The 72089-nt window shown below is 38.4% G+C and overlaps 1 protein-coding gene across 1 annotated transcript; it reads left to right on the top strand.

The window, feature by feature from the left end:
• Window positions 1-707: 707 nt before the first annotated feature.
• Window positions 708-60548, top strand: ALG13 (ALG13 UDP-N-acetylglucosaminyltransferase subunit). The gene is given in 30 exon segments (XM_027054952.2): window positions 708-848; window positions 1296-1458; window positions 2871-3009; window positions 21105-21138; window positions 21141-21257; window positions 21259-21291; window positions 21294-21476; window positions 22038-22121; window positions 24176-24226; window positions 24957-25003; window positions 26632-26704; window positions 29663-29744; window positions 29948-30110; window positions 31695-31770; window positions 32761-32869; window positions 33974-34038; window positions 34562-34662; window positions 35696-35823; window positions 36497-36743; window positions 37171-37284; window positions 37478-37634; window positions 37960-38080; window positions 40290-40322; window positions 40425-40480; window positions 43988-44059; window positions 45541-45706; window positions 52871-53062; window positions 53978-54018; window positions 56288-56474; window positions 59637-60548. Coding segments are annotated over 28 exon segments (3069 nt in total). The 5' UTR covers window positions 708-848; window positions 1296-1458; window positions 2871-2938; the 3' UTR covers window positions 59903-60548.
• The last annotated feature ends 11541 nt before the right edge of the window (window positions 60549-72089 follow it).

Below are 72089 nucleotides of genomic sequence, written 5' to 3' on the forward strand. Positions count from 1 at the left end.
TAAGGCGTTCGTTACCCTTCGCCCCACCCCCGCCCACCCGCCGGACCACACCCCCGGTTCCCACAGCCCTCTGGCGGCCAGGGCCGACTTCCACCTCCCCCACCGAGCGCAGCCGCTGCAGCCCACGTGGCCTCCGCCACGTCACATCCGGCCCTTGCGATTCGGGCCTGGGAACCCGCGCGATGAAGTGCGTATTTGTTACTGTTGGGACCACGAGCTTTGACGACCTCATTGCGTGTGTCTCGGCGCACGACACTCTGCAAGTGAGTGGGGGAGGTGGGCGGGCCGGCGCGCCGCGGTTTCGCTTGCAGCTCGCCGCCCCTAGGCTTACCGCTAGCCTCGGTAATCTTGCCGGAACCGCAGCGCTCGGAAGGAACCCCCCCCCCTACGGCTTGACCTCAGGTGCCACCGCCCCTTTGCTGGCCCCGCCCCGCGCATGCCTGACCCCGCCCCCGCGCACGCCTGGCCCCGCCCCGCGCACGCCTGGCCCCTCCTTCGGCTCCCCCTCTCCTCAGCGTCCTCCACCTCCTCTTTCTCCTTCCCCGCCGGCTTCTCGGCCGCTCCTCCCCGTCTGTCTCCGGCTCCTCCTTTCCCTGGCTTTAGTCTGCCGACTCTCCGCCTCCGCCTCTCTTTCCTCCGGCTTCGCCCCTCCTTCCCGCTGCTCCGCCTCTCTGAGTTGGTGTTCCTTGGGCTCGGACTAGCTAGCCTGCCGTTGCTTCTCTGGCCCACGCCGGGTCGCGTGGTCGGCACCGCGCGCCTCGCGAGCGCTGCCGGGTCCGGTCCGGTCCGCCTCGATTCGGCTGGACCCGTTCGGCGCGCCGTTCCCGCCCTGCCCCCGCCGCTCTCGGGTGAGCCCGCGTCTTGCCTTCTCCGCGGGCTTCCTCGCGGCCGGCGTTCTCCGGCGGCGTTGCGGCGGCTCCCCCGGCCTGGGGGTTCGCGCAGCTTCGGCCGCGAGGCGGATCGCAGGCGTTTCTTTGCCTCCCCGCTAGTTCTGGACGCCTTTCTCGGGGTCTCTGCTTGCTCTTTTGCTCGTGGCGTGGCCGGTCCTCTCAGGGCTTGGTGAGCTGGGTCGCTTAGATTTTCCCGCTAGGGCTTGTGAGGAACCTTCCCGGGGTCCGGTGAGGGGCGAAGCGTCGTTTTGGGAAAGCGAAACCGGCCGCGGGGTAGAATATTTTGCGGTCCGCGCGTCCCGGTCTGAACACCGACTTTCAGGGGGTGGTGGTGTTTTTTTTTTTTTTTCTCCTTAACATTAGCCTCTTTAAAAATCCCGCCTTCCCCCCCCCCCCCTTTTTCAGATAATCAAGAGCCTTGGCTACGACCGACTCGTTCTCCAGATAGGTAGAGGGAAGGTGGTACCCGAACCATTCCGTACTGAGTCCTTTGCTCTGGATGTTTACAGGTACAAGGATTCATTGAAAGAAGATCTTGAGAAAGCAGATCTTGTTATTAGTCACGCAGGTAAAGTGCCTTAGAATCCCGCGATTTGGGTTTTGGTAGTGAGAACAGAGAGTTGACTTTTTGTGAGGTAAACCCAAATCACTGCAGTACCTCACTGTAGTCGTGGTGGGTAGATTATTTCTTCGAATGTACCTATTGACATTATCGGAAAGAATTTATTGCGTCCGGGTGATAGAAGGATACGAAACGAATCCCGTAGCGCAATTTTACCGTAAGAAACCCTAAACATGAGCCAAATGATTTACCCCCAACGTCCTGTGTAACGAGCGAGCGGTCAAACTTGAGATCAGTATTTGGGCTTAGATCTGCAGGAATGTTCAGCCAGCTTATTGGTTGGCTTGGCCCTGGAGAAATTGGCTTTGAAAGATTTTTTTTTTTTTTAACATTTTAAGTGTGAGCGTGAAACGAATGTAGTCGATCTTCTTTAACCCACATACTGTGTAAATCATGGCCTGCTCTTCAAAGAACCTGATCTAGTTAGACTACCGGTACCTTCAGAAGAACGGCTTTTGGGGAGCATTGCAATTCGATTGCAGGATAAGTGAGGAAGTTTTTTGGCTCTTACGAGGCCTAATGTGAAGAGAGAAGACTTCTTAGAAACAGGCCTTACTAACACATGGGTGGTATAGGATAATAGTAAACTGCTCTTGGTGCTGGTCTCTGTGCTTTATGTATATAAGCTGTAGAATTCTCCCAAACATACAAACTAAGTACTATTCCCATTTTACAGATGAAGAAGTAGAGGTACAGAGATTAACTGTAATTTGTCTAGTCCATAAGTAAGTCTGGTGTTAGTCTAGTCTATCTTCTACCCTAAAGTAGTTACCCAGAAAAGTTTTGTCTAGCTAACAGTCTCTTCGCTCCCATTGAAAACCTCTAAACTATTTTAGGTATCAGAGTGGAATTGACCCAAATATTGTACATATGCACATGCATGGAGATTTATTCTTGATGTGTCGGGGATGGTATCTCACAGGCAGTCTCCTAAGGGTGGTCAAAGTTTTTCTTTTTGGTGCCTTTCACTGTTGAAGACTTGCTTTTTCCACTTGTGTTTGAGTAGAAGTGAGTAGAAGTGTGGTACAGTTTCATGAACAGTGTGTTGAACCTGAATCTTACTTGGATTCGAGACATGCCCAGGACATACTAATAGAGGGCAAGTGGCAAAATGCTGAATCGTAGATCGTGATATTGTTGGCAGTGATAAAAGATGTATTTTTCAAGTCCAGGTTATAACATACTACAAAAGCAACTGATAATTACATTTTTGTTATTTTGAGCGTGTGATTGAACGGCGTGGTTTGTAGTTCTGCCAGCTAAGTTTTCATCTTCAGTTCTAACTAACGCTTGGTGTGGAGCACCTTACTTAACTTTTTTTAAAAAAAAAAACTAACAATTTTGATTAATTTTTGTAGGTGCAGGAAGCTGTTTGGAGACTCTGGAAAACAGAAAGCCCCTTGTGGTGGTTATAAACGAAAAGTTGATGAACAATCATCAGCTGGAATTGGCAAAGCAGCTACACAAAGACGGGCATCTCTTCTACTGTACTTGCAGGTATACCAGAGACTGATAATTTGACCTCTTGCCTTAAATCCTCCCCTACTACTCTTACCCACCTACCTAACCTGTCTTTTCAACCTTTTACCTTTTCCCACTTACCAAGCATGCTTTGATTTCTCTCACCTGTAAAACCCTTATTTGTTTGTCTTCCACTGTGAGCGTGATCTCTGTGTTCTATTTCTTTCCGTATCTGTGCCTGTTCCATTGCATGTGAATGTGTGTGTGTGCATGTATGTAAGTTCATCTGGGTGCACAAGTCTCTGGGAATATAATTTTTGAGTTTGTTAGATTTTCATCATTCAAGGAAGGCGTTTGCATATTTTATAATTAAGGTTTTGCTTTTAGTAAATCCACTGGAATCCCTAAGTGAAATTGGTTCATCCGTTAATAAAATTATACCTAATATGTCACAGGCATTACTTTTAAGTGCTGTGGATACAGTGGTAAACGGGAGATGAAGCCCCTGCTCTCATGGTACTTATGTTCTAGTACCGGGAGATAGTAAACAGTTCATAAATAAGTGATCAAGATAATTTCACATGGTGAAATGTGTTATGAAGAGAATTAGGCAAGCTGATATGATAACTGGAGTGAAGATTAATTAGACTAGTCAGGGAAAGCATGGATGGGTATCTGACATTTGAGCCAAGACCTGAATAACAAGAGGTAGTACGAAGCTCTAGAGGAAGAAAGAACAGCAGCAATTCCAAAGGCCCTAAGTTAGGAATAAGCAGGGCGTTTTGTTGTGTTTGAGGAATAAAGGGGAAGGTTATTAAGTGTAGCAGGAGTATGGTGAGCAAGGAAGAAGATAGTATGAGACTGGGTGGGGAGAGCTCATGTAAGAGTACTGATTTTATTCTATGTGTAGTGAGAAGCCATTGAGGTATTTTAAGCCAGAGGAATTACTATGGTAAGGAGTATTATTTTCTAGAAGTATATTAAAATTCAACAAGAAATGATCAACATCACAGTAGAAGGACGAAGAAAATTGCTGATTTGTTTTCTAGTAATTCTTCTTGAGACACTAGAAGCTTGCCAAAGGGTCAGGTCAGTAATACCCAATTATTTGACTTTAAAAGCTATTCTAATTTGAAGTTTTTTGATGTTTTGAGAAGTAAAGACTTTATAGAAGTATTACAAAATAATGTATTTTTTATGTTATAATAAGTTGAAGTTTAAAGTGAAAAACCTTAGAAGAAACTGGCTAGAACGTAAGCATTTCTTTTGACTTCGCTGCATCTGTCTTTTACGCACTCAGTAAATTCTTGTTCATTAAATATTTATTGAGCACCTACTATGTTCCAGGTATTATTCTAGGTACTTGGCATACACTGGTGAACAAAACAGATGATACTTGTTCTCATTGAAAGGAGACAGTTTCATTGATTGTTTCAGGAATAGTTATTGGTGTCCTAATCCATACATGATGGAGGAGAGGGAACATCAGGGTGGCTGTGTAACCTAGAAGTCATTATTAAAAGTATTCAGAGTTGGGAGAAGCTAGATAATAAAAATCTTGTAGGTTTCAGATAATGGGCATGGCTTTCCTTGGGTAGTTGAGATTGTTAGGGGTTGACCTCATTTTTTAGAGAATAAATTCTTCCTAACTGGTTTATGCAAGTCAATTTTTCCAAACACTTTTGATAAGTATTTTTATTCTAGATGTTAAATCAGCTTTGATTTAAAAAAAAAAAATTTAATGTTTATTTTTGAGAGCGGGAGGGGGGTTGGGCAGAGAGAGAGGGAGACACAGAATCCAAAGCAGGCTCCAGGCTCCGAGCTGTCAGCACAGAGCCTGATGCGGTGCTCGAACTCACAAACTGCAATATCATGACCTGAGCCAAAGTTGGATGCTTAACCGACTGAGTCACCTAGGCGCCCCAAATCAGCTTTGATTTTTATGTCCATACATTTATATATTTTTTTAGTTTTTAGATCTTATTTTTGAGAGAGACAGACAGAGCATGAGTAGGGGAGGGGCAGAGAGAGAGGGAGACAGAATCTCAAGCAGGCTCCAGGCTCTGGGCTGACAGCATAGAGCCTTATGTGGGGCTCAAACTGACGGACAGTGAGATCATGACCTGAGCCGAAGTCGGAGGCTTAAAACCGATTGAGCCACCGAGGCGTCCCTGATTTTTATGTCTGTACACTTAAAAGGAGAAAGCATTGATTTCAGAAACCTATCTGTATTCCTTAAGCTGAAAAGAAAGCTGTACAGGTCTCCAATTTGGTAATTTCTTACAGTTTTATAAGTCTTTTTTCTATATTTCCAGGAAGTCACAGACATGAATACTGTAAAAATCAATAATTGGTTTTATTTTCATTTTAGGTGTATTATTTAGTTCCCCGAATCTAGGCTGGGTGGTTGTATGTCTGTTCTAATTTAAGTGGCTGCTTTAATTAAATTTCTGAAGTAGTACTTTTATGTCATGGTTTGGAATCTATTTCCAACATGCATGGTGATTGTACAGTGCTTGATTATGGATTTATGATAGTAAATTACTGGAAAAAAATTTTATTTTGCAATCTTCATGCATGGTTTAGTAGTCTCCCCAGCTTATTCTTGTCTGGCAGCTGTTACTTTTTTTTCTGTTTATTCTGTTTTCATAAATTAATTTTGCTTCAGTTTATATCTGGCCAGTCCTGAGAATTATTCAAAAGCCATGTGACCACATCTTTTATGAAATAACATTTTTGTAATATTTCAGTTGACATGAGAAACGTATCTGTTGAATTGGTATTGACAGGTAGCGTAGTGTTCCTGGTATTGCTTTTATCTTTGCATGTAGAGTTGACCCTTGAACAACACAGCTTTGAACGACATGGGTCCACTTAATACGTGGATTTTTTGCAGTCAGAACTGTAAATGCATTTTCTCTTCCTTACGATTGTCATAATAACATTTGCTCTGGTTTATGTAATTGTTAATACAGAATGTAATATGTACAAAATGTGTTAATTGACTGTGTTACCACTAAGGCTTCTGCTCAACAGTAGGCTATTAGTAGTGAAGGTTTGGGGGAGTCTCAAGTTGTACATGGATTTTGAACGGTGCAGGAGGTGGGTTTCTTCCTCTAACTCCATGTTGTTCAAGGGTCCACTAGATACCTATAGGAAAATTTTACATTAAAATTCACATACACAGTTTGAGAAGCATCACAGTATTCTTGGAAGTTAGAATCAGTCATCAAGTGGGCAGCAGATGAATTATGGCATTTTCTCCCTTGTTACCTAATATTTTTCTTCTTTTGTTTTAGCACGCTTCCTGGGCTGTTACAGTCAATGGACTTATCAACACTGAAATGTTTTCCTCCTGGCCAGCCAGAAAAATTTTCTGCATTTTTGGATAAAGTTGTTGGATTACAAAAATAAACACTAAACTCTGAACACTTTAAAAACACCCCCCAAATTCAACCTATGGAATGTGGTTAAATCAAATTAAATACAAATTTGCAGAATAATATAAATTAATAAACTTCTACATCTATAGAATGTATAGAAAATTTTATGGTGTGAATGTTAGCATTTGGGTCCAAATCCTCATCGCAATTTAGTAAATTCAGTAGATTTTTACTTAATCTTTTTATTTTAGTAAAGTATTTAGTGAGCATTTACAGGTTTTATCTTAAAATTCCCAGTTGATTTAGAATCATGAAAAAAATGAGTTAAATCTGAAAACTTTGACAAGAACTTCAAATGTAGTTATTGGTTTGGTGGTCCTAGAATAAAAAATGAAGCAGTAACCAATTTGTAAAGACATTTGAGAGTTAGCGTCTTTACCTTTATAATTTAAGGAAGAAAACTTTAAAAAAAAGAAAAACAAAAATGAGTTCTCTTCTGTGAAATATACAGTTTAATAATTATCTTAGAAAGGTGATCAAGATTAAATATCAAGTCAGTTGATCTGTGGTACTTGGAGAAACTACTTTCAGTGGAGTGGATGTAGTCCCTTCTAAAATCTAAATAGGAAATGACAAAATAACCTTGTTCAGTATCAAAGCTTTATTGGTTTGAAAAGAGTAAATCAAAGGACTTAGGCCAATAGGACTTGCTGTTATTTTCTAAGGGCCCTTCTCACAGTGGTATTGAAGCATTTATTGTAACAACATAGAGCAATTTATAACTCTGTACTTATTATAAGTTTTACAAGCGAATATATGATCTGATGTATATAATGGGCTAAATACATGGCTTTTAGGTTCATGTAGCTCAGGATCGATACATTATGAAATTCTGATGGGAGTAAGTAGTCTTGAGTCCTGTAAAATAAACTGGATTATCTGTAAGTGTTCGTAGTTTTCTGGGAGAAGTTTTAGATCTACTTCATAAAAACAGCATACGCTATAAAGACATACTTTCTATAGCGTTATTACAATATATTGACTGTTCTAAACATTTTACTTGGGATGCTCTACTTAATGTTTTTGTAGATTTATTTTCCTGATTGTTTTACTTAGGCTAATATTAAAATAAATTCTTACTAATAGTAGAAGGTGGTGGCTGAGAAATACTCTGGGTAGCAGGAGGAAGCCAACTTGGATTAAAATTTTGCTGAGAATAATCTAAAAAGTGAGTAATCTACATCTGCATAGTTGAGAATTCACAGCACCATAATAGTTATATATTGATATAGTGATGTTACAGGAATAATAATTATATATTGATCTTATACTAATATCACAGGAGAGGCCCTTTTCAAATACACGGTGAGGATTTGACTTTTCTGGGCTCTTTTATAAATGTGCTTCTTTAATTTGAGAAAAATTATGGCTTAAAATGTATTTTGATCACTGAGTCTGGCTATTTTATGTCATGAACCATAGAGAATTCTAAACAAAGGGTCTACTCCAACATCAGACAACTGTAAAGTAATATGGCACTCCAAAGCCTCTGTTTTCTTTCCCACAAGAATATATAACTCAGATTCCATTATTTCATTTAGCAGAGGCTTAACCCTATGGTGATATTTGTGTGTAGTGATCTCCCTTGACTGTATACCTTTGTGAAATTTAATATCCATTGTTCGGCTTAAAAATCAAAAGGTATCTCAGAGTCATTTTGATTTGACAGGAATTCTTGAAGTCATCTAGTCCAATCCCATCATTTCTCAGATGAGGAAGGCCAGAGGTTACAACTTGTCTAAAATAACAGCCTTTGACAGAGCTGCCGCTAGAAGCAGCTCTTTGACTCCTGGTCTTGCGCTCTGCCATAAGAATATATGTTGTAAGCTGTTTGATTCTTTATAGTTGTTTGCCTAGTGTTTAGTTACTTTAATCCCTTCCAAGGAGAGTTTTGTTCATTTATTAGAAGTTTATTTTAGTAGGAATTTCACACTTAATTGCGTTTCTCTTTGGGGTATAATCTTACCTTGGACTTAGAAAACTGATTTCTGAGTTTGGAATGTAGCAAACTACCATGGGTAGGATTGATACCAGATTGAATGAAGAGTTTAAGGCAAAGAATTGTAGGTTCTTGGAGTTGGAATAGAATATTAAGCATACGTACTACAAACTTTATAGATGAGGGAAGAGGCTTCAGATAAATTAATTGCCCGTTTACCTACTATTGGTCCTTATGAAAAAATTAATGGTAATCAAGATTCTATTTGGAATGTTTGCTTTGAAATTTGTTTCGTTGCATTACCTGGCGGGCTTCAGGTTCTTGAAATCAGTGGAAAAGTGGAATGTCGTTTTATATTTAATAGTTTTCTGTTAATGGTATTTAGATTTCTAGAGTAACAGTTTTCCGTTAGAGGTATTTAAATTTCTAGGGATGGGGAAGCAAAAGAAAGTTCAGTATTTTGAGAAACTCATATCATGGATAGGTTCAGAAGTAGACAAGTAATGGTAGAAAGTTGCTGTTGTTAGATGAAAAGTGATGTGAGGTTATAGGACGACCCTGGGAAGTAAGGAGTATTGATGGCTGCTTATTATGATTTGGGAGGAAAGACAGCTGGAAGGATTTGGTGGTGGGTAAGACAGCACAACTGATGAACTTGATCTGAGATTCTGGAACATTTAAAGGTATAGTTGACTCTAGAACAATGTGGGCATTAGTGCAAGACCCTTTGTGCAGTTGGAAATTTACATGTAAATAATTTTGAGTCCCAAAAGACTTGACTAATAGCCTACTGTTGACTGGATGCCTTACTGATAACATAAATCATCTATTAACCCATGTTTTGTATATTATGTGTATTACGTACTATATTATTAACGTGAAGTAAGCTAGAGATAAAATGTAAAGAAAATTAAGGAAACTACATTTACCATACCATACTGTACTGTATTGGAGAAATCTGAGTATAGGTAGACCTGCACAGTTCAAATCCATGTTGTTCCAGGGTCAGCTAGTCATTATCTGAAAATAACTGTCAAGTGTGTGATTTTAGACACTTTGGAACACTACTTTGCTTTCAAAGGTAAATCATGTAGATAAAAAGCATAGTATAAAAGTGTGTACCACCACTTTGATAGTTTGAGGAAGAGTTTTCCAAGACTAAAGAAAGTCAAGAATGACTTGTAAGTATTTTTCGTGGCCCTTCTTTATGGTATAAGCACTAATCTCATTTGTTCAAAGTATAAAATTTTTGGAGATGACCCCAAATCTGCATACAGTCTTAAGAAATGAGATGTATGGGCAGGCCTTTTGAAACTGATTTGGCGGAAACATTTGGAATGGGTGGTCCAGATAGTTGTGTGGTAATCTGTTTTCTGCTGTATAATTAATACTATATTTTTGTGGGGGCGTGGGGAAAGAAATAATAATAGTTAACCCTTGTTGCGTGATTAGTATGTATCAGGTACTATTTTAAGCCGTTTACAGATACGAGGTCACTTAATCTTTACAATGACTCTCTGAAATAGTTATTCTCCCATTTTGGGAATGAGGAACTGAGCTCAGGATAACGCAGAAAGGAAGTTTTATGCCACTGAAGTGTCTGATGGACTGGGAATTTTAATTAGAATGGTGATTTCCATTGTATTTCCATCATTTATGGTGAGAGGGTAGAATATTTGAAGTCACAGGATTGTTCTAAGGAATTTTGATTGTATGATAACCACAGGTATATAACCTTTTTTAGTTTTTACATCATTATTTAAAAGCATACTGATGTGGAGAAATTCTCCCAGGTGATTGCAAGTTACTGGCTCTTTTGTTTTCTCTAAATACTTGTTTTAGGTTCTATTTTTGGTCCTTTTCTCTTTGTATGTTTTTGGTATTTTCATCACTCCCAGAGCTACTATTGATGTTCCTATTTATATCCCCCCAACTCTGATTTGGGCTCCTGAATGGTACTTCCAGTTGCCTGTAGGTCTGTTAATTCTCTAAGCACAGTAAGTAAGCTTCATGTGTCCCAAACTAAAATTCTATTCCTTTCATCCTTCTGAGATCCTTGCCCATATTGATGGTGTTACCATTTAGTACTCCAGGCTTATTATCTCCAACCCATTATGTCTGATTGATCACCAGGTTCTCTTACTTAGCTTTACTTCCTAAATAGCTCGAGCCCATTTATTTATTGGCTCATTTAGTATTTTAACATAAATGCATGATAAGAATCTACTTTTTGCACTCAAGATGTGACTCCTGCTCTGGAGGAACTCTTCAACAGTCTAGTTGAGGAGGAAGTGTCTTATTCTCAAATCCTTGCCTGAAGCACAGGCTTTCCATGAATGATAAATGCACTTTCTCTCATGGTCTTGATTAGGAAACACTGTAATCTTGCACACATTCATTTTGTACAGTCTATCTAGGATGTCTGGTTCATAAGAAAGATGTGGTCATCACATTGTATGAAGTTTGTAGGATCAGATATTTACAGGAATGGCATCTAAAACAGTAGTGCTGATCTGTGTAATATTCTAATGGTATTTAAGGATCTGTCAAATAATGGTACCAATTGGGAATTTTTGGTAAAGGGTGATGTTAAAAATCAAGAGGTTTATTAAAAGAAGTAGCTATGGTGTGTTCCAGTAAAAGATTACTTTGAGATTTAGGACAACTACCAAACATTTAATTCCTTGTTAAATGGTTAACTCTTTACATGATTATTGTAGCACAGTCTTTATATTGAATAGTTCTTTAAATTCTCACAATTTTTGTAGGTGGCCAGACAGCAGGTGAGCAAACCTAGCTTGCTTCAAATAGAAATGAAGAATATATGCTTATTGACTTTGATCTTGAGTCTTGAAAAATATTTCTGGGTCTTTTAGACCATTAAATACCACCTATTTTGGTATTTCCTAGCTCTTTATTGTGTTTATGAATTTTTACTACATCCTAGCCAAAATTGTTTTGATTGACGTGATCATTTACAACTATTGCTTTTTTTTCTACTGACACTTATACACATCTTGCCACGAATTTCAGGGAGTTCTTACAGGTACCTTGAAGGTTCCAGGTTAAGAATCCCCAGACTGAGGCCAACTTCTGTATTTTCATTTGTTGTTCATTAGTGTTCTGGTGATAACTACCAGACTCCTTTTTAATGGAGCCCTCTGATTAAATACAGTAAGCTTAATAATTCCCAGTTTTATGACATATCAGTTATAAACTTACCAAGTTTAACACCTACCAAACACATTTCGAAACTACTTTTAATATTCTGTTAACTCTGTACATAACCCATAATGTCTTGTGTAGCACTGTTTCTAATTGGTAAAAGGAACTAAATGGATTTTTTCATTGGTAGTAATTATTTTAGGATCTGCTAGATTAGGCTATTTGGTGAAGCAATACAGTATTATTGTACCTTATTTACTGTTACGTGTGCTTTTAACGTTTGTTGAACTCTGATAATCACTGTTGGAATGATGTGTGTGTGAGACCCTATACTGCATCATTTTACTGTTCATTTCTCCTTCTTACAGAATCTATTGGTTGTTTCTCTATTTCCAGTGTGAAGTGGGTGGATAATACACTCCCCAAATTTAGGAGTGAAAAACATTCTTAAGTCCTGGGCCTAAGTAATTTTCTGGATCTCAATTTTCCCATTTGTGAATTCGTAAAACTAACTTCCTTCATAGGTGATTTATAAGACCTAAAACCAATTGTGTGGCATGTTTGAAAATAAAAAATGTCATTGAAATAATACATTTTCTCGGTTAGAGTTTTTGTTTTAAGAAGTAGGAATGGACTTAGATTTCCTTGAAATTCACAGTATATACTCATAAGTGATACAGAAAGCAAAGTCCTCACTGAATTTCATCTTTGGATTCTAGTCAGTCTCTAGATGGAGTTCTAGTTAGAGAATAAAAGATTATTTAGAGATTTAAGTAAGTGCATCAAAACAAGTGTGTTCTGGTCTTTATTCTCCATGTTGGTAGACTGTTAAGACACTGTAAGGAACTTAAAGTCAAAAAACAACCCTTAGTGTTTCTGTGCCAGTATAACACATTTTTTAAGCAAAGTATTACTTTCCTTTTTTTTCTAATCCGTTATTAGAGTGCTTTAGATGCAAGTGGGGAAGAGACAGAAAAAGCAAGTGGCTCTCGGTAATGTTTCTTCTGTTTTGCATACCTGAACAAGGATCACTGCTCTGGGAAATCAATTCTTTATGGTCTCTTTTCTTAACGTTTGAAGAAGAGGTTGAGTAAGGTCATGTGGCCACATTTTGTTTTGGAACCATTGTGTTCCCTTTCCTCTAAATCCTGCTTTGCTAATTTTGTTTAAATGTCCACTATGGAAAGAAGTGACAGGTTCTAGTTTCAGGGTGCTGTTAAAAATGCTTACCGTTAATATTTTTCAGTAATGAAAAACCTCAGGTTCTGTAGAGTTGAGTTATTTCCCTTAATTGGCCCTGTGTTATCGTGGTACTAAAAATGTGAAATGATTTAGTACTAAGTGTTTTTTTTAATACTTATTGCCTCTCAGCAGCTTCTTTCCCAAGTTACATACATGTGATTGTCATTTTTATTTTTTCCAGTTTTAGATAATTGACAGAACATCGTAGAGGTTTAAGGTGTACGACATAATGATTGAATACATGCATATATTGCAAAATGATTACCACAGTAAGTTTAGCTAAAGCCATCATCACGTATAGTTATAAATTTTGTTGCCTTTAAAAATCTAGGTCAGTTTATTTCATTTGGTGAGGTAAGATTTATTCATTTTTATGTGGGCCAACCACATAATTTGCCAGGATAATAGGTTAATCCCCGTATAGGCTGTTTTTATGGTTAATGTTGATCACAAAGTTGACCATTTAAAGGGAGGGCAAATCTGTTATCCACCATTGAGTCACCTATAGCCAACAGTTTCTTAGACCTGAAAAAGAGCTTAGACATCACGCAGCTCATCTTCATTTTATAGATGAGGAAACTGACTCAGAAAGTGGCATAACCAAGTTCATAATACTCTGTTCATGGAACCATGTTGCCTCTCAGTAACTAAAACAGAAACTCTGAAGCATCATGACATACATACATTCACAAGCGAACCATGTATGTCACAGATAACGTATGCTTTAAAAATTTTTCAGGCATGTACCTCATTTAACTGGTTGAAACAGGAAAGGAGTGTTACCTTAGAACTGAAACTACTAGTATTTGTATGTTTTACTACAAAGAATTTCCTTATTTGATCAGTGAAGAAACAGTTCTAGCACTTATAAGTCACATTTTCAAGTTAAATTACAATGTAAAAAGCAGTAATTATAAAGTTAAAGCACATCAGTTTCTTGACAAGTCAAGTAATGTTAATTATTACAAGTTATTTTGATTTACTTCAATTTATTTTAATCTGTAACCAGAGTATATAGTACCTAATAGTTTTTAAGGCAATTATTTTTTGTTCCATTATTTTCAGAATTGAAAGAAACTTCATCAGTGTTGGGGAAAGCAACTCTGGGGAGTTATATTTGAACTTTGGCTTGATTTCCAGTAGAATCTAGGTGAAACTGTTCTGGTTCTTCTGTTTTGTTTTGTTTTGTTTTTTTTGACCAAAGAATTTCTTAGTGAATTGTTTTGTCAGGTTGCAGCTGACAGCATTCAATAATACTTAAGTACTTTGTGCTAAGCACTGAACATTCAGTATCTTTTTAAATTTTTTTAAAATGTTTGTTTATTCTTGAGAGAAAGAGCACAAGTGGGGAAGGGCAGAGAGTGAGAAAGACACAGAATCTGAAGTAGGCTTCAGGCTCTGAACTGTCAGCACAGAGCCTGAGGTGGGGCTCAGACTCACAAACCTTGAGATCATGACCTCAGCAGAAGTATGCGTTTAACTGATTGAGCTACCCAAGCACCCCTGAACATTCAGTATCTTCTGTGGTTATTACAGCAACCTTAGGTTTAGATCACAAATTTGTACAGCAACATTTTTCAATCTCTGTAACAATTTAATAGCAGTAGTTATTGTGCATTAAAAACTGTTGGCAACTTGAATGGTAAAGTTCCCTGCCATTCACTTTGGGTCTGGCTTTTCCCAAATCTTTGGGAAGATTTTTGGAGAATCTTTGTACTTCTACAAAGTACTTTTCCCTATGGAAAAGGCCAGGTCAAAATTAAGCAGATGATTTTAACATTCCTTAGAGCCTTTGATACTGCTAATGGGCATTGTGAACCTCAAAGATTGGATTATAGTGTGCAGGGTTTCCAGAAATATTCACCTTGAAATTCTTTAGGAACGCTTATTAATAACTTGTGAAACAACATTGAGAGCACCAAAGTGTGGTCCTGGACCAGCAGCATCGGCTTCACCGGAGAACTTGTTAGAAATGCACGTTCTTGGGACCCACCCCAGACCTGCTGAGTCAGAACTCTAGGCATGGGGTAATCTAGTTTATGGAGCCCTTGACTTGAAAACTACTGTTCTAGAGGTTTACAGGATTGGAGTAGTTTGCTGTAGAAGAATGCTAAGCCAGGGTGCTGCCTGGGTAGCTCAGTTGGTGGAGCGTCTGACTCTGGATCACAGCTAGGTCTTGGTCCTCAGGGTCTGGAGTTCAAGCCCCAAGTTGGGCTCTGCATGGGGTGTGGAGCCCACTTAAAATAGCAAGCCCCCCCCCCCCCCACAAAATAGTAAGCCACTTGAGATTTCAAGTGCAGTAGATACTTTGAAAGGGCAGTATTAAATGATATCAAGTGGCTGTTATATACAAGATGGAGTCTACTATTGTCCCACAGGTCTTTTTAAAAAACTTCTGTTGTACTGATTTGGGGAATGTAACCTGTACTTAACCACCTCAGAGCCTTTGTTCATTTTTTCTTTTTTTGATATTCGATTCCTCTTTATAGTTGTGTAACAATCAGTGCATAATTCTAGTCCTAGTATTGTTAATGACAGGATGTGAAAACCTGGAGGTTTTAGAATTATTTGAAACGTGCTGCTTCTGCAAAATAAGGGGTCCCTTGTAGCTATAAAATTCTATTTCCCATTTACTTTCCCAGTTTATTATGCTATTGTTTCTTGCTCATTTACCAAATATTTTAAAAGTTTTTTATTTAAGATAATAAATGTAAGTAGTATAAAAGATTAACTAGTTCCACAAGGTGTATAATAAACAGCAGTTCTGCGGTCCACTTCTCCCCATCTCTGACTCTGCTTTCAGTAGTTGACCATATTGCATGATTTTATGTTTTATAAGTGAATATGTTCAAACTTGTTTTCATTTGTTAAATATCACCTATAGACTTGCTAACGTGGAGGAGGAGGATTTATCTTCCTCTTTTCTTCCATAGTAGGAAGTCTGTAGATGATACTTAAATTAAAAAAAATTTAGTTTTCTCAGTTCTTGTGAGATCTCTTTGCAGTGTTGACAGGATTACTTAAGTACAGTATTCACATCTGAGTCCTGTAGTCCACATTCATTGATTACATTCCCTTTTCTATAAAACTAACCTCAGTTTTAGTATTTTCATTTGCTTATTTTTCCGTTTTTTCCATAAAAATATTCCCACACTCTCCAGAGGTTATATATCTTTTATCCATAACTTTCATTATTTATTTCTGAAATGTCTGCTGGAGTTCTTTTTTTCGTGTGTGTGTGTGTGTTCTGGAGTTCTGTGTCCTTTTATGTGAACTGGTTATTCTCTAGTCCTGCTGAATGTGTGTGTCCTCCTGGGATTTCCCTTTCACCCTTATCTTAGAAATCATTTTGCTTCTCTCTTGCAATGAATCTTCTGTTTCTAGGACTCTGCCCCCATCCCCCATTTTGTGGTTTAACTTCTTTATTTTGGTTTCAAATATGCTCCATAACTTTGTAGAAAGGAGGTAAATTGTTTTAATCTTTCATGTTTGAAAATGCTTCTACTCTCCCATCTGATTGATAGCTTGGTATAGAGTTCAAGGTTGGAAATAATTTTCCCTCACATACTGAACCTCATTGTTTTCTAGCTTATAGTTATTCTATTGAGAAGTTTATTGCTACTCCTGTGTGTGATCATTTGTATGTGACCTGTTTTTCCTCTTTATCCCCTGACTTCAGAAATGTCCTGTGCATTGCTGATCATCTTTTTTGCTTTTATTGTTCGAGCTACTTCATGGACCCTTTCATTCTAAATACAGGTACTCCTATCCTGCAGTGCTACAATTCTCCTTTCATCATTATCATCATCACCATCATTTCTTCCCCTTATACTTTTTATCTTTTGGGGGGGCCTCCTTTTGGTTAGATGTTGGCCATCCTATAGTGACCCTCTAATTTTCTTGGTTTTTGTCTTCATTCTCGTCCATTCTGTGAGCTCCTCAACTTAATTCTGTTTTTCTGCTTTTTATTTTTCAGTTGAAATACAGCAAAATTAGCATTTTTCTTGTATAGTTGTATAAATTTTGACAAATGTGCAATTGTGTAACCACTACCACACTCAAGATCCAGAATACTAGGGCGCTTGGGTGGCTCAGTTGGTTAAGTGTCTTGACGTTGGCTCAGGTCATGATCCCACGGTTTGTTGAGTTTGAGCCCTGCCTCGGCCTGTCTACTGTCAGCACAGAGCCTATTTCAGATCCTCTGTCCCCCTCTCTCTCTGCCCCTTCCCTGCTCTAGCTCGCTCACTCTCTCTCTCTCTCTCTCTCTCTCTCTCTGAAAAATGAGTAAACATTAAAAAATTTTAAAAAGGTATAGAATACTTACATCATCCCCATTTATCCCTTTCTGCCATCCCTTTGTAGTCAGCCTTTTCCTATAGCCGTAACTATTGCCAGCAACTGATCTGGTTTCCCTTTCAGTAGTTTGGTCTTTTCCATTATGTCATCAATGCATTCTTTTAGTATGCATTTAATACTGAGAAGTATTCTGTTGTATGGATGTGCTAGTTTGCCCATTTACCAATTGAAGGATATTTGGATTGTTTCCAGTTTGGGGGGAATCATGATTATGAATAAAGCTGCTATAAACATTTATATACAGGTTTTTTGTGAGCTGAAGTTTTCATTTCTCTTGGGTAGATAACTAGAAGTGGAATTGTTGGGTCATGTAGCAACTCTGTTTAACCTTCTAGAAACTGCTAAACCAGTTTTTAGAGTGGTTGTACTATTTTATATCACACCAGCAACATATGAGAGTTCCAGTTGCTCTGCATCCTTGTCAACACTTGGTATTGTCAGTTTTTAAAAAATTTTAGTCATTTTAAGATGTATGTGATGGTATCTCATTTAAAGATCTACAAATGGCCAAGAGGCACATGAAAGATTTTCAGCATTCTTAGCCATCCGGGAAATGGAAAATAGAACCACAATGAGGTACCACTGACACCCATTAGGATGGCTATAGTAAAGAGATGGACTGTAATTATGGATAGGTTGTGGAAAAATGGGAGCCCTCATACACCATGAGAACGTAAAATGGTGCAGTTGCTGTGGAGGACAGCCTGACAGTTGTTCAAACGGTAAACATTGATCCAGCAAGCAACTCCATTCCTAGGTGTTACCCAAGAGGATAGAAACATGTCCAAACAAAAACTTGCACATGAATGTTTGACAGCATTAGTCATAAAAAGCTAGAGTGGGAACAACCCACATTAGTTCTAATGGATGAATGGATAAATAAAATACAGTATAGTTTAACTATAGGATTGAAATACTGATACATGCTACAACATGGGTGAACCTTTTATTTATTTTTTTTGGTGCATAAAAGGTTTTATTAAAGCATGGGGACAGGATCCATGGGCAGAAAGAGCTGCCCATGGGTGAACCTTTAAAACCTAAGTGAAAGAAGCCAGTTACACAGGACCATATATTGTATGATCCCATTTACGTCAAATGTCTAGAATAGGTAAATATAGAGAGACAGAAAGTGGATTGGTGGTTACCTGGAGTTTGTGGGCATAGGGGGTTAGCAGTTGGTTGGTACGGGATGTGGTTACATTTGGGTGTAATGAGAATGTTCTAAAATGGTGCCGATGGATGCACAACTCTCAATGTACTAAAAATTATTGAAATTATACTTTGAATTACAGGGTATGTAAACTAAAAAGCTGTTAAAATGATCAGTTTTAAGTGTACAATTCACTAATTTTTAGTGAATATACAGGAATGTGCAGAAACAGATTTGGAACATTTTTTTATCACATCAAAAAAGATCCTTTGTGCTTGTTTGCAGTCAATACCTATTCATATCCCAACCACAGGCAGCCCTGATCTGCCTTCTGTAGATGTGCTTGTTTGGTATATTTTATATAAGTATAATCCTATCTCTTTTCGAATCAACCCCCTTTTGCATCTAGCTTCTTTCACTTAGGTTTCAGTTTCTCCACATCCTTGCTGATACTTGGTCTGTGTATTTATTATAGCCATTCTCGTAGGTGTGAATTGATACCTCTTAATGGTTTTAATTTGTGTTTTCCTAATGACGAATGATGTTGAGCATCTTTTTAGCTTAGTAGCCATTCCTATATCTTTGGTAAAATGTGTAGTCAAATTACTTGGGCGTCTTTTTAAAAATTTTTTTCAACATATATTTTGAGAGACAGAGCGTGGACAGGGAGGGACAGAGAGGGAGACACAGAATCCAAAGCATGCTACAGGCTCTGAGCTGTCAGCACAAGGCCTGACACGGGGTTTGAACCCACAGACATCAAGATCATGGCCTGAGCCCAAGTTGGACACTTAACCGACTGAGCCACTCAGGCATCCCAAATCATTTGGGTATTTTTTAGTTGTATCATCGTTTTCCTATTGTTGACTTGAGAATTTTTTTTATATTTTTGATACAAAGCTTTTTAGTCAGACGTGTGATATATACTGATAAAACTTTCTTCCAGTCTATGGCTTGCCATTTTCATTTTCCTAACAGTGTCCTTTGTAGAGCACAAGTTTTTAATATTGATAAAGTCCAATTAATTTTTATTATATCTAAGAATTCATTGCCTAACTCAAGGTCTTGAAGATTTTCCCTTATGCTTTCTTCTGAAAGTTTTGAAATTTTGTTCTACATTTAGGCCTTTGGTCCATTTTAATTATAATTAAGTTATAGAAGATTAATTGTATAAAGATGAGGTATAAAGACCATTTTTTTCTATTTTATATATGGATGGGATTGTGCAGCACCATTTGAAAATAGTGTCTTTTTCTCTGTTGAACTGCTCTTGTACCTTTGTCAAAAATCCGTTAACCATATTTGTGTGGGTCTTTTCTGTGTGCCCTCTCTGTATGTTCCTCTTTTTTTCTATTTCTGTATCCACCTTCTGTTTTCTTCCTCTGTTTCTTTTTGTTTCCTTGTCTCTAATTTTTATTTTATTTCCTGCTCTTCTATTGCTTTTCTGGTTCTCTTTTTCTTTTCCCAGTTTTCCCTTTGATTTCCTTCCTCAAAATGAAGTATGTGGATTTGTACTAATTGAAGTTTTATGTATTTATTTTTAGTGTAAGTAGCGATAAATGTGAAGAATTTGTATTCTTTTCTACAGGTAAAAACTTCCCAAAATGAGTTAACTTTTTCATTTATAACTCTTAATTTTTCTCAATGAATTTGTGGCCTTAGAAAAAGATGGTGATCCCTCTGTCCAAACCATGTTTCATGGTTTTTCAAAAGGCATAATTTCCCTAGTGTTATTGTTTCTTTAAAAAAGAAATTAAGGTAATTCAAATTGATATGCTAAAAGAAGTCAGGATTTTACTTGTTTTTTAACCATGCTTTTATTTCATTCTTAAATTAGAAGATTGATTATTGATGCTTTTCCTATAGGCACGGTGGTCATGATTACTACTGGATCCACAGATATAAGAAAAACAATTTTCAAAGCAGCTTAATTAAGGAATTTGATTTTGGCATTTAATAAAAAGGAGACACTTGACAGTGGAATCAAGTAATGCAAGTGATCAGTTCTGTTTTTGAACCTCACAAATACGGTCCTGTTTACATTGGTTTTCTTAGACTCTAGAGTAGTTTTCCCAGAAAAGTGCTCTAATACACTGAAATGTTGGTAAGACATTCCTTTCATGCTGTTTAATTTAAACTTCCATTGTTTTCATTTTTTTAAGAAACAATTTTTGCATCGTCTCTTTTTGTTAATGCTCTACAATAATTTGAGGACATTAGTCAAGAATTGTATCAGTGTTTCCTAGCATAGCTAATGATTTAGTTTCTGTGATCCTAGCAGAGGGTTATTATTATATAGGAGAACCAAATGAGAAAATTACTTAACTCCCATACCGGAAGTATCCAGAAATTTGCTTTGGCATTTTACTTGCTTGAACTGTGATTTCTGCCCCTATAGATCAAGGGAGACCCTTGCCCACCCCCCCCCACACCAGCCTATGTAGTCTTTAAAGGTGTTCTTAATACAGAAGCTTACTAGTTATTTAGGTTTAGAATATTTTTCTCTCATCTCCATGAAATTATGAGCGGAGCAGGGAACTTGGGCGAGAGACCTTAAAGCGATATAATGTGGGCCAGGCTGCATCGTACACACCTGAGCCTTGTTGCAGTCCCTTTGCAGCCTCGTGCCGCAGTTGCCCTGAGTTAAGCTGCAGACTCGACTTCCTTTTGGTCCCAAAGCTCAGCTGCTTGTGCATACTTCTCTCAACCTTGGGCTCGTTGCGTAAATCCCATCCTTCCCCAACAAGGTAGCTCCGCAGGTGCCTTCTCCCATGTCTTCTCAAGTCCAGTTCTCTATTCCTAGGAGCATCGGCTCTTCCTCTTCTTTTCACAGGGTCCCGACTTGTACCGGGCGAGCCAGCCCTTTGCTTCTCCTGCTCCTGAGAAGTGCCAGGATTCTACAGCGCTGACAACTGCCTTCTCATCCCTAGACTCTGGGCTGCTTTCCGGATACCTGCATAAGCAAGCCCTTGTCACTGCTGCCCATTCCTACCTGCACCTTGCTTTTTCCTTCTTGCCGCATTTGTGTTCCTTTCTCCCCATCCTCACCCCCACCCCTGGCAAAATGCATAAAGGATGGAAAAAGTACTGCGGCCAGAAGTCTCTGAATGAGACATCAATGGATGAATATTTAGGCAGCTTAGGGCTGTTTCGAAAGCTGACTGCCAAGGATGCCTCTTGCCTCTTTCGGGCTATTTCGGAGCAGGTAAAAGGAAAATATGTATCTTCCCTATACTGAGTTTTCAGGGTTTGAAACATGGCACGGTACTGTAGCTAGAAGACCTGTAGCCCACCAAAAAAAAAAAAAAAATCCCCTTTCTCTTCCTAGTAAAAACTTCCGGGTCTACCTGGCACTTACTAGCTTGGTGTAGGCCTTTGCTGATCAGTCCAAATATATTGCTGTGCCTTTGCTGTCTTTTCTGTTTTCTAAATGCCAGTTTGGAATGTAAGAGAAATAAGGATGGGATTACAGAAACTTTGAAATGAATCTTGATCCTTTATAAGCAGCCCTACTTTCTCTAAATTTTATGCCCAAGGAAACTTCATAGGCTGTGCCCATGAGTAGAAAAGGGGTGGGGGTGGTAAGACCAAACCATCTCTCCCCAATCTCATTAAGGGTGGCAAAAACATTTTAGTAAGGTCAGGACCTAATTTTCCCATGTCCTACATATGTTTTGAATAAGGTGGACTTAAGTGTCCAGTTCATCATTTTAATTTGATAGCTATTTCAAATGACTTGAGAGTGAGCTGGTCTTTCTCTTTTTAGTTGTTTTGCAGCCAGGTCCATCATTTGGAAATCAGGAAGGCTTGTGTCTCCTATATGAGAGAAAATCAACAAACTTTTGAGTCTGTAAGTAGAACACATAAGCAAGGTAGAGATGTCGGTAGAGTGTGTAGTAAATGGGAAATGAATTTTGAGCTGTGTACATGATGAAAATTATGTCATGCAATTTCCTCTCAATAGTAAATACTTAATTTTCAGCTGCCTTCCCTTTAGCATACCTCTAGACCTCCAGAATTAGACTATTTTGTACTCTAATTGAGAATTAAGACAGTTCGTCTGCATCCTTCCCACTATTTTCTGCTCCCATAGACCTCCCCAAACCTCCCAAACCCTAAAACGTTACATTTTGACTAGTGTCCTGTATACTACATCCATACCACTGTTCCTCAAACAAGTAATCATAGTTCACAAAGAGTTTGGCTATGTTGATATCTTAATGTATACTTTCAAATATGTACAAATGGGAAAACCCCTCTGTTCTCTTAATTCTGTGCACAATGCTCTTGAGCCAATATGAATAGTCTTACAAAACCTAATTGTAAGGAAACAAATTAGTTCTAAACATTCACCTTTTCATGTGACAAACTGGTAATAGGTACTCTGCCACTAACAATTGGCTTTAAAACAACTTTTAGAAGACATTTTGCATACTTTGAAGTATTTGAATTCTTATTAATGGAATGAGGTTTTATCAAGGTCTGGTTTGAAGTGTGCCCTCTTGTGAGGCTTTAAAAAAATTTTTTCAGCCCTTACAGTACTGTTTGTTTTCTTCTCACTGTATATTATGGGCATTAGCCTGCTGTTCGAGGTTTACTCTTAATTTTCTCAACAGGTTTCAGTGAATCTTAAAACTGTCAAGCCTTCTTGACTTTAAAGTTATTACCTAGGTTAAAGTTAATTACAGTCTTTACAACACCTGGGGAAAAGATTATTCATGAATTACTTCAAATGCAAGACCATGGTGTAAAACAGTGCATCTCAAGTATTTTTGTGCATACAAATCACCTGGGGATCTTGTTAAAGTGCAGATTCTGATTCAGTAGGTCTGAGCTGGGGCCCAAGATTTCTGCATTGTTAACAAAACTCCCAAGTGATGCTTGCTCTTGTTCCTGATACAGTAATAGTAACCATGTTTTGAGTAACAAAGACTTGTGTAAAATTTTAAAACTTACATGGATAAATCTCAGAATAATCATGCCAGGAGAAAGTGCATACAGAATATGATTTTCTTTATATAAAACTTAAGAAAATGCAAACCAGTCTGTAGTGATAGAAAGCAGATCAGTGGTTGGAGGTTGGTGTGAGTTATAGAGGGACACAAGGAAACTTGTGGGGGTGATGGATATATTCACTATCAGAATCGTCATGATGGTTTCGTGGGTGCATACATGTGTCAAAATGTATTTGTGCCATTTAAATATGTGCAGTTTGTTGTCTGTCAGTTATACCGCAAGCTGTTTAAAAAGGGATTGAGCAAAATTGAAACTTGATCTTCAAGTCCAGTGATAATATATACATGAAACTAGACATATATTCTATTCCCCGAGTTGACTTACTTTTATTGAGGTGTATTTTACACACAAATAACATTTACCATTTTAAGTTTGGCATTTTCAGTTTGGGCAATAATACATAGTCCCGCAACTGCCATTGCAGTCAAAATATGGAACATTTCTATTACCCCAAGAAGTTCCCTTGTGCCCTAGGCTTTTCTGAATCTAATGAAATTCCCTTTAAGTTCCTCAGTTTAACTTTGTAAATGCATGTCTCCTGTCAAAATTTAAAGTCCTTGTGATTATTGGGTTTGCATGATTTATGAAAATTGTCAAGTTACTTAAATTGGCATTTCAAAAGAAACTCAAAAGCATTAACATTTGATGAAATGCACTGGTATGTGGATAAGCCAGGACCAATTCCTAGGACAGTTTTAAAGTCCAGCTTTTCTCCACTCATAACTTTTGTGTATGTGCAAATCTTCTTGAGGTGCTGTGCAAAATAGTCCTTGAATACCATAATTGTTGAGCTGAACAAACACCCATTGGAGGGTAATATTGCAGAATATAATCAGATTTTAGTAATGCTATGTATTTGGTTAAGTCAAGTTTGTTTTATTTTTGAAGTATGTGGAGGGATCTTTTGAGAAATACCTGGAACGGTTGGGAGATCCCAAGGTAAGATCAAATACGGGGGTTTAATCTTTTCAGAGTATTTGGAATAGTAAACCGAAGTATTCATTCAGCTGTGTCGCCTTAGCTTTAGTTAGACGCAACCTATTTTCTTAAGTAGCCAGCTGTGTTGAATCAAATAGTTCTTGCAAAAGTTTCGAAGCTGGCAATTGACCTATTTTGTGTTGAATGTTGAGAATTCTATGTCAACAATTTTATCATCCATAGACTGCAAACAGGACAAGCCTAAGTCTTTTCATTTTAATGGGGGAGGAGGGATGGCAATGAATGTTACAAGAGGTCATTTGTTACATTTTTTATTCAACAGTTCCCCTGATTTGTAGTTATCCTTTATGTGGGAATAAGCTTCATAAACACATATTTAATTAAAAATAATTTATGTGATTAATTCCATAGTTCTGGACTTAGCATTTACTAAATACCTTGCTAACTTCATAATCTTAACACTAATTCCATTTTTATTGTGCCTTTTAAATCTCTCCTATTAACTGTCCTTGTTACTTCATAGTTAACTGAGAAGGTCTTTAGGACTATTAGTTTCAGAATAAGTTTATGTAAATGAGTAACACAATATCTTAAAACAAGTTATAGTGTGTTCTACAAATTCTTCATTTAAAACGTCTCTAAGCATCCAAAATAACTTGTTGAACTTGCAAAACTTTTACCTGATAGCTACAGAATGTTTTTTAAAAGTTTATGTACTATTTATGTTTAGGAAAGTGCTGGCCAGCTGGAAATAAGAGCTCTTTCTCTAATTTATAAGTAAGTTAAATCTTTTTTTAAAGACTGAGTGCATATGTGTCATTGTGTGTAAAGTTTCTATTAAAGGCTCTTTGGGATTTGGGAATGATCTGTAGAATGAAGATGTCTAAGTAAAGTTAATTTGTGTTAACTTTTGGGTGGAGAGCCTCTAGAGTTTGTGTCCATTTGAATGAAAAAAGGACTTTAAGGAATGCTGGTATTCCTGTAGAAAATCAGAATGTCTATCTTAGAATTCTTGTCTGTTTAACTTTGTGCCCCTTCAATGCATCTTTAGTGGGGCAATATAGCTTCCAAGAGGGTAGAAATTGGTTCTTGAAGACAAAAAGATGTTAGATACTATAGTGGTTTGTAGTCCTTCAGAGGGTTACAGTACATAAGCAGATATATGGTATATCTCTGGTATTAAAATTTCATAGGAAAATTAAAAATAAAAAGGCTCTTTAGGCACATGATAATGAACATTTTGAGAAACACTGCTCTATCACTTTGGTCCCCAAAACAGCAAAAGTGGCATTTCTGGAAGCTGTGGGGTTGCACAGAACTATTGAAAAATACTTCTCTAATGTAGGATAGAGGCTAGTGGAAATCTTGTTCATTTGAGGAAGTTGATCTGTACATAAGATTTCCTTCACAGCTTTTAGGATGGTGAGATGGCATATACCTTGGTATAGTCTGAATCTTCTGGTTATGGGTACTCATTCAAGTTAGTGTTTTGCAGTCTGCTCATTTCTCACTAAATCCATCAAGAAGTTGTATAGAAGAGGCATTGGGCAGGTGACTAATCAGTTGTTGCTTTTAAATCAAGGGCCAGCTTTTCTTTTTTTTTTAACGTTTATTTATTTTTGGGACAGAGAGAGACAGAGCATGAACGGGGGAGGGGCAGAGAGAGAGGGAGACACAGAATCGGAAACAGGCTCCAGGCTCTGAGCCATCAGCCCCGAGCCTGACGCGGGCTCGAAGTCACGGACCGCGAGATCGTGACCTGGCTGAAGTCGGACGCTTAACCAACCGACTGCGCCACCCAGGCGCCCCAAGGGCCAGCTTTTAAATTGGCTTTCTTGCTTTTTATGTATAGCCCTCGAGCTAAGAATGCTTTCTTCAAAGTTTATAAATGGTTAAATGAAAAGTAGAGTACTGTTACATGGCATGTGAAAATTCTATGAAGTTCAGATTTCAGTGTCTGTAAATTAAGTTTTATTGGAACACAGTCATTTGTGCTTGTTTATCAGGGTCTGACTGCTTTCATGCTACAAAGTCAAAGTTGAGCAAACCATACGGCCTGCAAAAGCTGAAATGCTTATCATCTGGTCTTTTACCAAGTAAAATTTGCCAGCCTATGCTTTAAATAAGTGCGGAGCCCCCAAAACTCAGAAACACACATACAGTTGGGAACCTATCTTCTTTACTTCTCCTTTTCCCAAATTAAGATATGTTTAAGAAATCCATAGGACTTTAGAGAAGTTGGCTATCTACTTTGAATTAACATTATTTAGCCTCTTTAAACATTCAGATTATTTTATATGAATAAGGTGGGCAGTGTGAAAGCCCAGATACTTGTTCTTATAAACTATCTTCTTGGATATATTAAATTATCTCTTTTCAACCACCTTTGTTTTCTACCCGTGTAGTCGGGATTTCATTCTTTATCGCTGTCCCGGAAAGCCTCCAACTTGTGTCACAGATAATGGCTATGAAGACAAGGTAAGAAGATGAGTGAATGTTTACTAAAATAAAAGAAATTGAATGATGCTGCTGGCTTAACAAGATAATAAGAAATCATTCTTTGTTACCTAATTAATGGGAGGGGGGGAAGCATAGTCTAAATGCCAAGCTTCTCCACCACCAACCTTTACCTCTCCATTTAGTCATCCTGAGTGTTGTTAGCCACCCTCCTGAACAGACCTTACCTTACCAGTCCTGTAATAGGTTAAAAAAAAAAACACCCAAAAAAACCAAACCTCAATTGGCTCCTTGTTGGCTAGGAGATAAGGTTCAAACCTGGAAGCTAGGCATTTAGTCCCCTTTTCATCTTCACTGTCTTACAACCTTAGTATATTTTGATTCCAGATACTCCGACTTACACTTTTTTTCTTTTCCTTTGTATCTCCGATGTTAACTCCTTTGAAACTCCCAACTCCCCTGGAGTTCTTTCCTCCCTTTGTGTTCCTTCCTCTAGCATCACCCAAGTAATTCTAATCACATTGTATTTGTTTTCATGCTTATTTCTCTCCTAAATCTTCAGTTTCTTGAGAGCAGGCCAGTATGCTACTACTGCCCAGATGCTTGGAAAATAGTCGGAAGCGGTTTTGTTGGTTGAGAACTCTTAGCCGTTAAACAGATTGTTTTTCAGTATACAGTGTTTCTTCCAAAAAATCTGGGTTATTTTTGTTTTTGTTCATCTATTTGAGAGAGTGAGGGGGGATGAAGGGGCAGAGAGAGAATCTTATGCCAGCTCTGCCCTCAGGGTGGAGCCCCACAGGGCACTGGATCCCACAAAGCTGAGATCATGACCTGAGCTGAAACCAAGAGTTAGATGCTTAACTGAGCCACCCAAAAAGTTTTTAAGGAAAAAACCTTTTATCCCAATTACTTGATTAGTTAGTAATTGACTTTTTAAGGCTTGTGTCACACCATGGAATATATTTCAGACAACATTTTTTAAAACTTCTTAATGTTTGCTTATTTGAGAGAGAGACAGAGACTGTGCCAACAGGGCAAGGGCAGTGAGAGAGGGAGACACAGAATCCGAAGTAGGCTCCAGGTTCCGAGCTTTTTGCACAGAGCCCGATGTGGGGCTTGAACTCAGGAACCAGGGGATCATGATCTGAGCCAGTCGGATGCTTCACGGAGCCGCCCAGGCACCATTTATATAATGTTTTTAATGTAGATGGGCTCATACTAAACATATTATTACTTGTTTTCACCTATCCTCATCAGTAATCTAGATCTACCTCATTTTTTTTTTTACTAGTTTAATGCCATTATATCATACTTGCCTACCCACAAGTATGTATCAGAACTATTATTTTATGTTGGGATACCAATACCACCAGGGACACCTCTTCCAATCAAAATGAAACTTCTTGCCACACGAATAAAGAAACTATACTGTTACCTCTGGAGTTTTTTCTTGCTTATTTATTTAGTTCTGGTTAGCCGGATTCCTTTACTCCTTAACAACTGCCTCCAGTTATTGACCTTTGTTAGTTGGAGTTCCAAGTTCTTCTAGTCCAAATTACACAGGGCTTCTCTGCTCAAAATCTGTTCACTTTCTTTTGGATTAATAAACTCTTAAATGGAAATAACCCCTCAGAGTGCTCAGAGTGGTGTGAAACTTCATAACTTAAACTTTACCGTGAGTTACTTTAGCTTGACACTTGCCCTCAATACTCTGAAATGGTTTATACTGGTGGAGTTGGAATTGTGATTTCAAAAAAAGGCTAGGGAAGAATAATAGACCTGAAGTAGAGAACTTTATTATTGGAAGAAGTTAGCCCAGATTAGGCAGGAAGGCAGCAAACAGGGGACTTGGAATTTTCTGCCAAAGAAGCTCAGTGGCAACATCCTCCCATAGAACACAAGAGAATCCTCTTTGGTCCCTCAGGTTGCTAATACGAGACGTGGCTTCAGAATCAGATAGACTTGGGGTGCCCGGGTGGCTCTAGTCATTTGAGTGTCCAACTCTTGATTTTGGCTCAGGTCATGATCCCAGGGTTGTGGGATCAAGCCCCATGTCAGGCTCCGTGCTGAGCCTGGAGCCTGCTTAAGATTCATTCTCTCTCTCCTCCTGTCCCGTCCCCCCCCCCCGCTCACACTCTTTGTCTCTCAAATAAAAGAAATAAAATAGACTTATGGTTAGATACATCCCTTACTCAAGACAGATTTTTGAACCAAAATTTAAAAAGGTTTTGGAGCTGTTAATTCAGACAGTTTTCATCATACAGAGCCTGCAAGCATTTTTACTAAAATATTTTGGTTAGTAAGCATGGCTTTGAATTGTTTGGGAAAACTAGAGACTAAAGATCAGCTAAGAAATTAACTCCTTTTGTAGCTATCTCAGTGCCTTAATTCATTAAGAAAGTCTCTTTAGCAGTATTGTTCCTGTATAATGTATTCATATATTACTACTCGGTAGAATGGATAACCTTTTGAGTAAATTAAGTCTCCCCCTGCCCTCATGATCTGAGTTTGGAGTATTTGGATATTTTACATAATTTCTGCAGTCCTTTTTCAAAGTTAAGCTGGGTCTCTTGACTTCTGTTAGGATTTCTACTAGATTTACTCAATTTGTAAAAGTTCTGTATTTTTGCAAATTCACAAATCAACTTGTTGGCTACATTAATGGGAATGTGATTTAGATTCAGTGTAGCCTTATTAGTGATTTTAATCTTGGCATTTAAAAGTCACTTTTGAGAACATCTCTTTTGAAAGTTATAGCTAGCATTTATCTTTATTCAGATTTCAAAAATCACTTTTCCTCAGCTTTATTGAGATATAATTGGCGTGTTAAGTGAAATGAGTCAGAGACAAGGATCTAAAAAAAATCACATTTTAAAAGACAAATTCATTCTCAATTTCTGGTTAGCAATTTAATTTCAAGTAGTTCATGGTTGTAAGATATGTAACATTCACTTAATTGTTCTGTGTGTTTTTCTTCAGATTCTACTCTGCTATTCAAGTAATGGCCATTATGATTCAGTGTACTCAAAACAATTTCAGTCAAGTGCAGCTGTTTGCCAGGGTATGTGAAAGCTTTACAAATGGTTAGGTGTGTTTCAGATGATTTTGTTTTCCCATCTTTAAATTGAGGGACCCACCGTAAGTAACTCTTCTAAGCTGTTTTGTTGGCACCTACTGAAATTGTATACTGGCTTATGGCTGTTTTCACATTGTCATAAAGAGATCTTACTTTGACAGTTGGAGTTTTGGCTTTTTTTCCTTTAGCTGTACTGTATGAAATTCTCTATAAAGATGTGTTTTTTGTGGATGAAGAAGAGTTGAAGACTGCAGTTGAATTGTTTCGAAGTGGTTCCAAAAAGAACAGAAACCATGCTCTGACTGGCAGCGAGGATGTCCATGTTGACTACAAGAGTTCAGCTTGTAATAGGTAATAAAGGGAAAGGGGGTGTCAACCTCAAGATCAACATCATCATTTGAAAGTGGAAGGGGCTTGACATACCCACACATATGTATGTGGAGATCCATTTTCTATTGGGGGAAGAGAAATTTTACCAAAAAGATATGTTGTATTTTGAGATGTTCAGGCTTCGGAGGTTTGATCCAAGTCAGAATCTTTTTTTTTTTTTTTTTTTAATTGCTAGAAGTGACTTTAGAGCTATGTAACCCCATGGTTCTCAAATGGTGCTTGTTAGGAAGGCAGATTCTTGGGCCTAGTTTCACAAAATTTGAGGTGAGAGTGGGGCCAGGAATCTTCTTTTTTTTAACAAGTATATTCCAAATATTCTGATGTAGGTAAGCTGTGGACCATGTTATGAGAAAAAGCTGATTGTAAACCAGCACTATCATTTTGTTAGTTGGTAACTGAGATTCACAGTGGTTACTTGAAGTAGCACACATCCAGCTAGTAGAAAAGAATTTCTCAGACTAAGGGGAGTTTTAAGAGCCTTTGAGTGTCTGCCTTTGGTACTTGCTGGAAATATAGATTGTGGCCTCTGAGGAAACAGCTGGTGTGTCAGAGATAATAAAGTAGGTGTTGTCTTCTATTTCTTCTTGATTCCTACTTATGTGAAGGAAATTCATATAGGCTTGGTGCCAGTCAGGTGTCAACCTTGTCTTTTTGTCTTGATTGCAATTTTTTTTGTAGAAGAGAGGTTTTTAAACTTACTTGTGAATGCAGGGAGTGGCACTCATGCATCAGGGTAAAAGTTGCTTCATTCTTCACTGATGATTTGTCCTAAGGATGTCCGGCTTTGGGCAATTATAGTAGTAAAAAAAAGCAAGATGTACTAGTTACCTGTTGCTTCATGACAGTATTACTACAGATTTTGCAATTTAACACACTTATCTCACAGTTTATGTGGACTAGGAATCTGGGCACAGCTTAGCTGGGTCTTCTGCTTCGGGTCTCACAAGACTGCAATGAGGTTGTTGGCCAGGATTGAGTTCTTACCTGGAGTTTTGACCGATGAAGGATCCACTTTGACACTCACATGGTTCTTGGCAGCATTTAGTTCTTGAAGCTGTAGGACTGAGAAATGTGTTTTTGTTGTTGTTGTTGTTGTTGTTGTTGTTGTTTTGCTGGCTGTCAGCCTAAGGGAACCCTCACCTATTTGTCACATGTGGTTGGTGAACATGACTGCTTGCTTCCTTATAGTCAGCAAGGGACCAGCAATACAGGCACTACGTTCTTATGCAAAATAATAATATACATCTTATCTATTAAGAAGCAAACTTGAGGTAGGGGAATCCTACATGGATGTGAACACCAGGAGGCAAAGATCATAGGGACCATCTTAAGAGATGGAGGTATGAAATATAGGAGATAGTCTGCTTAAGTATATTGTACATCCTAATAAAAAGGAAGCATGAATGTAAATGTTGGGGTGAAAAACTATTTGCCTCATTTTTAGACCTTGAGCTAGTTTACCACTAGGTGGTGGTATAGTCATTAGACTTAAAACTCAGCTACTGCCTTTATATAAAGCTCTTTGTTCTAAATCTTTTCAATTAGGAGTGAAGAGTTGGGTGCCTGCTGCAATGTTGAAAATACACCAGAGGGGTGCAATCAAGGAACAGAAGAAGCAAAGGTTTGAAATTTTCTAGGCAAAGAATTCTCATAATCTTGGCTTGTAGCATCATAACTTAAAAGGCCTTAAGTTAAGGTCAAGCAGTCCATTCTAGTTATATGCAGTGGGGGAGGAGTTCGTGTTTTCCTTTGTGGAAGTTTTAATCTTAAAATGTAAAATGGGTGCTTAATGTTGTCTGAGTATTCTTAATGGAATTGTATAGATTGTTTTCAAAGCAATCTCTGAACACTTTAGAATTTTCAGAAGCTGTTGTTTTCAAATTAAATATTACAAATCCAGTAATAGATACTTTGTGATGAATCTTATAGATGCTAAGGTTTTTCTCTGTCATTAAAGTATGTGATGCTTGCCCTATTCTGTTCAAAGGAAATAGGTAATAATCCTGCTTGAAGAAACAGGAGAAATTTTTACCGTCTTTATAGTCCTAAAATCAAGCAGACCTTTAGTTTGAGGCTAGCTCAATAGGGCAAATACTATTAAAATAATGTTTATTTATGCCCCAAGTTCTGGGAATTTGGGAACAGTAACTATTGGATATGGTGAAATTCTAGGAAAGCAGAAGAAAAAGGAAATTCCTTTGAAAGTTGCAACAGATTTTTACCAAAATGAAATAGAATTTTCAGGTGATTTTAGGGTACAAGAACACTTGCACCTCTCTGTGTATATCAATATGAGATTTATTGAATAGCCTGACTGAATCTTTAATCTTTGTGTTGCATTGATTTATGTGAGATATATCCTAAATTGTTGGCTGCTTTCAATATTTCCCTTCTGCCATCTAAAACCTTTTAGATTATTTGCATATTGCTTCTTTAATCTCCTGATTTTTAAAATACGCAACAAAACTTACTGTGGCATTTAATTCTTTTTTTAATAAAGAAGGAAAGGGAGGCATATGTACATAGTTAAAAAAAAACAACTTTCTTTCTTCATAGAAGGAACTTTGAAGCTAAGGATGATGATTTTGTAGCATGATTATTTTTGTTTTAGTCTCCAGAGAGTCCATCAAAGATGCTCTTCCCGTATAAGGTGCTTAAAGCCCTGGATCCAGAAATCTATCGTAATGTAGAATTTGATGTTTGGTTGGACAGCAGAAAAGGTAATGAAATATTGACAGCATGCTTTTGAATCCTGACCTCCAGGGGAAAAAATTTGCAAATTATTTCTAATGAGATGTTTTTAACGTACTGTTATAAAGGACAGCCTCCTACTTTTTAGCTTACTTAATACATGATTTTAAATCGAGAAGAGGAAACATAGAAGTGGGGAAGGATCTTTTAGAATACGATGTTTATCTGGGACTTTTAGTTTTGCAAAGACTGTGGAGATACCCTTTAGATAACTTTGAGTACCCAAAATATGTAACTGTAAATAAGCTTATCTTAAAGTGTTAAAACTACTCACTGATAAATGAATAGGTCAGGTGTCCACAAACTGGCCTTTAGAACAAATCTTCCCTGCCACCTGTTCTTGTGTGGTCTGTGAGCTAAGAATGGTCTTTATATTTTTAAATGGCAGAAAAAATTGTAAAAGAACAGTGTATTTTGACACATGAAAATTATATGAAATTCAATTGTCTATAAGTAGTTTTATGACAGAATTGAGTGGTTGTGACAGGGTCTGTATGACCCACAAACTTTGAAATACTTACTCTTTACAGAGAAAGTTTGCCAACTGTTGAAATAGGTAATTGTTTATGACTCCCTATAAGAGAACTAAGTTATTCAAATTTGCCCTTAAAGTTCTGCCTTCAAGGTAGCCTTTTAATGTTTCATATTCAACTTCGTGAACCTAGGTATAATTAGCAGTCTAACGATCTAGAATGAGGTGAAGACACAGTAAGTTGTTAAAAATAATAAGATACTTTGAAGAAACTAGGTAGTGTTTGTTTGTTTTTCATTGAGGTGTTACTATCAAGTTGTTTCCATTGGTATAACTAAGATTACAGCCTCCCAATTTCCACCTGTGTTTTATAGCACCAAACTATTTTGGCAGGTCTCCTTAAATTAACCACAGAAATAACCTGTCAAGAGTAATGGAATGACTCTTTAGGACTCTACCCCCACCAGTCCTGCCCCCAGGTTTCAGCTTATAGTAGTAGCATTGTCAAAAACACTGGTAAATGTAAAGTAGAAAATTAAATGGTGTAAAATGGGAAAGGAACCAGTTCAGTTGAGCTTGAATCTTCATTTTCTTTTAATAGAACTTCAAAAAACTGATTACATGGAGTATGCTGGGAGACAGTACTATTTGGGAGACAAGTGTCAGGTTAGTTCGTCCTTTAAAAACTCAGTAATTTGGGGGCGCCTGGGTGGCTCAGTTGGTTAAGTGTTCAGGTCTTGATTTCAGCTCAAGTCATGATCTCATGGTTCATGAGATGGAGGTTCACGTCGTCCTCTGCACTGACAGCACAGAACCTGGTTGGGATTCTCTCTCTCCTTCTCTTCCCTCCCCCTGCTCCCTCACTCTCTTTAAATAAATAAGCATTAAAAAATTAGTTTTTCCAAGGTTGCAGTTTTAGTTCAACAAAGGTCATTTACAAAATGCTAGAAAAAAATTTTTAATGGTTGTATTAAATTTTAATTACAAGCTTCTGTGAGATGATGTAAGGATCTTTTTTATCATGTGCCACATCTGTTGAGCCAGACTGGCTGGCAGTGTTTATTAGCAACTGCTTTGATAAGTAGACACTGTACTCTGGGGGAGGAGTTGTATTTTTGTTTGTCAGAAGCCAGATCTGGCAAAAGACTTGAGATTAGATGTATGTTTACTGTCTCCTATTCTCTTTCAGGTTCGCTTGGAATCAGGTGGAAGATATTATAATGCTCATATTCAAGAAGTTGGAAATGAGAATAATTCCGTTACAGTCTTCATTGAAGAATTGGCAGAAAAGTAAGAATACAATAGTTTGTTGTATTACTAAAATCTTTGGCTCTTGATGCCTTTTTGTAGTAGTAAATTGAGAATTGCCAGGATGCTAGTAAGAGATCCAGAGTTACATCTGGTACCAGCTTAAGATGACTTATCTCAGATTGTAAAAGCATATGCTGAAATATGAAATCTCAGTATACTTGTATATAAAAGTTTCCAAATCCCTAGGCTCTAGTCAACTTACCAGAAATACTAAATACAACAGAATTCTGGTATAAAACCATTCATACTAATTGGAAAGCTGGTTTGCTAAACAAGCTTCTGCCTGTACCAAGATAAGCTAGTCTGGTAATTCTCAGACTTTAACATGCCCCAGAATTACTAGAGAGCTTGTTAAAACAGATTGATGAACTCCATTCCCAGGGTTTCTGGTTTCAGTATATCTGATGGGGCCCAAGAATTTGAACTTCTCAGTAATTTCCAGGTGATAACTAATGCTATTGGTCCACTTTGAGAACCATTTAACTTGATTAAGCTGCCCTTCTAACCAAAAACTCAGTAGCATAAAACAAGTTCATTTCTTGTGTTCATTTAGCATTTCATAGTGTGTCATAAAAGGGGATCCAGGCCATCAAAGGCTCTATCTAGACCCATTTCCATGATCATAGGGGAAAGAGGCGAACATGACAAACCACGTGGTGGTTCTTAAAGCATCTCCTTGTGTTTTATTGGCCAAAGTGGATTACATAGCTGAGCCTGAAGTCAATGGGATGGGAAACTATCATCCTCTTCCAAGGAAAGGCAACAAATATTTGTAGACTAGTCTGTCACAGTCTTTCCTCTGGAACGTGATATATGCTACAAATAGCTGTGAAATTGTACAAATTACTCTTAGGTTTTCTAACCTAAAAAGAAAACCTCACCAGGGTAGCAAGTGTGTCAACAAGTTTAAGTAGAAAATGCTTGAAATGAAGTGGATGGGTGAGGGTATGTATATCCAGTGAAAATTAAGTCTGTGTTGCAGCGGCTTTATGGTGGTATCTTTAATTTTAAGGCATGTTGTTCCACTGGCTAACTTAAAACCAGTTACCCAAGTCACACCTGTTCCTGCCTGGAGTGGTATGCCCAGTCGGAAAGGAAGAGGTTACCAGAAAATTTCCGGGGGCTATGTCCCAGAAATGGGTTTGTATACTGAAGGTTTTTATTCTTTACCCCTTCTTAAGATCTAACGGAAGTCTTGTTCTCAGGTAGAGTTCAGCATTACTGACATTTTGGTATGGAAAACTTTGCTGTGTGCAGCTGTCCTATGCATTGTAGGTTGCTTAGCATCTTTTGACTGTCTGCTAGATGCCAGTAGCATCTTTCCCACAGTTGCAACAACCAAAAATGTCTCCAGACATTGCCACATGGGTCTCAGGGTGGGGAGGGGCAAAATTGTCTGGTAGAGAACCACTGTTCAGGGGACTTTGTGCTAACAAGCTGGAGTAGATTTTAGACTCTAAAAGTTGAAAGGATTTCTCAGAGAACTAGGAAAACACCTCATAGAAGCAGACATTCTATTAGTAGCCATAATTTCTGGGAAAATAAGTAATGTAGGTGACTGAATGACTGTGTTTTGATGAGCAAAGCCACCTGAACTAAAGATCGTGTGGAGATGTCCATTGATAGGGGAAATTGCCTGCTGGTTTTGCCCTTCCAAATGGAAGATCTAGTACATCCTTAAAAAATACAGTCATCACCTTCCTGTATTTATTTGGTTTGTTCCCTTAAAAATTCTAGGCATTTGGGTGGGTGGGGGGGATTGGATCTCTTGGCTTGGTTATGAAGCTTATTTCCTACTTTGTTTGCCTGAAAGCTATGTCAGAGATGGACATGAAGCAACGGAAGAAGATGTTCAAAAAAGTTAGAGGAAAAGAGGTTTATGTGACTATGGCTTACGGCAGGGGAGACGCCTTCCTCCCGCCCAGGCTTCAGCACAGCATGCATTATGGGCACGACCCTTCAGTGCACTACGCACAGACAGCTGCCAATGTCCTGTCTAATGAGCATTTCCATCCTCAACATCCACCTCAGAGACAGGGTCGGGGATATGGGATGCCCAGGTAAGGCTTAATTGACTTCCAAGGTAGTGTACATCTCTGTTTAGGTATTGTGAACAATTCCTAGACAGAATTAAAGTAGAATTTAGAAATATCCTAATAGTTTAGCTTTCTTTTATAATCTTTGCTTAGTGGATGGAACTGATGTGTACTCAAATTTTTTTCAAATGAATTTATTCTCACTGAACAAATACGGAATGGTTGAAGAGATAAGCTAGAGCTATCAAGATGAGTGTCATGGATATGGCACTGTATCCACTAATAATGGATAGGCCTAATACAAGTAGTGAGGGCAGAACAGCTCTTTCTATTGGGATATTTTTAGAAAAATGTGTTAATTCTACTTAAGTGCCAATAACGTGATAAATAATTCTATTTAAGTGCCAATTACTAGATAAACAGTTTTGTTTTCCTTTCCCTTCATTCTTAGGGATTCATCTCGCTTTATCAACAGGCATAACATGGAAGCCCCTAAAGTTGGTTTTTACCCTGGCCCAGGTAAAAGGTGTTGCCAGGGCTATGATAACTTCTCCTATAGATCTCGGTAAGTGAATTTTAAATGTTGAAAATCAGAAAATGGGCAAGTTGGGCTTCATTGCTGAGTGACAAATACATGGATTAAATTTTTTTTAGTGTCAGCATTGAGATGTTTGAACAGTTATTTAGAAATTTGGAACAAGTTACCATACCATATTTTAACTTTTTTCCCCTTTTCTCTGAACTACTTAATACTTAAGTTCCTTTAGACGTAGTCACCGCCAGATGCATTGCATGAACAAGGAGTGCCAGTATAGCTTTGCCCCAGAGAATGGACAGATGCCTAGGGGCGTAGAAGAAACCATTACCTTTTACGAAGTTGAGGAAGGGGATGAGACTGCTTATCCAACTTTACCTGTAAGTAGGTCAAAGCTTTAATCAAAAAGCTGTGTACTTTTTCTCTTATTTTTTTTTAAGTAAAGGCAGTGTGGATATGTTTTAGCTCTTTGAACAAACTGCAAATAAAACACTTACGGAAACCTTGAGCTTTTATCTTAGAGCTTTTAAAGATGGGAGAGGAGAACTTTTAAAGCTATTTTTAGAGAAAAAGAGTAGAGGTGGACAAATACACTTGCCTTATGGGCTAATATTTTCTGTTTTCTTGATAATTTTCTCACATATTTTGATTCCAAAGTACATTAAAATACAGCTTTTTTTGATGAACTGTGTGTCTTTGGTACAGAGTCATGGAGGGCCCTCCACACTGGTTCCTGCTGCTTCGCGATACTGTGTTGCAAGGCGAGGACATAGCTCAGGCAAACAGACCTTGAACTCAGAAGGGGCCAGTGGCCAGAGTCACAATGGTGAGTCAGTTACAGTTAAATGTCTCTTTAAAAGAGGATTCTTGTGGCATTAGTCATCAGGGCTGTGAAGTAGACTTAACAGGTTTTGGTTTTGGGGTCTCACACTGTTCCAGTAGCTCATTTTGAATGAGTTCTCAGTTCTTGTCTCAGAGCTTTGCTAGGATTTTGAAGATGTCTTGGTCTTTCTCAGAAGGCCAGACCTCTATTTCTATAGGCCACCACATCGTTATAACTTATTTTCAGCTCTCTGCATAGGTCTTTTAGTGAGTTTTGATTTGGTGGGATTTTGGTATAGGAAACATCTGTTCCTTATGAGCAAGGCACTTCTTCTGTTACGGTGAAGACCATTTGTTTGTATATTTTAGGCTTTTCTGTGACTAGCTTCTATTGTACAAAACTGCTATAAAACAGTCTTTGCCCAAAGAAGTCTACTTGACTTAGAACTTTACTATTCATTGTATTCTCTTGGTCATCTACTGTACTAAGTATATTTATAATTTAATCTATTTAACTGTATCCCTCAAAGGAATTTGGTACCCTTGTTTGTTATATGAGGAAATTGAGGTTCAGAGGGTAAATGACCTGGCCAAAGTCGTACCTTTAGTAAGTGACAGAGATTTAACTTTTTTATAACTGCTTTATTTAGATACAATCTACATAGCATATAATTCACCTGTTTAAAAAGTGTGCAGTTCAGTGATTTTAGTATAGTCACAGCAGTGAATGACCATCACCACAATCAACTTTAGAACATTTTGTCACCCCAAAAAAGAAATCCTGTACTAATTAGCCGCTCCCCATTTTCTGTACCAACCTCCCCTCCCCCCCAGCCCGAGGCAACCACGAATCTGTTTTCTGTCTCAAAGGATTTGCCTATTCTGGACATTTCATACAAGTGTAATCATGCAATATATAGTCTTTTGAGATTGGCAGAGATCACTTTTGAATTTGGGTTTGTCTGACACTAAAGCCTATATGTATGTTCTTAACAGTTGTTAGGGTGTCTCTCACTATGGGGTGTGCTTATTTTTACCATTTTATCATAAAATGATCCGTAAGCGACAATTCTACTCAAACAATTCTGGAGGAATTGGGTGGATTAAGGCAGTGTGAGGCAGTCTCAGTGACTTGACTTAGCAGTCAAGTTCTTTATTTTCTTGTATGTTCTTCTTTCTACTACTGATGTAGAAGAAAAAAGGTATTTCTGGGAATTTAATGAGGACAAAACATCTAGCACAAGAATGATCTGTGAAGACTTTGTCCCCATGCATGTGCATGCATGTGCTTAAGGGTGTATGTTCTTTGCTCTTCTACTCAGCATGATCCTTTTGTCTTTTCCCTTTAGCTTGGTGGGTACCTTCAGATATACTGCTCACCTGTAGTGGCATATTCAGAGTAATCAAATCTTTGTTCCCACTGTAAATCTTGCTGTCTGGAGTGGTTGCATGTATGTGTTTGATAAGTGACATGTTTAAGAATCAAATCCAGTTTTGACCTGTGGGGTTTTATTTGGTGGAAAACTGTCCAATTGATGATTAATTTTCTCTGCATTTCAATGGTATTGTAGTCTTAAAGCAAAATACTTTAGTTCACTGAGCCATCCTCTGAGAACAAACCAACTTTAAAAGTATTATTTACTTAAAACAGCCTGAGAAACAGATGAGGCATGATACACCCCTTTAATGTCTACTTAAGCAAACTATGGGTCATACTTAGTACTTTACAGACACCATTTACTATATATATTAAGCACCATGTTCTGTTCTTTTCACCCCCTATGAGCCGGGTACTGTTACCCCTGTTTTATAGTGCAGAAATTGATGCACTATAACCCACTTAAAGTGATGTTAAGTTCTATAAGTTAGTCAGGATTCAAATCTAGACAGCCCTAACTCCAGAGCCAGTGAATTTAATCATCGTACTCTACTGCTTGACTGGAAAGATTGGATACAGCTCTGGGTTTTTCACCTCTGCCTGAACTCTTAAGAACTAAGGAAATTTTCAGAGGAGGAATTTGTCCTGTTTACTGTCAGTCCCTGGCTTCTATATCTGTTAACTGGTATGAAAGATCAAATCACCTGTTTCAAGGACATAGACATTTTAGTTTTGAATATATATCCATAAAACTTGAGAAAAAGCAAGTGCTGGCCATCTGGCTCTGCTGAGCTGAAAAGCCCTACATAAACACTTCTTCTGTCTTTTTTTATAGGGAGATATCATGAAGATTATATTTATCCTTCAGGTCAGTGAGATCTAGATATACTCTGACATTCTTCATTGTTTATACAATTTTAAATTGTAAAATAATGCTCATGTTTTACTTTACTTTGGCTATATTCTCTAGAACCAGACTATGAAACTTCAGGTGTTTATAGCACAACTGAATCTACAGCAAACTTGGTAGGTATTTCATAATAATGGCAAGCACTTCTGTCTCCTATGTACTAGGGCACTGTTCTCAGAGCTATATATAGAAATATATTTAAATCAGAACAACCCTATGAGGTAGGGTTTCACTCCCATTTTGTAGATGAAGAAATTAAGACCCTGGTGTTAATGTATTTAGAGATCGTCCTAATGTGTTGATATAAGAGGAAATACGGACACTGGCAGTGATGATTTTTTTAGGGGATTTTATTATGATTTTTCAGTAAGAGTGGGCCACAAGTCTTAGTAACTTCACATAACAAAAGTTTGTTTCTTGGTTCTGCTCCACGTCCACTGGAGGTCTACAGGAGGGCTCTGCTCAGGGACTTGGGCTGATAGAAGCTCCATTAAAAGGGTAGTGAATGATGCACTGGCTCATAACAGCCTCCACCTGGAGATGACACATGTCACTTACTTTTTCATCTGCCAGAGCATGCTCCACTGAAGAGTCTAATTTCTATGTGCCTGAAAGTCAAAAAGTTTGAAATATTTAACAGCACTAAGGACCACAACATTCGACTCAAACTCCCTCCCACAGGCAGATTACTTGCTTCCACCTCAAGGGAGGCAATCTAGAAATCTTATTCAGTGTAATTAAACTCAGAGCCCAAGGTTTCTGGGAAATGTGTAGTGTTCTCTGAATTGGGTCCAGATGTGACTCATCTTCATTTGGAGGCCTAAAACCAAAGATACAAAGTTATTTCATCCCTACGCACCCAATTTACAGTGGTGGAGCCGACTGAAGAATGGCAGTAAAAATTCCCATTCAGAAAGAGGGGAAAATGGGAGAAACACAGTTCATGGCCTGTAGGTGACATCCTGGACAGACAACCTAGACATGGGACTCTTCCCTGGAGAGGCTCTCTGATTCATTGCTTTCTGGGGCTCTTGGTTGCTCCAAGGCCCTTCTTTCCTTGGCCATATTTGAAGTAGGCATTGGAGAATAGTCCTTCTTGGCAGCTGAGGAGCTTTCTCAGCCTGCTTCTCATTCAAAGAAAATTGGAGCCCAAGGCTTGTTTTATCTCAGTTGGATGGTTTTAGTTCTCATAGTGTCTTTGGCTGCGTGATTAATTTATTATGCTGCTTCTCTGTTTGATTCCTATTAGTTTTATATGCCGGTAGCCATACTGACATTTCTTGTTCTATAGATACACTACTTAGATTTGCTATAATTTGCTTTCTTATTCCTTTCTGTCTCTCTCTCTACTTGATTGCAAGTACCTGGGCTTCTCAGGAATGGAGGAACCATACTTTTAGAGGCTTTTCCGTGAGCCATTTTGTCCAAGAGCAAGGATTCAATGGATATTGCATCCTTAGTTGGACACATGCTTTGAGATATCTTAATGTAGTCAGATTTTAACAGTGATTTGAGTTCTGCTTCAAAGCCAAGTTTTAACTGCTCTTCGTTTCCAAAGCACTTAATCAATTTTATATTTTACAGTTTGGGGTTGAAGCAGTTACCTCTTCAATCCTGTAAGTCTCTGTATTCAAGGATTCTCTATTCCGTTTCATTCCTGCCTACAAACTACTTTTTCTATACACACCTGTCTTAAAATAGGTTGCTAAACTCTGCCAACAGTAATCAAAACACAAAACGAACATTGTTTTGCAAACCTCCCCTAGGAGCTACAAGCTCATAATCTCCTTTTCAAGTGACATTTTTGTTACAGTAGCACCCTACTTCTAATTACAAAATACCATTTCAGTACAGCTAAGTTATGCTACAGTAACACTCCCCCCCCACACCCCAAATCTTAGTGGTTTAACACAGGACAGTTGTTCTTGCTAATCCTGTGTCTAGTGTAGGTTGGTAGCAGGCTTTTGTTTGTCATAGTCACTTAGGGGACCCAGACTAATGGACATGGGCTTTCACAGGTACTTTGGAGAACTAAATAAGGTAATTGAACACTGGCTTTTAATACTTCTGCTCGTATTTCATTGACCAGATATATCACATGGCCACACCTAACTTTAGATGGGGCCAGGAAGAACAGCTGACCATGTACCCCGAAGGAGAACTGGGATATTTTTAAGAACTTGTTCTCTAGAATAGAGAACTTTGTTCTCTAACTATGGCAAATCTTAATTTCACATACTGAATTTTTGTTTTCACTGTTCAGGTGATACATTTTAGGAATGAAGAAAACTATGATATGTGATTCTCTTCCCCTTATTTCTCTTTCCCTTTCCTTGTCCCTTCTAGAGGAATAGTTTTTCCCCCCACTCTGCCATTATTATTCTCCTCGTCGGCTTTTTATGCCATTTCTTTAAATAGCCACCCTAGTGATTTCACTCCAGTGAAAAAGCAAGCAAAAATCTCACCATCCAGTTTGACAAGAGTAGATACTTAATTTCTTTCTGTCCCTTTATCATTTGTCACATGTTCCTTTTTGTTCTGAATTTCCATTATCATACATCCCAGGTAACTTTCAGTCCCTTCAGGATGTGCTCCACTCCCACACCCCAGTCACCAACGCTGTAGCAAGTTTTTAAGTAATTTTTATCACAGCATGCTGTGGGGAGAGGTTCAGCACAGGACTTAAAGATGTCCAGGCTTTAGAGCCTTGTAACAAAACTGTGAACATTTATTGAAACTTCTTATTTCTGTGCCCAACTCTCAACTGAATCCTTCTGTAGAATTGTTTAACATTCACCCTGGGCTTTCTGAGCCAAAGCCAAAGTTTGCTTTTTGGCAGGTGCGTTGGGTGTACTTGAGCACAAACTTTAGAAATGTGCAGTCTTAGATCCACGTTAACTTGGGCTCATCTTTGTCACAGTGTGGTTCCTCTTGTTTTCTGCGATTACTTAGATCCACGTTAACTTGGACTCATCTTTGTCACAGTGTGGTTCCTCTTGTTTTCTGCGATTACTTCCCTTGATTCTCTCTATGTTACTTTCATTATTAAACCAATTTCTGCTGCTAGGTTTTTTGTTTTTGTTGTGATGACTGTTTGTCCTGCATAGCTCTGAGCCTTTTAAAATCTTTTTTACTTTCACAAAGAGGGTCTTGAACCAGAGGGGGAGTGGTTACTTGGAGTATACTCATTCCATCCTGCTTAGATAGGATACAGCTGAATAACCAGATATCCACCCTCGTACCAAGCTGCATCTTTATTTGGAATACTTTCTTTTAGCAACACTGTTCTTGGTCCTACCGATTTCGAAGCTTTTAAGGCAACAAAGGCCACTGAGAAATGTTTAAATTACAGTCCTCTATTACATTTTAGTACCTACATTGGACTAGAATTGGATATGATCAGGATCTCTGTAGATAGGAAATAGCACAATCACCTGAATCAGGCACTACAGTGATACCTTTTGGAATGTTCTCTTAGTAGTTGCTTCCAAATCTGAATACTTTCAGGACAGAGCACTTTTCACCTAATTTAAGAAGATACTGAAATAAAGCAGATCTTTTATCGATGTGCTATTTGGTTTCTTGATTCACCTTATTTAACTATACTTCTGTATTCATTAAAGTCTCTTCAGGACAGAAGACCATGTTCTATGTCTCCTCAGGACACAGTTACCTCATACAACTATCCCCAGAAGGTAATCTTCATAGTGTTCTCAAACAATCAGGTGGGGGGAAATGACTTTTTTCCTTTTTGTTCTCCTTGCCCTTCATCTTATTTAAAAAACCTTTTTTAATGTTTGTTTATTTTTGAGAGAGAGAGTGAGTGTGAGTAGGGGAGAGGGGCAGAGAGAGAGAGACAGAATCCGAAGCAGGCTCCAGGCTCTGAGCTGTCAGCACAGAGCCCAGTGTGGGGTTTGAACCCACGAACCATGAGGTCATGACCTGAACCGAGGTTGGATGCTTAACCCACTGAGCCACCCAGGCTCCCCTAAAAGAAGTTGTTTATATATATATATCCTTATCTTAACTATTATTGTACTTTGTGGTGCCTGGCACAGTGCTTAGTAAATTCATTCAACAAATTGATAATCTCCTGTGTTCTAGACACATTCTGTGTGTTGACGTTTGACTACTCATAGTCTCTTTATACCGAACCTCTTATATAATAAGCAAATTAATATGAATTCGCTGTCAATTTGGTCATTTGATGAAACTTTTAAATGTAAAGAATACAGACTTGGCATCAAAAAGGTAGCTGAAACCATAGGAGTGAATAAGATCATCCTGGGAAAAGGAAGAGATTGAGAAGAGCATCCAGAACAGAGCCTGTAGATCACCAAATTTTAGCAGATAGGCAGAGAAGGAATAGCCAAGGAGGGGGTGGGGAGAGGAGAGTGTATTATTCTGGAAGCCCTAGTAAGAGAATGTTTCAAGGAGCAGTCAAGTGTCAGTTGCTGCCAAAAGGTCAGGCAACATAAGGACTAGCAAGATTCTACTAGGATATGTTGCAATGAAGACCACTGGTGACTTTGAATTCGGTTTCTGAGGACCAGAACGGGTAGCAGCCACACAGCTATGGGTGGTAAGAAAATGGAGACTGCATTGAGAACAGTGTGTTCAAGAAGGGTCTGTTGTTATTTGTTGAGCATATCTCTGTGCACAGCACTGTATTGAGTGTTGTGGCCTAATCAGACAAATCAATTGCAGTCACATGAAGCTTACACGCAAAAAAGCAAAGTACCTTTTCTATTAAAAAAAATTAAAAACAAAGTGCATTAGCATGGGGGAAATGGACACACATGTAAAAATAAATGTAACAGTATCTGGATAACATGTAGGAAATGCAGAGGTTACCTGTTTGGGGAGAGGGGAACTAGGCAGATGGAGGATAGGGGTTGGAAGGAAACATCCCATTGTATATAATTTCATACTTGATTTTTGAATCTTATTAATGTATCACCTTTTCAGAAAAATAATAAATTAAAAATTTACAAATCTTAAAGGTAATTGTGGTCTCCTAAAAGAAATAATCTTATTTATATAGGGTTTACATAAAGATTAATTTCTCAGTGTTGTCGTTATCAAAATACACTGTATCCTGAAATAGAGGATCAGAAAAGAGCCTCCTGGTGTTTGAGAAATCCCTAAACTTTAAAACTTTTTTCTACACTTACAGGTGATGGCAAATTCTGCAGCAGGTGCAGCTTCCTGTGCCAATAATGTTCCAGCTCCAGTCTTACCTAGCTGTGCAGCAGCTAATGAAGCTAGTAGTACCGCTTCAGCCTCCTCACAGAATGCTGTACCGCCTCTACTCGTGTCTCCATCTATGCAAAGCAGGCCAGGTAGGTTGTTAGTGGTTGCTGACTTGGGGAAGCCTCTTTTCCTATTCGTGAACACGCATAGAATGACAATTATAGTGATTAGATAGGGCTACTTTAATTTCTAGTATTAAATTAGTTTAACCTACTTAATAACGTATGTTCTGTAGTTGAGGAATCCTTGAAATTTGAGAGCCAGGATTTCAATATTTATCTTGGCTTTGATACAATTTTGTAGCTGGAAACTTCGAGGACTACTAATTTCTTAAACTTTCAGTTTTATTATACAGGAATGAAAGTAGAGGTGTTTCATACTTCACAGAATTCCTGAAAAGTTTGCTGTGAAATATATTTTTATATAATCATTTTCTCATGAAAGAATATAGGCTGTAGAATTTAAGAAATTTAGGTTAGATTCTTGGTTTTGCAACTCACTAGCTATGTAATTTTGGACAAGTTATTGAGCCTTTTTGTAGCTTGGGGGTACTGATAGTACCAATTTATGAAGTGGTTGTGAAATTCTAATGAGTTAATACAATTTAATGCTCTCAGAATTCTGAGAAGGTGGTGGCAAAAACAGGATAGCTATTTAATCTGAGGCTTCAAATAAAAATGGAAATAAAAACCAAAACCCGTGGACAACATTTATAATAAAATTAGGTGACAAGGTATCCCCACACACCCCAAAACTTAAGCAGGTAGAACAAACCACCAGTCCCAGGACTGCATGCTATCAGTTTCTATGTGGGAGCAAGAAGATGGAAGGAAGCATCGGGGATGTTGTCTGATGGACCTGGGAACAGGAGAACCCCAAAAGAGCTAAAAAGAATTCACTGGAAAGTGGGGCAGCCAATTCGGAAGGAGCACCTAAGACTGGGAAGGGATTTGATCTCTCCAGTACTAGGTGAGTGCTTTGGGTACATGGTAAAGGAAATGAAGGGCTTGGAGCAATCTGGCCCCTAAGAACTCTCAAAACTGACCTGCCAGGGCTCCCTTTTAAGATAGTACTCCTCACTGGGGAGAAACTGCTGGGAGTGAAATCAGAATTGATCAGGACAGGGAAAAGAGCCTATCCAGACTGAAGATGAGAACAGAGCCAAGGAATCCTAGAAAGCAGTCCTGGGTTTGAACACTACCAAAAAACAGAACGATCCTGTATCCACCTCATTCTAAAGTTCATGAAAAATAATTTCACGTAACGAAGCAGTAAGGTCAAATCCTATACTAAGATGTTTTAAGAACAAAAAAATAACCTGTGTATAGGCAGTAAAAACATGTCAAGAAATGTGCTCACTAATGCAACTAAACAAACACCGATTTCAGAATGAGCTAAAGATCAGATAATCTAAAACATGAGAGTATAACTAGCTGGAATTAGAATAAAAACTTAAAAAAATAACCAATCAGAATTAAAAAAAACTCAAATTAGGTGACAACATAGGAAAGCATTAGAAATGGCAGAAAGTCATTTCAGTACTGAAGACTGAACTATAAAGGACATGATCAGGTATATACAAAGATGATGCTTTATTTTTTTGTAATTTTTTTCAATGTTTTAATTTATTTTTGAGAGAGAGAGACAGAGCATGAACAGGGGAGGGGCAGAGAGGGAGAGACAGAATCCAAAGCAGGCTCCAGACTCAGCTGTCAGCACAGAGCCCGACGTGGGGCTCATCACGGGCTGTGAGATCATGACCTGAGCCAAAATTGGATGCTTAACCAACTGAGCCGCCCAGGCGCCCCCCGATGACACTTTAAAAGAAAGATGGAAGAAGGGGAGGGGGAATTGAACATGAAGAAAAGGAAGATAAAGATTCAAAAGTGACATGTTAAACATTAGGCAAAGGAGATCAGTGATAGAAGTCTCTGAAGAAGAAAACCAAAGTAAGGGAAAAGAACAAATACTGAAAACTATAATTCAGAAAACTTTTCCTGAAATTAAAAATCTTTAAAACTATATACTGAAGCAACACTGCATATTTGAGAATAATGACTCAAAACAGCCTACCAAGGTATTCTAGTAAAATGAATGGTCTTTAAAGAGAAAGTCCTTTGTCCAGATAAAAGAGTCTATGGAATATAAAAGAAGTAAAATATAAGCATCAAACTTTCACAGAAGTGCTTCATGCTAGAAGAAAATGGAGTAACATTTAAAATAAGCAACGTATAAACCAAAGGTTTTATGTGCAACCAAACTTAATTTAGAAGAGAGTAAGAATTCAGAGGATATTATTTGCATGAGCCCTTCCTGAACAATCTACTAAAGCTATGCTGTCAACCAGGGTAATTACTGGCCACATGTAAAAATTTAAGTTTTAGTTAATTGCAATTAAATAAATCTTCAGTTCCTCACTTGCACCAACCACATGCCAAGTGCTCAAAGCCACATGTGGCCAGTGGCTAGCGTATTGGACAGCAGAGATCCAGAATATTTCTACCATCACTGATAGTTGTATTAGATGGACTTCAGTGTGCCAGAGGAGTTGACTTTTAGACTACCAAAACAAGTTAAGGATATCAACAATAAGACCTGATGGGAAGTATTAAATGTATAATTACCTAAAGAATGAAGACAAAATGAGGGCTAAGAGGTAGACAGTCGACTATGGAATATTGATAACCTTATGTTTGGACAAGGCAGATACTGTATAGCTACGTTTTAAAGTTTTTTCTTAGTGTTTATTTTTGAGAAGGAGAGTGTGTGCGCGCAAGAGGTAGGTAGGAGCAGAGGAGAGAGGGAGACACAGAATCCAAAGCAGGCTCCAGGCTCTGAGCTGTCAGCACAGAGCCTGACGCAGGGCTTGAACTCAAGAACAGCAAGATCATGACCTAAACGAAGTCCGACTTAACTCCTTAACCGACTGAGCCACCCAGGCACTGCTTATATCATTATTTTTATTTTAAAAAAATTTTTTAATAATTTATTTCTGAGAGAGAAAAAAAATATGTGACCGTGGGAGGGGCAGAGAGAGACACAGAATCCGAAGCAGGCTCCATGCCCCGAGCTGTCAGCACAGGGCCCCACACGGGACTCCCAACTCCCGGGACTCCCAACTCCTGAACCGTGAGATCATGACCTGAGCCAAAGTCGGATGCTTACCGACTGAGCCACCCAGCATCCCCATAGCTGTTTTTAAGAATGGAATTGACCATCTGCCAAGCATTTTTAATACTCAATAATTACATCAGGTTCTTTTATTTAGATAATCAGATTCTTATTCTGAGGCTGTAATGTCAACTAAAATGAGTAAGTGTGGGATATTTTAATTTTACCCCTTGTGTCCTTGCAAACCAGGAGTCTCAGTATGGAAGGAAGGTTATATGGATATAATAAGGCTAAAGAAAAGCTTTTATGGTGTCCAATTTGAATTGGAAGTATCAATATAACTTCAGGTATTTTATCTTTAGATATATGTGTATATATTTACCAGCTCTGTCCATTGAAAGGGCCCAGAAACAATATTTTTAGCACTGATTTTGTGGTCTTGAAATGTCATTTCTCACTTAAAAACAAAAACAAACAGTTTTGTGGAGAAATCGCTGCTGATTCCAGGTCTGGGTGGGAAATGTTCAAGATGAGCCTTTATCGTTTCGTCATGCCTGATAGCAAAGAAGCCATCTTAAAGAGGTTCTCAACTGACCAAAGACATAACAATTTGGGCCTCAACAGTGATAATCGAAGCAGACTGGAACAGACCAAATATGTTAAATTTAAAAGTTCTTAATGATATTTTAAAAATTGGTCACCTTAGGAGGGTGATGAGAAACCAGTTCATTTTCTTAAAAACTGGAAAATAAAGTGAATCAAGTGCTTATCATGCCTACCTTCTATGAACTGTACCACCGGGTAACCAAATAGTAGATAAGGAGAATTGTTCTTACGTATTAGTATTCTAACTAATCAGTGAAGATAATCATTTTGCATTCCTTACTGAATGAGTGTTAAACAGCAGTAGCTATGAAGGTTGCAGAAATATTACCTATAGGTGTGCCAAAGGAATCAATCCTGAGTCTGATCCAGTCTCCTGGATCTAGCTGCCTGTTTGCAGGAAATACAGAGGAACATGTTGAAACATACCATCACTATATAATCGGGAAAATTCAGACTCTGGGAAACTCAACAGGTCACAGGTCCTAGATTCTTCAAAAGAAAAACTGAAAGGAAATGACAGGGATGGAGAAAGGATCAATAGATTCAATTTAAAGAGATTCAGGATATCAGCTTTAAAAAACCAGGAATACACATTTGGGTGACAAAATTCCTAGAACCATGAAGGAATGATTACTGTGAAAAGGTAAATGGTTAAAATATGGTGGGGAGAGAGGTTTGTGATTGGGGTGGGGCACACAGAAGTTTTCTGGAGTGGCTGGCAGTCTTATTTCTTGATCTAGATAGTATCCACCTTAAATACTTCGTTTTGATTTGTTTTCTGTATCTGATAGTTTAAAAATTAAGTACTTACTAGCACAGTGCCTACAACAAAAACATTCAATATATGATACTGATGACCAGAGAAATTTTTCACTGAAAATGTTAAATGTAGACCCCGGTTTTACCGTGTGCCAATTGCAAGGAAAAACATTGGGTGCTGAGCTTAAAAAAAAACCAAGTGACTGATGAATCAAGCATTGGGATGCCTCATGTATGCACAGTTTATTCAAAGCTTACCATTTTTAAAATGCCAGATTTGTGTTCTTTGTTGACGTTCCTAAATATGTGTGCTACCTTCATATATTTTCTTTTTGTTCTTTGAGTCACTTCTCAACCTCAGTTATAACTCTGCTAGGTCATGGCTGCTTTTTAATTGCTCTTTAACATTCCGTTCACTCCTCTAGATGAATCAACTCATGTTTCCCATTGTGTTATTCATGTGTCTCCGTGGCAGCCCCACCCCATCCTCCATTGTGAAGTCACTTAATCTGCCAACCAGTTAGATGCCATGATTGCCTTTAGTATGAATCTCCTCATAGGCATTAAATACTGCTGAGTTTTGTTACTGTCCCCAAGGTTTTTGTCAGGGCCAGGACTATTGACTCATTTTCCCTGGGTGCACAATTTAAGGGAATGCCAAAAAATCACAGTAATCAAGGTAAATAATACTTAAATGTATTTTTTAATGTTTATTTTTGAGATAAGGAGAGACAGTGTGAGCAGGGGAGGGGCAGAGAGTGAGAGGGAGACACAGAATCTGAAGCAGGCTCCAGGCTCTGAGCTGTCAGCTCAGAGGATGAATTGAGTAAGGCACTCATTCTTGGGATCATGCAAATGCAGGCTTAGATCCTATCTTTATTTAGAATTTTGATATTTTACTAATTATGAATATTTTTGGCATTAATTTGGTGGCCCCTTAAATTTTGCACCTCACTACACCCAAGTCCCTGCCCTTTGACGTATAGAGAAGTTGAGTCTTACTGTGTGTATTCATATTCTGAGATGTCCTGAACACAGACTGTACATTCATGGACAGGGGAAATAAGCATTTTGAATGCACTACATTTGTTTCCATTAATGTGTTTTAAGTTTATTTTTAGAGAGTGTACATGCATGCAGGGTGGGGCGGTCAGAGAGAGAGGAAGAGAGAGAATCCCAACCAGGCTCTGTGCTGTCAGTGTGGAGCGTGATACGGGACTGGATCCCATGAACTGGGAGATCATGACCTGAGCTGAAATTAGGAGTCAGACACTTAGCTGACTGAGCCACCCAGGCACCCCTCCATTAATATTTTAGGGAGGTTTGTTTGCATTGTTTTGGAGCTATCCCTTAAATTTTACCTGTTAAACCTATAAAGCCCTTTCAAGTCTGCAAATGAGATGCTCATGTATCTCCAGAGCAATGGGAAATTCTAAAAGCTTTTTCTTAGGGGGCATATTACACAATGCAGTTCCAGGGAAGGTGAGTTCAGATAAAGTAACCTCCAGATTTCTTCTGCATTGGATTGTTTCAGGTCTGTGAGAACGAACTTAGCTATCTCTATGTCTGGTAGTTGGTTTTTACCTAGTGATCATAATCACATTCTGGTATCTTTAGCTAATTGCTAATTTACTTTTTAAGAAATGGTGTGATTTGAGTGCTAGTTTAAAAGGAATATAAGCAGAGCTTTGTTGAAGAAGCCATTGTTTTATAGAAAACAAATTCGTAAAGCCTTTAGAATATTTGGAGTTACTCTAAAAATTAAATGTGTCTTCCAAAACTGTGAAAGTGGAGATTTCTACATACATGATAAAACTAAAAACAGTTGGGCAAGTTTTAAAATTTTACTGTTTAATTTAGATCCAGTAAGAATTCTTTTTTGGTGCCCAGCTCTGAGTTTTGACAATGTATAGAGTTGTATAACCACCACTACAATCAAGAGAGAACAGTTTCATCACCCCCAAAGAGTTGTTTATCCAACTTTTTTTTAAATGTTTGTTTATTTTTGAGATAGAGAGCAAGAGCACAAGCAGGGGAGGGACAGAGAGAGATGGAGACAGGATTGGAAGCAGCCTCCGCACTGATAGCAGACAGCCCGATGCGGACTCGAACTCAGAGCTGTGAGTTCATGACCTAAGCCGAAGTTGAAACCTTAACCGACTGAGCCACCCAGGCGCCCCATGAATACTGTTTTTAAACTATAACAATAGGTATAGAAACTTAAAGCAATATGATATTTCATCTAGCCTGTTTTAGATTCTGTGCTTACAAATGGAACTGGCATGATTTAGAATGCCCTATGTTCCAATGATGCTACCAAGTAGAAACCTTCAAGGATTACTTAAATCTGTAATCTGTGTAATTTAGTCTCTTATTAGCTTCTACATCTTGTGATTTGACTAAGGATGGCAGATGGCTGAAAACATCCTTAACTTTGTTTGTATTAAACTAAGTAAAAATTTTGCTTTAATGATATTTCATTTTTGTACCTGTTAGCTGATGTTTTTTTAAAAAGTCTTGCTGGTGAAAACTCTGCAATTTCCAGATTATTTTTCTTTTAATTTCAAGCAATTACCTGAACTCAAAATAACCTGTAATGAACTCCCAGTTTTCAACTGGCATGTCTAAGAAGGTGGGCAATTTATCTTCCAAGTTTTTGTTTTTAAGTCAAACCATAAAAATTGGAATCTTTTGACCATACTGGAGACACAAAAGAAGTAGATGAACTACTGCTGATAAGGTGTTACAGGTGTGCATTCCTACTTTTTCTTTTTTAGTGATTGCTTCGCCATCCTATCCATACCTTTCTCCTCCTATTCCTGCTGCTGCTGCTGCTGCTGCCACTGCCACCACTGCTGCTCCTTTACCACCTCCACCTCTTGAGGTGGGAGAGGCTTCAAACTTCCCACCACCACCACTTCCACCTCCACCTTATTCCTGTGATCCAAGTGGCAGTGATCTGCCTCAAGGTAAGGAGATTTTGAGACTTGGGCGAGGGTTCTTTTCCTCCCAACAAGTGCCCTCCTCAGTGCCCATCACACATTTCTCCCTCCCCTGTCCCCTCCATCAGCCGTCAGTTTGTTCTCTGTATTTAAGAGTCTCTATTTCTGTTCATTCTTCTGTTGATGGACATCTGGGTTACTTCCATTTTGGGGCTTTTTATTCATGTTTATTTTTTAATATTTATTTATTTTGAGAGAGAGGGAGGGAGGGTGCAGGGGAGGGACAGGGAGAGGGAGAGAGAGAGAATCCCAAGCAGGCTCCTTTTTTTATCAGCGCAGAGCCTGGCCTGGGGCTCCAACTCCTCAACTGTGAGATCATGGTCTGAGCCAAAATCAAGAGTCCCACGCCCAACTGATTGAGCCTCCCAGGTGCCCCAAGGCTATGCGTATTATAAAAAGTCTTTATGAACATAACGTTTTCATTCCCTTTGGGCAAATACCTAGGAGTATACACACACACACACCAAGGGATGGAATCCCATGCCATTTGTGAATTTACTTCCTGCTATTACCTTTTCATATTCTTTAGCTTAACCATTAGTCTTTATACTCCACTCCCACATAATAGTCAAAATACAAACTGATGGCATTTAGAGTGGTATAGTGAATATATTTGTATGTATCCGAAGTCTCCAACTTAAGGGGAGTTTTCTTAGAGTTCATTTGTTTGTGGGACTCAAGTTCTTATATTTGTAAGAATATACATGTATCCCGGGTCAGTCAATAAAAATACATTTAGATATAATTAGAACAGTAAGACTACCCTCTTCTCCTGTATATCTAGTTTTTATTTGTGAAACATTTTAAGTTCTGTGACGTTACGTTTTTAAAGTTAGCTCTATTTATTTATTTTGTATTATTACTATTTTTTTTAAATTTTAGATACAAAAGTTTTGCAGTACTATTTCAATCTGGGATTGCAGGTAAGTCATGATGAAATGTTTTGATAAGCTCTAGATTAAAAATGTAAACTGGGTTGATAATCACACTCTTGAACTTTAAAAGCCAAGGACACTGTGAGGAGCCTAAAATTTGTCTTTGTAAGATCTCTCTGAAGACCATAGGTCAGTTTTCTCTTTTAGCCTCTCAGTGCTTCAATTCCTCTTATGAAATAGTTGCTACATTAAAGCAGCACAACTTTGGCATATATTGGCCTCCATGTTTAGCATCCTATGTATGCCAACCCTTCACTATGTTTTTCTGACTCAATAGGTGAATTATTTGTCCTGCTTAATTGAAACCTTTTTATGGTTATTTCTGCATGTTAATCCTAAAAGTAATTGGACAAATTTAAAGACATTTGAAGGGCTGTATTATTTCTTTTTTTTTTTTTTAATTTTTTTTTTCAACATTTATTTATTTTTGGGACAGAGAGAGACAGAGCATGAACGGGGGAGGGGCAGAGAGAGAGGGAGACACAGAATCGGAAACAGGCTCCAGGCTCCGAGCCATCAGCCCAGAGCCCGACGCGGGGCTCGAACTCACGGACTGCGAGATCGTGACCTGGCTGAAGTCGGACGCTTAACCGACTGCGCCACCCAGGCGCCCCTGAAGGGCTGTATTATTTCTAAAGCCCGTATGTGTTCATAGATATTTACCAAACACTGATTTTCATCACCCGCTGGAGTTGTAGAAGGGTGGGGATTCTGACAGATATCTTCCTATCACTGAAAGGTGTTTTTGATTTTAGGTAAGAGCTTTTATTTTTTCATTCAGGAATCATTTTCCCCCTGAAATACACCTGACTTCTGATGTTATAACAAGATGGCATATTTCCTAAAAAGGAATGATGCATTTTAAGATTGGGTAGATGATAGTAAACTTCAGACAGTCTCCTGAATAATGTTCAGATTAGTTCATATTCCCAGACACTAATTTCACTAAACCTTTGGGTATTATCATTTCCAGAAAACTATCTTCTCCAAATGGCACACATTTATAAATTAAGAGTAGTGGAGTGATTTTTTGTTCTTTGAAACTGTTTGCTAAATTCAGTTTCAAGAATTGAAAATATAAACTACTTGCACCTTCCGTTACGTTTTCTATATTTATGTGTGGAAACTTAATTCATTTCAGATGGCTGAGGTATTTTAAAACCTTTTCCTGCATTTTACATCATGGGAATACGAGGAAATGCAGAATAGTTATTTTAATAAACTTCTTTATATTCAAAGTAATAGCCTTCGTTGTAGTACATCTGAAAAATACTAAAATATAAAGGAAACTGAAATCTTGTGCATAACCACTGTGCACTGTAACATACTTCCTTAATAGCTTCTTTATTTCTTTTACCACATATTGACTGCTGTGTAATTTTGTAAACTTTTAAGTTCATGATAGCAGTTTTTCTTAAATATTTGACAGCATAAGTTTTTTTATTGCCTGTATTGTATACCATCATGGATATATAATTCATCTAGTTCCCTATTTAAGATTTCATAGGTTGTTCACTGTATTTTGCTTTTTTAAAAAATGATGTATAGTTGACTCACAATGTTAACGTTAGTTTCAGGTGTATAAGGTAGCAATTTGATATTCTGCTATGAGGCCACTCGCAAATGTAGTTCCCATCTGTTGCCATACGACACTATTACAATACCACGGACTATATATTCCCCATGCTGTACCTTTCATCCTTGTGATTTATTCCACTCTTTTGCTTTTTTTTTTTAATTTTTTTTTAACATTTTTAATATAGTTTTGAGAGAGACAGAGTGCAAGTGGGGGAGCAGCAGAGAGAGAGGAAGGAGACACAGAATCCGAAGCAGGCTCCAGGCTCTGAGCTGTCAGTGCAGAGCCCAAACCCACAAACCGTGTGTAAGGTCCTGACCTGAGCTGAAGTTGGACGCTTAACCAACTGAGCCACCCAGGCACCCCTCCGCTCTTTTGATTTTAAAAATATTGCTATGAAAGATATCTTTATATACAGGTCATTGTGTATGTCTATAATTTCCTTAGGATGCTTTCTTAAAAGAATTCCTATGCTCAAAAATGAGACACAGCTGCTGCTAAAGATCTTAAAGTTGTAGTAGAATAGATTTCCTCATGTTCTGTTTTTTTTTTTTTCAGAGAAAAATGTTATAGCTACCTTTCTTGAAAATCATAGCCAAACTTTTTTTTTTTTTTTTAGTGAAAAACTGTACTACTTTAAGTAAAAGGATAGTAAAGTGTTTTTTTTCTTTCTTGCCCAAGTGCTATCACCACAACTACTGGCACTCCATGGTGTATGTGCCACAGATGCAGCAGCAGCAACAGCAGCTTCATGTAGAGAATTATCCAGTCTATGCTGAGCCACCCCCTCTGGTAGATCAAAGTATTCCTCAGTGGTATAGTGAGGTGGGGAGACAAGATGGTACACAGGTGGAAGCATCAGGAAATGGTGAGTATGTAATAAGATTGCCTGCAAGAAGGACAATTGGATTTGATTGTGTGTAATGTATTTAAAGTTTTTTTTTAATGTTTGATTTAAAGAGGGAGAGAGCACGCAAGCAGGGGAGGGACAGAAAGAGAGGGAGAGGATTGGAAGTGGGCTCTGTGCGGACAGCAGAGAGCCCGATGTGGGGCTCAAACTCACAAACTGAGATTATGACCCTGGCCAAAGGCCAACGCTTAACCGACTAAGCCACCCAGGCGCCCCTATCATGTGTAATTTAATAATAACGCTCAGATATTTTGTTTGGTCCATATTCTAGAACTGTGTTTTTAAAGAATGATTTGTGGACCCTTGAGATTCCCTCTTGGGGGATCCATAAAGCCAAAAGTATTCATCAGAATACATAGATCTTAAAGATTTTATATGTCTCTTTTACTGTTAGATTTTGCACTGAGGATGCAAAAATCAGTGGGTAAACTGCTGCCACCTAAGCACAAATCAAGAGGGGGCACCAAACTGTGCTAGTGATTGTTGTATTCCCTGCCATACATACTCATGATACAGCAATGCCTGTTATCTCTCTCTCTCTCTCCTTCCCTCCCTCCCCCCTCTCCCTCCCTCTCTCTCCCCTTCTTTCTTCTCCTCCCTCCCTCTCCCTTCCTCCCTCCCTTCCTCCCTCCCTTCTCTCTCCCCCCTTCTCTCTCCCCCCTTCTCTCTCCCCCCCCTCTCCCCTTCTCTCTCCCCTTCTCTCTCCCCCTCTCTCTCCCTTCCCTCCCTCCCTCCCCCTCTCTCTCTTTCCCCTTCTCTCTCCCTCCCTCCTCTCTCCCTCCCTGTCTCTCCCCCTCTCTCTTTCCCCCTCTCCCCCCTCCCTTCCTCCTTCCCTCCCTCCCTTCCTCTCCCTCCCTCTCCCTCCCTCTCCCTCCCTCTCCCTCCCTCTCCCCCCCTCTTCCCCCCCTTCCCCCCTCTCTCCCTGTCCCTCTCTCTCTCTCTCTATATATATATATATATATTAAATCAAAATATTTTTATTAAATCTTTGAGTAATTGTACTGAATATTCTATGTGACAACATGGAAAGTATTCATAAATTACTGTGCGTACTGAAGGATGATTAACTTAAGGATTTGTGAGATTGACTAATGAGCTAAACCAGCTCTTTTTATGCAGCACTATTTTTACTTACATGATAGACAAACTATGGTTATTTAGACTTAGAGATCTGGCAGACATTTTCTCAACGTGAGCCTGTCACTTCAGGAAAGAAAGAACTGATAGAATTTGTTGTCAAAGATAAAAATTCCAGCTTTCAAATAAAAATTAGAATTTTGGAAAACTTGTATCTGCCACCATGAGCTTGACAGCTTCTCAATGCTTAACTTTTCTAATAAGATAGGTGGGGCTATTGGGGCACCTGGCTGACTCTGTAGAGCATGAGACTCTTGATCTCGAGGTTGAGTTTGAGCCCCATGTTGGATGTAGAGATTACTAAAAAAATAAAATCTTTTAAAAAAAAAAGATAGATGGGGCTATTAAGGAATGTGTTTTTTCACATTGTATAATGAAATGTGTCAACATTTGGGGACATTTATATAACTCCATGAAATAATACTTCTCCGGTTACCAGTGAATGGTGTTACCTGTGTAACGTTTTTGTAAAAGGTCTATTTCAAAGTGCAAGATAAAACAGTGGATTTTAATGTTGACTGAGTATGAAAAAGTCCACATTGCTGCTAACCTTTGGAAACTACCACTTACCTGGTTTTGGTGTAGCATCAAAGAATATATCTGAATGTATCTGAAAAGGCTGGTTGTTAAAAGGGTTCTCTCTTCCACCTATGTATCTGTAGGAGGCCAGATTTTCTTAATATACTTCAGAACAGCATATTATATTAAATACAGAAGCAGATGTGAGAATCCAGTTGTCTCTATTAAATCATACATTCAAGATTTGCACAAGTGTGTAAAATGATAGCACTTGTCTCATAATATTTTTGTTTTGAAATGTAAACTTTTTTCATAAAAAAAATTTGAACATTAATGGGCTTTTTTTTTACCAGAATTAAATACTTTTAACTTTCTCAGTTTAATTCCTAATACAGTACATATTGATAGATCTAATTCACATAGACCAAAGCTATCTGAGATCCTCAATTTTTAAGAGTGTAAAGGGGTCCTGAGACCAAAACATTGGAGACCAGTGTGCCAGACCATAAAGATGGTTGCTCTAGTTCACAGTACAGTATAGATGGAGACCCGTTTTAAAGGATTTAGAATAGGTGAAGAATGTGACTTTCCTTTTGTTCCTCCTCCCTTTTAAAGCATATTAATGGTTTGGGAATATTAACACTATAGAATATGATCCCTAGTATGGTGATGTGATATGGCCCATAGTAATAAAAGTTAGTGTCCCCCTCATTGCATTTTTATACCGTGTACCTTTTATAGAGCTGTTTTTAACTGTGGTACACCATGAGACAGTGCAGTGTTAGTCTTCTAAGTTATCCCAGATAATGAATGACTCCTTTTTAATATTTACATGGTCAGTATAGCAAAGTCAGAACAGCATCTATTTCCATTAAAAGTCCCTTGTGGTAGTTAAGTGGTGGAACATTAAAATAATGCTAGGATAAGATCTTAATGCCGGTCAAGTGATGACAAATTTTTGGTCTTTAGGATGCTTTTCAGAACTATACCTTCAAGTATAGGCACTTGAGTTTTTCATGGCTAAAGTAATACAAAATGTTTATTTGGATGATATGTGCTACAGTGGGAAACTATTGGGTAACTTACTTGTGACCTACCCTTTATGAGAATTTCATTGACTCGAAGGACTCTAGAGAATGTTTTCTGTATGTATTTAGTCTGTGGGTACCTAGATCATCCCAGAAAGATAACTGTCTCTAGGTAGAATACATTTGACACGTGACACGTGTGCTTGGGCGTGCGCGCACACACACATTTCTTTAGTTGGGAAATTTTCATATAAGCTTTTGGTAGCCTGCTTTAGTCACTAGTGTTCTTATCTGAAGTGCTTTTACCACATTTGCTGTGATCTTTCCCATAGTTAGTGCTAAATTTCACTTCTACCTTTAAAGACCTCTAATGTGTGTTGATGTTCTAGTGAATCTTCGTATCTAAAGTGTGTACTGTATGCATTCTTTGTTTCAGGTACTGTTCCAAATGCTGACCCTGCATCTGTCCCTCCTGGAGCAGTCTATTATCCAGTGATGTCAGATCCCTATGGGCCTCCACCATTGCCAGGTTTTGATTCCTGTCTTCCTGTTGTGCCCGATTATCCCTATGTTGCCCCCTGGCATTCAGTTGGTGCAGCATGTGGTGGCTCTTCTCAAATTCATGGTGCTATGAATCCTGGGCCAGTTGGCTATGTTGCTTCACCTCCCTCAGCTTCTCATTACATACCTCAGAACATGTAAGCTTCAGCAGTATGAAGTATTCTTGCACTGCCATTTTTTGCTATTTTGGTTTTTTAAAAAGTGTTTTATGTTAGTGTTTAAGTGATTTAGGTGGTTAGGGTGGTTACTATGGTATCTGTCTTTAAGATTATTTTATCTTTTGATTTAAAATACTACTTTAAATAAAGGAACATTACTTTGGGTTGTGGATAAGGAAATGGAGATGGCTGTACAGCTAGCCCCGTAATGAGCACATTTCATTGTATTCAGCTGTTCTCCTGTCAGCCAGCTTGCCAACTTTGTATTAGCTGATGGTTCCAGTTGATAAAAGGAATAAATTGTAGGGTCTGTTTCCTTGGCTCAGATGTCAAACATGTTAAACCGTGCAAAATTGGAATAACTTTCACTTGTTTCTAGAAAGTGAGAAACAAAAGAGCATTGGCTTCTGGATAACTAAATATTAAATGAGCGACCTCTTCAGATTTTTTAAGAATTGTCTGAATTGTGTTCTGTGATATTAATCAGTTTTGAAGGCACATGGTGCTCTGCTTTACTTATTTCATATGCTATTGTTTAATATTGGATTTATGTAACTTTTACTGCACAGTATTGAATTGGTGTTTGCACATTTAGCAGTAAATAAAATTAGCATTTAAAATTGCTAAAATGAGTGGGATTTTCTTGCTTGTTTTCTTTTTCATGGCAGCGAAGAGTACCATACATTTGATCCTTGTATACGTTTTTCCCCTGCTGTCTTGGTGGCAAAAGAATGTGAATTGATGACATGAACGGGTGGGGCCAGTTGAAATGTAAATCTCAGACCGTGGCAGTGCAAACGACCAGGTCTAGTTCTTTTCCCTTGAGTATGTCCCTTTTTAAGTTGTATTTGTGGTGGTGTTTGTTTTATTTTTTTTTTAAGTCTTGATTCCCATATGGAACTTTAATCTGGACTTACTTTCTCATTGTGCTATATGTCCAGTAGTTCTATCTTACCATTTTTGTTTTCCGACTTACCTTTTATATCTGTAGGCCTGCCTTGTCTCAGACTTTTGTGAGACCCATTTTGTCAGCCTTTCTGTCTTTTCCCTTTCATCTACCCAAAGACCACAGAATCTTCTGAACCCGCCAGTTCTCCTCTGGGGTTATTTGTAATGAATGCTTTGCTGTATCTCACCTGACAAACAGCTATTTAAAAAGTGTTCTTTGGTTGCCACAAAACCTATTTATAATGCCATCGTTAAAGGTTCTTTATGCTTGTGAATCCATCCATTTTTTCCCACCTTCCGCTACACCCTGGGCACAAAGAAGCATTGAAACCTCCAGGTTTTGTGGTGCCTGAGCAGTCAGAACTGGAATGGAAGCCGTTATAAAGAAGATGTGCAGTCTTCAGTGTACTGTTCTCAAGATAACAGATAGTAAGGAGTTCCAAATCATGTACTAGTTAAGGTTCCTCTTTCATAATAGATCTGGAACTGGTTGTATTTTGTTTTTACCTCCTTCACTTAAGTCCTGCTGTGCAAGTTGGCATCAGGCTTTACTAAGGAGAGATGGGACCCAGTGCACGGATCTTTATAACAACCTGTGTTTGTTTTAGCTTCTTCTCTCCTAACCTCCTGGGTCCTCCATTTGTGCAGCCTACAAATTGTTTTAAGTAGAGGTTTCAGTCGAGCTTAAAACATGCAGCAACCCCACTCCAACATTTTTCAAATACACTAATGTTTCTGAAATATACAGAACTCTCAGCAAGTGACTGTCCTGTATCCAGTGGTTTCCTAACTAGCTTCTAAGGGTGTTTGAGAAGGTTCTAGTCTATCTTGAGAATGTGGGTCTGGAAATCAGTCTGAGACCAGCATGTTTGCCTTAGGCTTCCAGTTGATTTGTTTTTATTTTAAACTTGTAGGTTGTTGCTTTGCCTTGAGTGCCATTACTAATTAATGTGACTGAATGAGATGGTAGTTACTAACTTCACCAGAAAACTGAAGCTCAGTGGCGTACACTAGGTCAACCTAATTGTTAAATATTACCGGTGTGGAAATCAACAGCATTTATGGTCTGTTAAAACATACAAGTGTAGTCCACTCGTTGATGTATTACACCCATCTTCTCACATAATCAAGGAGTGTACCCTGACCCTCCTGTTGTTTTGGGGGTTGAGAGGGGGTGAAGGTAATCTGTACTGCTGCAGAAGTCTGCAGTGGTTTTTGAAAGTAGCTTCCAGATAAAAAGGAAGTGGTTTGTTTTTTGGTAATTAAAAAACCCTGACTTAATATGTTTAATCAACCTCATAGTATAAACATAGTGGTAGACTTCATTTTACATATTATCTCTTTAGTGCCCTTCTCCTCTTTCCTCTGCTGTTACAACCAAATTTCATCCATTTAGAATTGTTAAACAGGGAAAGAGATACAAAGGCACAGTGGTTTGTTCTTGACCCTTTACTTTCACCCCTTCCTGAGATAGATGTGATCACACCAAAGCAAAGGTGGAAAGCTAAATCATCCATAGGGAGGAAAACAATTAGAATTCTTTTTTTTTTTTTTTTTGGGACAGAGAGAGACAGAGCATGAACGGGGGAGGGGCAGAGAGAGAGGGAGACACAGAATTGGAAACAGGCTCCAGGCTCCGAGCCATCAGCCCAGAGCCCGACGCGGGGCTCGAAGTCACGGACCGCGAGATCGTGACCTGGCTGAAGTTGGACGCTTAACCGACTGCGCCACCCAGGCGCCCCTAGAATTCTTTTTTATGCTGTGTATATTTTTCTTCAAAATTAATTGCAGTTTTCTGCCTTGGTAAAGAGCACATACTGAATCTGTTTTACTGTCGAAATTCAAGACGTGTGAAGTTTTCAAACATCTTTGATTTCCTTGGAGCCTGTAATCAAGGCATAACCTTTTAATTAGCTTTGGAGATAGATAAAAGTACAAAATCATTTCTTATGTGGACACCAGACATGCAGAACTTAATTCAGACATAAATCTCCTTGAATAATGATATAGTCCATTGACAGAGGGTGGTACATGAACAAATGACTTTTTTTTAATGTCCATTTTGTACGAAACCTATTTGGAGCCATTTATATTTCCACTTGTAATAAAAACTAAACTCGAGAATTTATACAGCAAAAGACTACGTCTTGTTTCCTTCCATTTCACCTAGAACGTTAAGTTTCCATCGGAGCAGCTTGATTGGAACACTTGTCTTCTTCCGGTATCAAAGGCAGTTTCAGGGATGTGTGGGGTCCTTGTGTTAGGGGAAAAGTAGCTTCAGGAAAGGATGGACCAGAGTTTAGTAACTAGGGTGGGACTAAAACCACTCCAAAATGATAAATCTGGGTATCCCATCAAAACCTGGGTGGCGGGGTTTATAGATGAAAGATTTGCTGCCTGTTAATTGGTGAATAATTGTCAAAGCCTAGGTTCATTAATGCAAGTCCCTCTACTTTAGTGTTTGAAATCTTTCATAATCGTTTTTTAAAAACTACCTTGACAACCTTGACAATATGGAGGGTAAATATTTATGAAGTTAGAATTGAGGTTTAAAAAAATTTTGCCTTGAATGCCAAAAAACAATTTAAGAGTGGCTGTCACATAAGGTCCCTACATTGGTACCTTGTCAGGATACCTGGGGGTTGGGAGAAGCCTGTAAGTACAGGCAACTGATTCTTCAAATTCTGTAATTCTCAAGAATATTCACTAGCTACCTGTAAAACTAGATTTTGTTAAGCCATGATACACATCTGTAGTTAAAACTAATTGAGCTGTTTCAGGTACTGCTTCATTATTTCCCTAATAATACAACACTTTTGAGTTCACTTCTGGCTGCCAGAAGGGAGCACGGAAATCAGGAAATCCTTTGCTGTTGAACAGCTGCTGTTTGTTTTTTGGGTTTATTTCCTGGTAAGAGGAACTTGCCAATGGCTGTATCTCTTGTGAAAGGGGGCTGGGGGAAGTGATTCAACAATAATGATATTAAACTGAATCAGCTCTTGGGAGTATTCAGGGCAGTGAATAAAAATGTTAAGGTCTATCTTAGTGAACATTACGGATTAATAGTATTGATTTATTGGTGTTCTCTGGGCGGTCAGTCCCTTCACCTACACAGCTAACATCTTTTCTTGCAGACCTTATGGCTTTTTCCAAACTATACAAGGCAGGTTTCTCAAATCATTTGTAGAATTATAGAAAAAAAAAATTCTAGGGGCTCGTGGATGGCTCAGTCGGTTAAGTGTCTGACTATTGATTTCGGCTCAGGTCATGATCTCAGGGTTTGTGGAATTGAGCCCTGCATCAGGCTCTACGCTGACCGTGCAGAGCCTGCTTGAGATTTTCTCTCTGCCCCTCCCCAACTCTTGGACGTGCTCTCTCAAAATAAATAAACATAAAAAATTAGAAGTATTAGAGTACTGTAGTTCTATACTTAAAAAAAACCTTTTATTTACTTACTGGTATATTAGATCTGAGTTTTTATCTTGATAGATTTCATTTATGCAAGATGAGGTTTTAGAGATCTGTACAACATTGTGGCTCTAGATAACAATTCTGTATTGTACACTTAAAATCTGTTAAGAGGGTAGCTCTCATGGTAAGTGTCCTTACCACAGTAAAATAGAAACTAAAGTTCTGCATGGATATCCCTACAAAAACAATCCCCCAAAACCAAAAACTCCACCATTTTATACTCTGTTTTGCCTGCTTCAGCTGTTGAGTTTTGATTTTAATTTTCTTTCATTCCTCTCACTCTGCTAAAATAGCTTCAACCACCCAAGAAGTTTACCCTGCTAGTTTTGAAACACGGTATATAGATTTGTCTTTAGTTAACCTAGTTCCTTTACTCACTGCTTATATTTTATTTTCAACATTTTATGAAAAAAATTAAAAAATTTTTTTTACTGTTTATTTATTTTTGAGAGAGTGTGAGCGGTGGAGGAGCAGCGAGAGGCGGGGGAGACACAGAATCCGAAGCAGGCTCCAGGCTCTGAGCCGTCAGCACAGAGCCCGACACGGAGCTCGAACTCAACGAACCACGAGATCATGACCTGAGCCAAAGTCAGACGCTCGACCGACTGAGCCACCCAGGCGCCCCTAATTTTTTTTTAACATTTATTTACTTCTGAGAGAGAGGCCAACAGAGTGCGAGCAGGGAAGAGGGGCAGAGAGACAGGGAGACACAGAATCAGAAGCAGGCTCCAAGCTCTGAGCTGTCAGCACAGGGCCTGACACGGGGCTCGAACTCCTGAATCACAGTCGGATGCTTAACCAACTGAGCCACCCAGGTGCCCCTAATATGAAAAAGTTTGAACATACAGGAAAACTGAAGTAATGGTGCAGTGAGCATCTGTGTACCCACCACCTAGATTTTACAATTAACATTTTACTCGGCTTTTCACATATCCATCTATAAAGCCTTGGTGTTTGATGCATTACAAAGAAAATTGCAGACTCAAGTACATTTCACTTCTAAACATTTCAGCATGCATATTGTTAGCTAGAATTTAGTATTTATTAAAGGTTCACTTTTTTTATTTTGAGGTAAAATTTACATGCGATGAAATACACAAATCTTGAAGTTTTTGATGCAATGAATTTTGACAAATCCTGCATCTGTGAATCTCCAGCCTTTGTCAAGATAACATTTCCTTCGCCCTAGGAAACTCCCTCATGCCCCTTCCCAGTCAATCTCTGTCACCCCAGCTGGGGTGTACCCTAGGCAACCACTGTTCCTTCTGATTCCCCCCTTCACGGTTTAGTTTATTTTTCAAAATGTTTATAAATGAATCAGAGTATCAGTTCAGACACTTAACTGACCGAACCACCCAGACCCCCCTCTCACTGCGGTTTTAATTTGCATTTCCCAAGATCATGTTGAGTAGTTTTTCATGTGCTTATTTGCCAGTTGTATACATTCCTTATTGAAGTGTGTTCAAATTTGTTGTATTTTTATTATTGAGTTATAGGGGTTTATTCCGTATGCCAGTTGCAGATCTTTTTCAGCTATATTACTGCCTATTTAGGTGTCCTTACCTAACTAATGTGTATGTTATACACCCAATCATAGTTTAAATAATTAGTCCAGGACTTGGAAGCGAGTTATTTGGCTGAAAGTTAAGCTGTTCTGGTATGCTAACCAGTTCTCTGGTGGCCTAAAAGTTATTGTTAGTTATTAAAATACAAACAAACTTCAGGGATCTGAATTAATTAGGGGAAAGCTAATTGCTGAAAGGTCTTACTACAAAAAAAAAAGCATCAACTGATACTTGAGGAAATATTACCCAAATGTACTCAGATTATGCCAGTTTAATAATGACCAGCCTAACCTCACTTTGTCTACTGGCCCACGGATTCAAACTGTTCTGCACAACCTGTACTTTGGGTACTCAATAAAGAATAAAAAATGTTGAGGATAAGGCCTGTAAGGTTTCTCAGTGTGCGAGCTATAGCTTTATAACTATTGGTCTCTTCGTGTCATTATCTCAAAGTTCTTTATGAGTGCTTATTCAATTTTTAAATATTTAATAGCTCTAATGGTAAGTATAATAGGACATTAATAATGTTTATTCTCAATCATCTACTTTTCAAAATATATTGGACTGCAAAGGTCTCCCTGAAGTGTCTCTTGGTTAAATTATAGTGTAAAATCCATTGTTCACAAATGTTTGTTAATAATAGGCGGCTATAAACAATTGGAAAACGGAGAAACAAAACACCTTAATTCTGAGCAGCCATTCATTTCAGGGGAAAAAGTGCTTTATTTTTGTTTATACTGAAGCTAAAAATACACAAAACCATTTTGTACAGTATTTGTAACACATTTAAAGATGACACTAACTTTGCACTTCTCACAGAAAGTATTTAAATAAAAGTAAGGTTACTCAAGGAGGTTTTAGCTTTTAAAATTGTCTGCAAAGCCAAAATGACATTTACACAAACACATTTGGAATTTTCCCTTTTCATGATTAAGCCCAAGAGGTACAATTTTCATCTTGAGTTCGATGCAAACATTTTCTGTATGGCAATGTGTGATTGGGGCTGTCAACTAGGTTACGAAAGTGAATTAAACACCACCTGTGTTCTTTACAATTCTTTGTCTTGCGTCAAATGTTAGTTCCAAACTACATTTATTGTTTTGAATAGGCAGAAGCTCTTCAGTCGCAGTTTCAACCTCGTTTTTGAGAAATCTGGAAACAATTCTGTGAAAGGTTTAAATATTGATACTTTCTTGAATACTACCACTGGTGTGCATTCCCATGTTACAAGAAACAAAAAGAAAATGTTTTCGCTTGAGAAGGATGTGTTTATTCATACTTAAATGTCCTTGAGAAAGTCTTTACCTTTACAGTTGACATAAAACATTTGGGTTTACTTTTACTATGTTAAAGTAACAGTTTGAACAGTTAAAAATTTCATAGCTAATAATTTATCAAATCGGATTGCCTTTAGCATTAAGAAAGCCAGAGACTAATGTGTTCAACCCTTTGGGTTTAGAGATTTCCTGATGAGCTCCCATGACATTCATTTTAGTGTCATTGGTTCCAATGCTCCTGTTAGACACTTCAGAGTTCTGCTTCTCCTGTTCAAGTATACTACGTACAGTTATCGCTGTGCTTGTTGGACTACAGGCTCCATTGCTTTGGTTGTTGAAACTGATCACTTAATATATGTTGTAAAAGGAAGTCCTGCACGGTGTGACCATGAAGTGATAAAGCTTTACCTTAATATAACTAGACCCTACACAGGAAATACATGTGATTTTCAAATGACTTGAACATTCAGCTAGCTGCCGCCATCCTCCCTCTAGAGCCGCCTCCTACTTCTGCTGCCAGAGTTCCTCCTAAGTTCAACGAACACCCACCCCCTCTATTTCTCCAAAGGCTGGGGCTTTTCTTTACTGCCCCTTCTTCCTGCCAACGGCCTAGTTGTCAGAACCTCTGCATCATGAAGTACATTTCTAATGCATCAAATAAGGTTTTGGAAGCCAATGCTGGGTTTATAACAAGCTGTTGGAACTTGGAATGTGTTTCACTATTAAACACAAATGTTTTAAGGGTTCAGTCATTATGGTTGTTCCCAAATCCGTGGAGGTTGTATACCTAAATGTGGTGTTCTTTAATGTTTCCTCCTCGGGAGGCTTTAGATGCACATATTTCAGTAAGACTGCCACTCGCTGTCCCAAGCATGTCTAAAACTAGATTTCAGACTGCTAAGAGGGACAAGGACTCTTTGGGGATGTTGGAATTTTTTTTAAGGTTTATTTTGAGAGAGAGAGAGAGAGAGAGAGAGAGAGAGAGAGAATCTCAAGCATGTTCCATGCTGTCAGCGCAGAGCCCAATGTGGGGCTCAACCCCATGAACTGTGAGATCATGGCCTGAGCCAAAATTACGAGTCAGACACTTAACCGACTGAGCCGCCCGGGTGCCCCAGAAGGTTTTGCATCTTAATGTCGGTGATGGCTCCAGGGATAGATACAACTGTGAAAACTCACTGAATTGCACACATTAAAGTAAGGACGCAGGCAAGTGTACACCAGTTATTACTCTATAATAAAGTTGGTAAGAAAAAAAATTAACTGGTTTCCAAAGAGTGTCAGGTCGCTTTACAAATCACACAAGAAACTGTCTCATTTTATACTTGTACCTAATGAAGTGCTTATTATGTATTAGCGCTTGAACCAGAAAAATTAGAACTCTGCTGGATCACCCCAATTTTTGACCAAATATGGACCTAAAAATTACTTTTGACTGTTGCTTTCTAAAAATTTTGTCTTACAGGATCATAGTTTTCTACCATTGAGAATATTACGGATTTTTAAAGGCTTCCCAAAAGCAGAAGTCCACAATGGTTTGAGTAACGGCAGCCTTCACACATGGGTGTGGCTTAAGATGATTAGTTTGAAGAACCGCATTCATTTGGGCACATACGTTCCAGCATGCGTGTGAAAATGATCAGTCTCCTTTTATAATCTCAGTTGATACGTTTATTCCACATTTTTGAGGCTAAAACATGATACCAGGTATAGAATCTAGCTTTCTTCTATACTCCCCTCCCCCAACTTGACCTCTTCTTTCTCTTTGATGTAGAGTTTGAACAAAGTCATTTTCTTCCTTAGATAAAATTTGGAGAGATCAAAAATGATCAGAAGGACATATTTATAAAAGTCAATCAGTGATAGTGCACAATTTAAAATGTAGCCTTTGAGTCTCACTCTGTTGAGCTTATCAACACAGTGATCACAAGGTGAGAAATTGCTGTGATCTGAAACTCAAACGGAATTTGACCCGAACTGTGCAAAAGGATTACAGTTTGTTCAGAGCTAGTTTGCATACACTGTGGCACTTCTGGATTTTTTTGAGTGAAAAAATGGTGATGTTAGTGTTTTATTTCAGGAACTACATTTTTTTTTTTAATTATTGGCGAACCCCATCTCAGTTTGGTCATCTAAAGGGTTTGACAATTTGGTGGTTTAGCCCCCTATGTTCAAAAGTGTTTGTCCATACTCATTCTTTACAAGCTTTTGCATCTGTCTCTTACTACACCCTCACCATCTAAGTACCTCAAAGCCTCTTGTTTGTCTTGTCTTCCAAGGGTCAGATTTAAGGGTTGTAGAAGACCGGAGAACTGTCAAGAAGGTTTCTAAATTGGAAGGCAGTTGGTGGCAATGAGTATTTTGGGGAATGAGTGCTTTGCGGGAAAGGCATAAAGTGGCCAAGCCCAGCTCAACTGTGGTTGGCCACCCTAGGCTAAAATAAAAGGTACACTGCCACCTACTCGTTCAAGTGCCACCAAGGGTATGGCCTTGCTACGTGTGTGTGCGTGTGCTGAGGTGCAGCTCCTGGGATGTTAGATTCCCTGAAACCTGCTCATAGATGACGTCAGAGGGCAAAATATACTGCAAATTGGTGAAAATGACCTTTACGCTGAAGGCCATTCTTAGCTACTTCTTCATTTGGTCTTTTTGGTTCTATCGAGTGATTTGGAGAGTTCTGAAAAAGGCTTTTCTTTTTGAGGGTCCAGAATGAGGGTAGTGTGTGTTACAGTTATGGACTGAGGAAAGTTGATTGATTACAGCGGTCAAAGGTGGTGGGCTCTTCCCGTTCCTACACAACTTGCCTTTTATTTGTGTAGTAACTGGAAGTTTCTACAAAGCTTTCACAGCTTTTCACACCAGAGGAGAAAGCCAGCTTCTGGCATAAGGGCATTCCACTTAATTTTATATTAAAACATTATAACCCTTAATATGTACATGAGTCTCAAGTACCACAAACATTGATGGTAGATCTTTAAAAAATGAATGACTACAACTCAGACCAAATAAACAAGTATCAGGTACAAGTGCACTCAAGAGTAAGGCTAAAACAAATACTGAGCTTAAAAATGCCAGAGCACCCTAGCCTGCAGCCTGTATCATTCCAAGCAACTAATTCCTTTGTTTCATTTTCTAAGAGTAAAGCTCTCAAAACCACCTACCAGTATCTTCTTCTCTGGACCACCATGTAGCCTACAGATGGAAATCCTAAAACCACAAACTAGCATATGAATAGGAATAGCTCAAGTATGCAACAAATCCCAAGTATGCAGGTTTAATTCACTAAAAATGTGTATTTTTATTTTTACAGGTATGTTCTTTTCGAACCTAAATGCTTTATTTTTCTTCAAACCAGAAACCTGAAATTCTGAGGGCTTTCGGTATTAACAATTGTGCTACAGGAGATACTGTCGTGGCAACTTATTTGAGAAATTCCTCACCATATCTCAGGAAGTTTCTTTCCATTGAAGTTACTTCTCCTCCTTCCTTAAAAATGATCGAATAATTACCCAAAAAGAGGAAGGGCTAAGGACAGAACAATCAAATGCTATTAAGTTTCATTGTGTGCATGCGCGTGTGTATGCGTGTGCGTGTGTATAACACAAATAAGGTTCTCACTATTACAAACCTCTGCCTAAACGCAATGCAAGCCAAAACCCACTTCTGTTGGATAAAATGTGATTTGGAGATACAGGAGAAATAGCACTTCTCTGTAGTAAAGTGTGATCGCATTGAACTGTGGTACTCTGTTCCAGTGGTTAGTTATACACCAGCAAAGTGGATATATGGAACAATTATCTAGATAAAGTAAGCCAGAGAAACATTCTAAAATGCCCATAGATTTGAGGCAAAGTCACAGGAGTTAGAGGGAGCTGACAAGTAGATGTGAAGAAACTGTTTAAAGGATCTGAACGATCCCATCAATTTCCATTGGCTATGTCTATACAAACAATCTGTTAGCAGTTTTGAAAACTTGGTTACCAAAATAATATGGTCAGTTTGTCTTATGTACTTTTAAACAGGGAAGAATGTCTGCCTAATAACTTCAGGTACTTTTTACCTGATGATTTAATAAAGCAAGGTCTGGGCCACCTAAACTGTTCAGTCAAAATACCACTTGAGTCTCAATCACAAGGCCATAGGAATATCAAATGGCCACTGCTATTTTCTGGCTAAGGTGTCAACTCCTGTCTTTCACTGAAATTCAATGAAATTTACAGGAGAGGTTTGCACTGCCCTAAGAACTGTGAAGTTCTTACTGAAAAAGTATTTGATTATTATTGAAGTCATTCACAAAAGGTAGAGGCCCTAGGTTTTTTTCTTTAAGTTCTTTAATCAAATTGCAGACAGATGTTTAGATGTTTTGGACTTAGCTTAAATAGCCTAAATTAGGCCAGAGAAGAGTGAAAATTGAATTTGAAGTCTTTCCTCTGTACTCCCCTAGACTTAAAGCTAAAATCTTTCCTCGGAATTTGTACTCCCCTGGACTTAAAGTTAGGCATGGTAGAGATACTTCAACAATGGTCATTTTCATTGCAAGATTTTTACCCTTGCTAATGATCAGGGACACTCTGATGTAATTATGATGGAATCAACCAAATAAGTACAGGTGTCTAGAAGTGAGAAGAAGGCCAACTATAATGGAGATGAACCATGGTATTAGGTATTTAGACAAGTAGTAAATGACTCATACCATGTATTATTATATTTGACTTTGGGGCACATTTTTAGCTTTACATTTAAAATAGGTCAGCCTCGGGGCGCCGAGGCGGCTCAGTGGGTTAAGTGCCCAACTTTTTTTTTGGCTCACGTCATGATCTCACAGTTCATGGGATCGAGCCCCGCATCAGGCTCTGCGCTGGTGATGTGGAGCCTGCTTGAGATTCTCTCTCCTCGTCTCTCTCTGCCC

The sequence above is a fragment of the Acinonyx jubatus genome, chromosome X (assembly GCF_027475565.1).
Source record: "Acinonyx jubatus isolate Ajub_Pintada_27869175 chromosome X, VMU_Ajub_asm_v1.0, whole genome shotgun sequence".
NCBI classification, from domain to species: domain Eukaryota; kingdom Metazoa; phylum Chordata; class Mammalia; order Carnivora; family Felidae; genus Acinonyx; species Acinonyx jubatus.